The 72,089-nt window shown below is 44.5% G+C and overlaps 1 protein-coding gene across 2 annotated transcripts; it reads left to right on the forward strand.

Moving 5' to 3' along the window:
- The first annotated feature begins 22,659 nt into the window (after nt 1–22,659).
- On the forward strand, nt 22,660–56,070 carry Vldlr (very low density lipoprotein receptor). 2 transcript variants are annotated; one of them, XM_038327409.1, is made up of 19 exons: nt 22,660–22,805; nt 36,479–36,598; nt 41,400–41,522; nt 42,851–42,973; nt 44,668–45,039; nt 45,126–45,248; nt 45,338–45,460; nt 46,049–46,168; nt 46,272–46,397; nt 46,790–46,961; nt 47,520–47,738; nt 49,124–49,242; nt 49,922–50,061; nt 50,346–50,487; nt 51,693–51,839; nt 52,716–52,799; nt 53,138–53,218; nt 54,133–54,302; nt 55,444–56,070. In XM_038327409.1, the coding sequence occupies exons 1-19, from the start codon at nt 22,724–22,726 to the stop codon at nt 55,477–55,479; spliced, it is 2,622 nt and encodes an 873-aa protein (XP_038183337.1). In that variant the 5' UTR covers nt 22,660–22,723; the 3' UTR covers nt 55,480–56,070. The 2 variants fall into 2 exon arrangements, with proteins under 2 accessions (XP_038183337.1, XP_038183347.1); XM_038327419.1 differs by lacking the exon at nt 52,716–52,799.
- Nucleotides 56,071–72,089: the final 16,019 nt, after the last annotated feature.

Consider the following 72,089-nt stretch of genomic DNA (forward strand, 5'->3'; position numbering starts at 1 on the left):
CTCTCCAACCCCCAGAAATAGTTCTTAACATGTTAAATGTATCAAGTAATCCTTGACGTAATAACTGCTATGATCTATCCTGTCAGCTGGTTACCCTGTACCCTTAAGAGATAAGCCCCGCCCACTCCTCCCCTTCTGCTGCAGCAAAGTGGATCTTCCATTCCTCCAGCCTTCCCCCCCCTCTTTCTTCTTCCCCCTCCCTCTTCTCCTTCCTTTTCCCTTCCATAACCCACTAAATAAATTCTATACTCGAACTCTCTCTCTGTATGGAGTGTCTCTCAGCAGTGGCGGCCTCAGGTCACCCACTGCAGCCCCTTGTGAGACCTGCCACCCCTCATGTCCCACCGCTGACCCTCGGGGAACCACTGCCCCTTGGGTAACCTCTGGGTCACCTGCCACTGCCCCACTTAGGACACCCACTGCTTTTTGAACAATAACAACATAGGGAGTCACTCTAATGGTCCCATCCTGGGTAATCTCTTTCTCTTTATCCTCAGGATATCCCCTTCTGAAAGAGAACGACTTTGATGTCTCACTGGCCTATAATATCCTTATATTTATAGTTACATGTACAACGTTGACTTTTATTTCATGGCAGTTCATGGCTCTTTCATGCGTATTGCAACACTGGTTTCGAATTTTACGTTCCCCAGGGAAACAGCTGGCTTACTGTCATTAGTACTGAGTTAATTGCTCTTCTGATGATTAAGAGAGATGGCTTGTGCGACCCCTAATTTAAAGGTTTTCAGAAAATGAGCAGTAGTTCCGGTAGGTGTGGACGTGAGCACAAGCTGAGTCACTATACTAAAGATGGAAGAGGAGCGCTCTGCTGTCACACTGGCCGGAAGCTAGGCAGAGACTGACAAGGTTGCTGGCTCTGTGGGGTGACCCCCCCCCCCCAGCTGTGGGTATGGAAAAGGACTCTTGCTCAATAGCTTGGGAGAGACAGCCTTGAGCCTTTACTGTTCAAGTCACGAGGCTTTTGCCCACAAGAGAGAAAGGTAGAGTCGTTGTCATGAACACTCCGAGGAATACTGCAGCTTATGTGGATTAGGTTCAGCCCAATTAGTGAGAAAAGCAAAGCCAAGAGCCAGTGTGATTAGACAGTCCACGTTTGTTAAAGACAAAGACGGTGAGCTATATATAGACCGTATCCCAAGCAGGCCTAGTGAAGGGGCTGCTGGGAAATTAGCTCAGGAAAACCTAGAAACCAGGCAGTTGGTCTCTGACACTTCTCCCCTGCTCAACACACTGCCTTTCCTCAGTACCAAAACACAGATCAGACTTCTGCTTTCAAGGATCAGCTAATCTCACTAACTCTAATACCATCAAAGGGTTGCTTTGTGGTAACACTCCACATGGTGACGGTTCTTGGGTGTACTTACATTTTGGAGGGAGAAGAGAGGCAGATATATGGACTCCAGAACAAAGAACCTTCTTGGGTCTGGTGGAACCAGTAGTATCCCTTCTTACAGGATGCCAGCATCCCCCTCTCCACCATCCCCCCTCTCCACCAGCATCCCCTCTACCCACCAGCATCCCCCATCTCCACCAACATCCCTCCTCTCAATCCATGCAGCCATAGTTTGTACCTCCATCTCTCTGCTACCATCCTAGGAGAGGTTGCCTCTGTTTCCATCTGCCAGGGAAGACTATGCTAGGAGGAAGGGCCCTAGTATATAATAAGACTTTATTTACGTGAAAATAAACAATAGCCACCTTCATCTTCCATGAAAAGACACTGAACAAATGACTAACATTTATACACTTCACTTTGACCTTATCACAACTCTGCCAGCAACCCAGAAGTTCAGCAACGTTTAGTGATGGTTCCTTTTGTTCTGGTTTTATCTATTTATCATCTATCTGTCTATCTATCTATCTATCTGTCTGTCTGTCTGTCTGTCTGTCTGTCTGTCTGTCTATCTATCATCTCTCTCTCTATCATCTATCTATCTATCTATCTATCTATCATCTATCTATCTATCTATCTATCTATCTATCATCTCTCTCTCTATCTATCTCTATCTATCTATCTATCTCTATCTATCTATCTATCATCTATCTATCTATCTATCTATCTATCTATCTTTTATTGAAAAGGTCTTTCTCTGTGACTCTGGCTGTCTTGGAACTCTTTATGTAGACCAGGTTGGCCTGCCTTGAATTGACAGAGACCTTCCTGCTTCTGGCTCCCAAGTGCTAACCTTAAAGGAACATCCTAATATTTTGATTTTGGAGACATTGTTAGCAATAATTTTATAATAGCTAACATCTAGTTGACACTATTTTGTGTGTTTGTTTTTGGATTTAGCTAAAATTTTAAATGAACTTGACGGATCACCATTACCACCACCACCATCATTAAGTCTGAGATACTGAAACCTCAGGATGGGGAAAGGTTTTGCCCTGGGTGACATAAAAGAAAGGATGGAGCCAAGACAAGCCCCGCATAGCCCCATGTCAGGACTAAGCTCTGAATCACTGTAGAAGGAAGAGGCAGGTTGAAGGGTTTTGATCCTTTTAGTCAATGGCTACTGGGGATTACAAATCCCAGGACACGGTCCTGTCTATGGATTTGACAATTTATACATTTTGGGAGAGGGTCTCTCTCTTGCTCCTGTGCTCTGTTTGGTGGTTGGAACGGAGCAGGCGGCTTGCTCTTCACCCCTGGACAGAACAACTGGATGAAGGCAGCTGGATCAGAGACGGCATCTAAACTGTTCTGTATCAGTGAGTGTTTGCCCCTATTTGATACCTATATAAATTCTGGAGAGCCCTTGCCAGACTCTCACGGCATCTCATTACGGTAGCTGGTTTCACCTGTGTGCAAATTCTACACTACCTTCCATGCTAAACACCTGTCACACTTTTCCGCTGTGCATCTCAAAAACCTCTATAGGCTTGTTTCATCACACCCTACTCCCATATTTCACATGACAACATGATATTAAAAAGGGTTCTATGAGTGACCAAATGTTGGCTTCTTTGAGCCTCCAGTTGCCAGGCTTCTCAAGCCTCTGTCTTCCCCCAGTCGTTGCTAGGCCTCCTTATTCGCCAGGGAAAGGTGAGTGTGCTATCCACTCATTCCGCAGCCCCAGGAATCAAGCAGGAACTCAGTTTATTACTGTGAGTGTCAGCTTACATAGCTTAAGTGACATGGTGTGATGTAGGGTACCTCCATCCAATGAGAGGCAGCCAAACCCTCCCTCTGACTGGAGGGGCATCTACCTAATTTCTGCTCTCTCATCCTCACTCAAACTCAAGCCAGGCTTTTCTCTGTCCTATAGGCCTCGAATTACAGGCCCTGAGATAATTTTGGCCCAGCAACCAAAGGTCCCCAAACTGATAAATTCTGGAGTCAACAAAAACCCACATAGTTAGATGCCCCAGTGACATTTGACCCACACTTTCTGCCAACAAGAGGCACCCACAGAGAAGTCTGACTGGAAATATATTCTTTAAGTATCTTTTTTTTTTTTGAAGGGTAGGAAATAATTTCACTAGGTCTTTCTCTGTCTGATGTTCGATATCATTTTGTTTGTTTTCCTTCCAAAGACTGGAAAGGGAGGAGGTAAGAGAGTCTTCTCATGTTGTAACTTAACCTTGAGAAAAGAAGACGCCATGGCACAGAGAGAAAATGGCTCAACTACTCTTTTCTCACAGACCACAAGTTAATCACTGGGGGACATAAAACCAAGAAAGCTAAAAATGGAATATGCAAAAATAGAGCTGTTCTTGGGGACCACTTCCTCTTAATAGAAGCCGAGACGCTACCCACTGACAGCAGATGCTAAGTGGGGCGTCAGCCCTGAATTTCAGCTGCCTGTTGGAGTCCATGACTCACCGGTTTATTTTCCTGGTTATTTGATGCAAGCGAGAAGGACTGAAGACGATTTTGGCAGGCTTCATACAAGGCGGATCGATATTTTCCATTTCTCCATTTCCGTAGCCCTACAATTCACTGGCCGAGGGAACAAGTTGACCAGGTGCTGCATGAGAACGTCCAGCAGACCCATACGTCAAGGCAAAGAGAAAGAAGGCAGCGATGGGAGGAAGCTGAAGAGCTGGAGGGAGCAAAGCAAGAAGATACTCGTAAAGGAGTCTGCTAACTACTACTGCGCATGCGTTCCAGCACAGATGGCGGGCCCAGGAGAAGGTCCCCTCCCATACTCAGTGGTAGCCCAGCGCTCCTCATTTTGCACTCTGTATCACAGTCAAGAACACCTGAAACCACAGACATCAGAAGCTTCACGAAATCCCAAGAGAAACTAGAACCCAGATGCTGAAACCATTGGCACCATTCCTTAGTAGATGATCATCAGACTTGCCTTGGTAGGCAACTGGTCAGCTTTTGGAGCTGAGGTTGACAACTCAGGCTTCAGGCTCCCTGTCATGTTTTTTTTTTTTTTTTTTTTTTTTTTTTTTTTTTTTTTTTTTTTTTTTTTTTTTTTTTGTGCCTCGCCTCTAGAGTCTACATTTATTCCCAGAGAGGTGAAAAATGCCAATAAAGGAACAGGGTTTGCAAACCTGGCCAAATATTAGCCAGGTGAGCAGCAGATTTTACCTAGGTTCAAGCTTGCCCTGGTGGGTTAGGAGGAGTCCTCTCTATCAGAAGTCACCGTATAGGCTCTTCAATTAGACAAGAGATAGGAGATGGTACAAACTTAAGAACATGAGAACGAAGCCAAGACATGATCAGGGAATTAGGAGACACCCACGAGACAAATGACCCTGCCACAGATACTAAAATCTGTGGAAGACAGTGACAGTGAATAGTATGGAAAAATAGATTGCCCCTAAACCAGTGGAGAAGATTCAAATTTAGGAGATAAAGCAATGTAGGCAGGGCCTTCCAAGCTTGAACATGTTCTATACTATTTTTAACAGAAGCATTTATTACATTTATTTCTGGATTACCTAGCACATGGGTTGAATACCCCTTATCTAATTAAAATGGTGGGGACAAAAACTGTTGGACGTTCCAGAGCATCACAGGTTAGGGGTGCTTAAACTCTCTCTTGATTTAGTGATGCAGAGCAAAAAGGCATCCCTTCTGTGACGCAGATGCTGGCAGATCTGTGTGGACAAACAAGAGATGGGGGAGTCGTATAGTTTTCTGAGATACTTAACAGGTGGTCACCTCCAGGAAGAAGAAGAGAAAGAGAATACAATCCAAGTATCCAAATGTTTTCAGGGAAAAGCACCTGCCCTCCACATCTGACAATTTGAGCTAAATTCCGAGAGTTGTCCTCTGAATACATGATGGGGTACTCCAGCACTGTGTGTGTGTGTGTGTATGTGTGTGTGTGTGTGTGTGTGTGTGTGTGTGTGTATTTGTGTGTGTACAGCAACATACATGCAGGGAAATAATAAAATAAAATTAATTTTGTAAAGCCTTGATTTTATTTATAACATTCTATGATTGAAAAGTAAATGAGTTTGAAGTGTTGTTTTTAAGAGCTATATGCATTGGCTCTAGGTTTTAAGGTAGGAAAATAAAAGGAAGACGAGACCATCCAAAGTGATGAGCAAGGAGGGTTAGGCAAAGATGGAACAGAGTCAGGAAAGGGCAGGGGGTGTCCTTCTCCACGGTCTCCCTCTTCCCCTGAGGCAGGGTATCTCCAGGAACACATTTTCTCAGCTGAGGCGGAAGCCAGCAAGTCCCCACAACCCTCCCATCTCCATCCACCTTGGATCTTGGGCTATAGCTCAGCACTGGGTCCTCAGATTACTGATTTTTTTTTTTTTTTTTTTTTTTAGCAAGCACTCCTAACCACACAGACAGCTCTTCAGACCCCAAGATAAAAGTTCTGAAAACCACAAATAGAGAAATTGTTTTAATCTAGGAGAGGACCCAGAGACACCCTCCTAGGAATGGTTCCACTGGAACGCCAAAAGATCGGCGTCAACATATAAATTTCAGGATTTGGCCCCATTGGATACTCTAAATGCATGCATATCACCTGGCACACAGGTGTTTCTCTGAATTTAAAATTAAAGTTTGTGTGTAGAGAGAATTCATTGCACAATCAAATTCTGAATTGATGTCCCAGGAAATGGATAATCTGGTCTGGTCGTCTGTACAGTGGGGCGCGTTTACACTTCTGAAACCCCAGTGAGGGCCCTGAAGAAGCTGAGCACCTGGTGCTCACCACCTGCTGTGCTTGACACACAAAATCCCCTCCCATTTTGACCAAAAATAGGCCTTTGTTCTATATTTCCGTTGGTATTTACTGTTAAATATTTTAGTATTTAGTAGTAAAGCTAGCAACTTCTGAGGTTCGCTGTGTTGGCTAGAGAAAGAAAAACATTGCAAACGTGTATTGATTGCTCCCTGTCATTAACTGAATGTCAGATAATGGAGGAGTCTCCCTCACTGCAGGCAGAAGCCACCCTCTCATTAATCCCAGATGCTTAATTGAATCAACCAAAAGCTCCTAATTTCATTGTGTCCTTTCGGATACCCACATTCATTCATTGGGAAAGGAAGACTCTTAGACACTTAAATATCATGTTGGTTGGATGACTTCTGAGGAAACAGTCTCCATAGCAAAGGGGTTATTAGAGGCAAGTTAGTGGCAGGTTCTTCCTCCCTAATTTTTAAGGTTATCGTGTATTAAGATCCTGATTTCTGAGAGCCTCATCATCTGGTAAGGCTCTACTAGAATTTAAGAAAATACAGTTCCATCCCCTTCCTGAAACAGAAGTAACACAGAGAAGCAAGGGGGCGGGGACGACCTACTTCAAAGCAATGTAATAGAGCCCTCTGCAAATGGATCGTAGGAAGGGCATCAGAGCCTAGAGGTCACTCAAGACATGCTGAGGATACAGCTCAGTACAGTGCTTGCTCTCCTTGCATGCAGAAGACTCTGAGTTCAGTGCCAGCATGTACACATGCGTGCGCACGCGCATACACACATATTAATTAATAATTCTGTTTTCTAAGGCTGAAGACATGGCCCAATGTCCACATCAGGTAGATCACAGTTGTCTGTAACTCCTGTTCCGGGTAATCCATGTCCTATTCTAGAGTCCACAGGCACATACATGGCATACATATGCACATGCAGACCCAACACTCAAACATATAAAAAATAAAAAATAAAGTGAACTTTTTTCTTAAAGACACGCTTCTAATGAATTTGCTGTTGAATTAAGAAATTAGAAATTCTTAATATCTGGGAAGGCAGGATAGAAAAATGGAAAAAAAGCCAGGGGCAGATGATTAGGCATTTACATGGGAGAACTAGTTCAAAAGTAAATACCATATCTCTTTCTGTAATTAAGATTCTTTTCTGCCCCCCCTTCCAAAGAAAGCCATAAGAGAATTTCTTGACCACAACAAAAGTGGCCTCTGAAAAAGCTGCTTTAAAGGAGGGGAGGGGAATCTTAACAAGTCACATCAGCTATTGTCACTACCAGCAGCTGCTCTAATTTCACCTTCGATGAAAGGGCAGATGTCACACACATTTAGTCTTTTCAAAATTGTCTCAGGAGGCACAGCAGTTCTGTCCTGAGACACATAGAATTGAGTCCTCAGACCCCAAGGCTCCTCAACTCTCCATTGGTGTAAATTTCTACAGACACTTTCCCTTCTGATTCCGTGTTACCTGAACCTCCCCTGTACCCAGGTCTCTCACCTCCCACTATCCCCCCCATCCCTGGACCGATTCTCATCTCGTTAAACAGCCTCTTTGCCTAATTTCCTAAGGCATCATTCACTGGTGGCATGTGGCATATGACATACTTTATGGAAGGTCTGAAGCACAGTGAAGATCATATCATAGCACCCTGCACGCTCTGGTAATATAAAATGTAATAACCTATTTTATGCTGCTTGGTTAAGTGAAAAATGGAATGAATTTGTATGCACACCCTAATAGCGTTAACATTACCCATGAGAAGTTTTTTTTTTTTTTGAAGATAGAAATATGCACAAATGTGACAAGCAGTTAAGGTAATAAAATCACTATTAATTTCTCTTCTTCCCCTCCTTCAAATTTTCTGCCTCTTCTTGGAGGTGCTTGCTTTAGAGGCACGGTGGCCTTTCTTTGGCCTCATGCTTTGGGCTCCCTTTTTCTATAGCTAAGGGGATGTTGTCTTTGCCTGGCTAAGGGAACTAGTCTGGAGCCTATGGCTTTGTACTTGGGTACCTGCTAAGCAGAGCCGTGTGCCCTTGTGGCTCATCAGAGGTGACCTCTAGCTCTGTGGAGCTCCATGCTTCACATGCATTCATTCAGTGACAATAAACAGTGAGAATGGATGACTGCCTGCAACTTATTTCCCTTTATGGGACTGGACTTTGGCATGATACCAGTGACAGCCATTGTACAAAGCAGCCCTCTTCAGCTCGATGGCAGTCGGTACAGGGACACCAAATCATCAGCGCTCCAAACACCCTTTTTACAAGTAGATAAGAAAACTCACTTCTGTTCTGTGTTTAAAGGAGGATGGAGCTGTTCCTGAGAACCTTTATTTCTCTTTTCAATCAGGCAAACAGACAAATTAGGTTCTTTACCTTTTAGTTCTTGTCACCAGGACACTAAAAGACAAATTTTTATATCACAGGAATGAATTTTCTATAGCTTACTTCACCTTATGGCTTTCATGTTTTCTCTTTAGTCCACATTTATGTTGTTAGAGAGAGAGAAAGAGAGAGAAAGACAGAGAGACAGAGACAGAGACAGAGAGAGAGAGAGAGAGAGAGAGAGAGAGAGAGAGAGAGTCTCACATAACCTAAGAGAGCTTTAAACTTATTATTTTAGTACAGACTGGCATTGAATTCTTGATTTTCCTGCTTTCATCTCCCAAGTCCTGGGATTATAGATGTGTACCAACACACCCAGCTATATTGTATCCTGAAAATAAAGAAAAGAAAAATAAACCTCTAAATATTAGTGTCCTAGCTGGGTTTTATTGTTGACTTTATACAACCTAGGGTCAGAGTCACTGGGGAAGAGAGACCCCCAACTGCAGAATTTTCTCAATCAGACTGGCCTGTGGCCATGTTGGGGAGGAATGTCTAGATTAATGATTGATGTGGCAGGCTCCAGCCCGCTGTGGGCTGCACCGTTCCTAGGAAGGTGAACCTAGGGCTGTATAAAAACACTAGCAGAGAACAATCCAGCAAGCAACATTCTTTCATAGTTCTCAGGTTCCTGTCTTGAGTTCCTGCCCTGGTTTCCCTCAAGGGTGGATTGTGCCCTGCAGTGTAAGCCAAATAACCCTTTCCTTTCCGAGCTGCTTTTGGTCAGGGGGTCATCACAGCAACAGAAGGAAGGTAGAGCAGCAGTTACAAGAGGATTGACTACTATCACAAAGAGAAAGAAAAATGGAAACTACCTATGGAATGATGGCCTCCCGCAATCGGAACCGCCCTCATTCTTCAGGAAGGGCACCGCCTGCATCTTCCTCAGCAGCACAACACTGATAAAAGAAAAGAATGCTTGTCCCAGTTCAATGCTTGCTCCCAGAGTCCTGGACCACTCTCCCTGATAAGCCCAACTCTTTCCCAAGGTCTAAGCGGGCAAAATGCTTTCATTGCTCATAGTCAAAAAGTTTGTCTCAGGGCTGGAGAGATGGCTCAGAGGTTAAGAGCACTGGCTGCTCTTTCAGAGGTCCTGAGTTCAATTCCCAGCAACCACATGGTGGCTCACAACCATCTATGAGATCTGGTGCCTTATTCTGGTGGGCAGGCATACATGCAGGCAGAACATTGTATACATGCTAAATAAATTAATTAATTAAGAAAAGAAAGAATACTTTTAAAAAAAAGTTTTTCTCCAGGCTCTGCTCAGGGAAAGCGTATGTGTAGAAGACTGGTCACTTGCTTGCCGTCTGTACACACACATTAATATTCATCCATCCATTTTTTTTAAGGAAAAGAAAACCTTAGGCGACTCATAAGAATTCCTCTTCAAGTATCATCCTCTGCACAGTGAGAGATTCCAGGTCTGCTGAGCCAGGGGAGCTAAGCATTAAATAGCAAACCTGGAGCTTCATGAGAACCTTGTGGAGAGCCTCCACACTGAAAAGCATTGGTTCCAACCCGTTGGCCACAACTCCTTTGAGTGGCGGGGTCAAATGACCCTTTCACGGGGGTTGCCCAAGACTTTGGGAAAACATAGAATTTTAAAATTACATAGCAAAATTACAGTTATGAAGCAGCAGCGAAAATAATTCGTTTGGGGGGTCACCACAACATGAGGGACTGAATTAAAGGGTCACAGCATTGGGAGGGCTGAGAACCACCGGTGTAAAGGTTACACACACTGCAGTGACTCCGAGGTTCTGTTGGAACTCAGAATGAAGTATTAAGAGGGAATCCTCTTAATGCCAGGAGTGGTGGCACCTTTGTAATCCTGGCTCCCAGGAGAGGTTGGGGGGCTGGGCTGAGGCCAGTCCGAGATGACAGGGAGAGGCCAAGGGAGAAGCCACCCCCAAACAACAGCAACTGCAGCAACTGTGGACACTCCTAAGCATGGTGAATAAGAGAGGTGTTTTCTCTCAGGCTTAAAACGTTCCATGCAATATGATCCAGAGTTATTTTGGTTTTCCTTTGCTAAATTATCATTTTTCTGGGTAAAAATACCTATACCCCTTTGTGCTGTGAGGGAGCCACAATTTGTGACAGAGTTAGTCTCTAAAGTGTCTGTTTTGATTGGCTTCCCTCAAAAGAATAAGCTTCCTGAGGCAGGGGGTGCACACTGCAATCTCAGTACTTGAAACGTAGACACAGGAGAATCAGGAGTTCAAGGCTAGCCTCAGCTACATTAACCTCTGTTTAAACAAACAGTAAACTAAATCAATAAGCTTCCAAAGATGACTACATTATCATAATTAACAGCAACTAAATGGAGCAAGTTCAAGTTCATACCATGTGTCTGGGACTAAAAAAAGTTCCTTATGGAATTACTTGTGCCATGAAGTTGCAGTGGTCTGCAGGCTCGCATTCCTCCTAAATTCTCAAAGTCAAACTCTGAGCTCAAGGCGGAATCTTTTGTTTTTTTGTAACAAGGCAAGACATAGCCAGGCAGTGGTGGCGCACGCCTTTAATCCTAGCACTCGGGAGGCAGAGGCAGGTGGATCTCTGTGTTCAAGCCAGCCTGGTCTACAAAGTGAGTCCCAGGACAGGCTCCAAAGCTACACCAAGAAACCCTATCTCGAAAAAGCAAAACAAACAAACAAACGAACAAAAAAGAAACCCCTAGCACAACTGTTCACAGGTTGCAAAGACACCTCCAGTCAGTTCCGAGTAGTCCCCATCACCCACTCCTCCATGAAGATTTCTGTGACCTTTTGCACTGAGATTGAGATCGTGGTCTTTCTCCCAAGGAGACCTGCTAGATTCCTTGCACAAATGATTCCTTACTCTTATTTTACAACCTTCTCTAGAATTTAAAAATCAGAATATCAACACACGGGCACAGCAAATACCTCACCCGAAGTAGAGAGGGAACCATGTCTCCCAGCGGAACTAAAGTGAGGCCCAGAAGGAGTTAAGGGACCTTCGGAAGAGGCGCCGAGCTCATAAATGGCAAAGCCTGGATAAAGACCCCAGCTTTAGAGCCCAAATGGCACCACGTAAAGGTGATGAAAACGGAAGAGCTTGTGGTTATTCTAGAGTCAAACGAGACCCTTCTACAACAAACAACACTGCGGAAGTTTATCCTCTCCCTCTTACACAAAATAACTAGATTCAGCCCCTGGACAATCAGATAACAATACTTAGAATGCAGAAAAAGTTTTCTAATGGATACAGGGCCTCAAGCCTTTACAGTACACACATACTCACAAAGACACACAAACTCCTGTTACTGGCTCGATTATTAGTGGTCCCTGTCCAGGTGATGGGACTTTGTATGTAGATGCTACAAACTTCAATATTGAATCATTAAACACCATGGGCTTATTAGATCCTTAATTCCAGAACTTCAAGGTCTTGCAAAGCCGGGAAAGCCGGGAAAGCCAGAAGCTCCAAGAGTGCGATTTCCAGGATTTTTCTCATGGTAGTAGAGGAGCTATGATCCCAGGAGCTCTAGCGCTTCATATTACAGAGCAGGGGAGACGGCCTAGTGGATAAAGTGCCTGCTTTGTAAGCATTAATACCCCAGTTTGGACACCAGCTCTCACATAAAGAGCTGTTCACGGCCATGCGCCTCTGTATTGGTTGGGCAGAGGAGACACAACTAGCCCCCTGTTGCTCCCTAGTCAGCTGTTCTAACCAGTGAATGCCAAGTTCCATGAGAGACCTAGCCTCAAATACAAGCAGGTAGGTGTAACTCCCACTGCCCCTCGTCAAAAAAAAAAAAAATACTTATATTTGCAGCAGAAGACTACTACAGGATCCACAGCTGTTTAAAATGCAGATAAATAATGACCTGGGGCATCTGCTTATACATGTGCACATATGTTGCATACACACACACACACACACACACACACACACACACGAAAGTCATATTGCTCTGAGAAGGTCATGCTTCCTTCTCCCTCAGATGACACTGGGCAGCGAAGCACTCTGCTCATGGGTCATCTCAGAATCCTTGGAGAGCATGCCAGACTCGCACAGGATGGCTCTCCCGAGCATTTTCCAGGCTTGGTCCAGATGTAACTGCTCTGAAGGCACATGCAGATCTCAAGAAGAATGGCAACAGCTTCCTTCTGGAACATAGAAAGTCAGTGCTTGCTACCTCTACTGGGCTGTCTCCATAAAGAAGACATAGGACAGAAAAGGAACCTTCAATCTCCTCCGTCAGAGTATAAACTTAAGATTAGTGCCTGATCCACATTGTCTCCATCAGTGAATACCCACAGCATCCCACTCAGTAATTATAGCATACAGTGACATGTTAGCATTAATTTCTTTCCAAGAAACAACATTTGTTCAAGATGGATGTGGCTTGTACAGAGTCCAAGACTACGCTGCAGTTGTGCTGGGAAATTGGTACCATGTGTGCTTTTAACATGCTGGGTATGAATCTAGGTCCTTAGATGGATTTAAGTGGCTAAAGAAAGTACAGTAAGTAAAACTGAGCTATGGTACCCTCATTACAGGACCTAGAGTACTTGTTGGGAAAGAGTATGCCCTGAATATCATGGGAATATCAGCACAGTCAGAGAAAGGTTAAAAATAAACAGGGTAATGCTTTGTGATCCCGACTTTGTCAAATATGATGACATCTCTGCAATGACAACAATGTCACAAACCCTTCCCACATGATATGGCCATCAAGAGCGAAGGTAAGTATGAGAAAAATACGTGATTGTATCATGCGATTCTGTGTGGGAAGAGGGGGTAGGAACTCAACATGATGGGTGAGAGGTGGCTAGAAGGGCCAATACAAAAGTATTTACTAAGCCTTTGGAAGGAGAGACACAACCATTTCTCAGCAAGAATAAAGTGTACAGCAGGTAAGAAGATGAATTTGGCAGTACAATTCTAGATACATGGCCAGTAACACTACGTTCTTATTCAGTCCAAATAAATCCAATACCCCAACCATAGCCTCACGAAAGTTTTTTTTTTCTTTTAATTGTTAGTATTTGGGGAGAAAAACAGAGTCCTCCCCAAATCCAGGTAACAACAAGAAAGCTATTGCCAACAGACCGCTCAGTATACGTCTTGTCAAGTCTAAATACAAGACAGGTGTTTATAGCTGAGTGAGATTTATCTGGGCGGTACTGTTTCCTACCCAAAGTACCTTGGTAATTAAGAAACAAAGAATCTGGTGGTTATCAAGAGCCTTAGGGAAGGGAGGAACAATGGAAGTTGTTGGTCAAGGGGTACAGATAGAAGGGAAACGTTTTTGCTATCCAATACACAGCCAATTGGGCATAAATCAAAATAGCATATTTTGTATTTTGCAACTGGGAGCCGACGTTTCAAATGTCCTACCGGAAAAAGTGATAAACAAATGAGGTAAGGGGCTGATTAGCTTGATTTGATCATGCAACATTTATATAGAAACATCACATTATATCCCATAAAGGTGGACTGTCACGATTTGTTTATCAAATACAGTGTTAATGTAATTTAAAATGAAATTTTATTTAAAAAAATAAAAAAAAGTGGAAGCAAAGCAAGGCACTAATGGAATAATAACTGTCTGACAGACTATCAGACCTATTTGTAAAACTCAACTCCAGGCCGCTCAGGTCAGAGGCAAAGGAAGCTGGAATAGAATTTGGCCTGAGAAATAGTTCCTCTTTTCAATGTCAATTTCCAAATAACCCTGGCTGCCACAGTTCCGATAATTTCTCCAACGACTGTCTCCTGAGTTGAGGAAATGTTATTAGATCCATAAGGAGCAGTTCCATTTTTCTTCATATCCTAGGAACTTTCTTCCTTGGTCAGAGCTCCTAAGATATTTTCAGACAGGCAAGCAGAAGAGAGAAAAGGGTTTGGGGATAGAAGGGAATCAAGAGAGAGAAAAAAATACAAGCAACTTAACTAAGATGTGACAGACATTTTCTTGCAACACACACAAAAAAAGAAGTTATAATGACTGAAGATGGTAACTCTAGCTTATAGTGTACACTTCAAGTTGTTAGCAAGATTTTGGCAACTGTGCTTTACTGAGAAACAGCAAGAGGACATCAGAGAGGATTTTTTTTTTTTGTCTCCTCAGGGAGCGCTCTGAGACTCCAGACTTAATTCCAGGGGTCCTGCTATGCTACTTGGTATCTCCTTTTGTTCTCACTTTATTTTGCCTTGCTCAAAACAAAGATGTTTGATAAGCATATCTAAGTCCTGAGACTGATCACTAGGGAGGAATAAGCAAAAAGTGAGGATACTTTTCAGTTTGTCTTCTTAAAGTGTGACTTTGCCAAGAGACCTCGCTTAAACTCATCCAGCCGAACATGAGTAATATGGCTATTCTCCTATACGGAGGGCTAGGATCAAATCCTTGGGGGACACTGCATGAACCCAAAATGGGCACTTGAGCTCCCCAAGCTCCTGAAAGGGAATTATTCTCCAAGCTGTTGGTCTGCAGTCTCCTCCCAAGGAGTAATGATGTCATGTTTGTGGAGTACTTTGAACCCACACAGAAGAAAGGCAACACACAAGTTGAAGACATTTTTCTCACGCTATGTAAGACATAGTTATCATAGTTCTGTTCCGCATGTAGAAATAATCTGTTTCTCTTGCAAAGTCGGCTCTATAAAGTCACTACACAAAGAGACAGACGATCCTCCATGGTCCTCCTAGATTATTGAGGCCTTTGAATAGTCTCTCCTTCTTTTCCTCTTCCTCATTCTCTGTATTCCAATCTCTCTGCTCTGTCTTTCCCTCTGCCCCTTTATTTCTGTATTTTTGTTTATTTGTTTCTTCATTTGTTTGCTTGCAGGCCTTAGCAAAGGGAAATAAAGCACAGAAATACAAAGGAAACCCAACAATAGTCTACCTTCCTCATAGACACCCATTGAAAGGGGGCTGTTCTAGAATTCACCCAAAGAACCTGATGAAATATCTCCCAATACTTTTATTTGATATTACACAAATATGTATTCTAACCATAAGTTCTGCCCTCAGGGTATATATACTTCTTACACAGATAGCAAAGGAACATGTTTTGATTGCAAAGAAATATTCTGGTTATGTTAGGGACAATATGGTTGAAAGATGAAAGTGTCAGAAGAAAGAGACAAACCTTGAAAATGCTACGTAGCCCAGGCTTGCCTAGAACTCATGATCCAGCTTCTCCTTCCCAAGGCTGGCATTATAAGGGTGAGCCACCACACCTAGGTTTTCTTAGGATTTAGCAAAATAACCACATTATTATGATGTCTGCTGAATGCATTATTCCTTTATGCTCCGAGTCATAATCTATTTTCTGTAGAGCTCATTGGAAAGATCTTTTAGAACCCTCAATGGAAGATCCAGCTCTGCTAAAGAGCTTCCCTAGTTGTAACGAAATCCACCCCCAACTCTTTGATCCATCTGTCTATTTGTTCCAGACTTCTGACTCGAAGAATCCTTAAGCGGTCTTTCCTTTCTCAGATGGCAAACCCTGTCATGCCTCATAATTGAGTGGGCACTCGATAAATGAATGCTATAGAGCTCTGCAAAATAATACACTTCCTATTGGCAGCAAATCCAAGAGAAACTTCCTTAGAAGAAAGGACTGTCAGTTACCACTTAACAAGCCTGAGTTGGCTCCCCATAGAAAGAAACTAACAGAACAATAGCAACTTGCTCCCCAGCAGCAGCCGCATGGCTATCTGGTTGCTGCCTCCAGTCACCTGGCACACTGCTGGTCCCACAGAAGGAGCTCAACAAGCCCTTGTTGTTAGATTGATTCAGAAAGGCATGCGACTGGTGATATGTAATCCATCACCTGATAGGTGGACGCCAGCTGGGTTTCTCACAGCCTGGCTGTGCCAGCTTTTGACCTCCTGTGGTCTTGGCTCCCTTACAGCTGACAAATTTAGCTGAGTGTGAGATGCCAGGCTGGGAGCAGGATGCCCAGAGCAAGGACTGGAAGCCTGTTCTGGAACTCTGATGGCCGATTAGCTTTTGCAAGACCCTCGTCCTCTCTACGGATAGTGTCACCTTCAAGTTTTATCCCAAGATGTCCTCTACAACACTCCCGGCCAGAATTTCAGATTAAACAGGAGTAATTCAGAATTTGAACGTACACCAGACTTCCTAGGGAAGCCTGAAGACGCTAGTGGGCAAATCCCAGTTAGAATTATTGCTATTCTTTTTTTCTCCTCCTTCCCCCTTTTTGATTTTTCCTGAGACAGGGTTTCTCTGTATAACCTTGCTGTCCTGGAAATTCTCTGTAGACCACACTGACCTCGAACTCACAGACAGCCATCTGTCTCTGCCTCCCGAGTGCAGGTATTAAAGGCATGTGCCACCACTGCCCGGCAATTACTGCTATTCTTAAGAAAAACACCAGAGATGACATTCTCATAAGCCAACCAAAGGGCCTAGGTGCAGTATGGATCAAAAAGCATTACCCTTACATTTTTGCAAGGCCTGACTCCTTCTGCCTCGCTTTTCATATCATCACAACAATAAACCTCACTATTGTTGCCGATTGGAACCTTTTATTCATAACTGTTATGTGCTGGATGCTGTTATGAGCAGTTGTTTGAATGTAGATGATCCTTGTAAGAAGTGGGTATGTTTGCTAACCCACTTCCAGGTCAGGGAGGGCTGATACAAAAAAGTTTTAAATAATTGGGCTAAGTTCTTACAAACCAGTAAGCATTCAGAGTCAGGTTTTGTGCCACCAAAATCCTGCCTCCATTCCCCATTCTCTTAACCACTGACCCACACTTCCTCCTCCATACTCACTCAGTGGCAAAGACTTTCAGGTACCTAGAGGGTGCTCTCTGGATTCTGTGCAAAGAAAATCACCTTCTGGATCATAGTTCTAAACTATGTGTATCAGCTCACGTCAACCTCTTGAGCCCAAATCTTTCATGGTGACCTAGGAGCTCTGAACAAAACACTCAGAGAAGATACCAGCATCTTCCTTAATCCACCAATTTCCCTGGTACCTCCACTTGTTTTAAGTTAATCTGTTTTCCTATCACTCCAAACTACCTGCTGTTTCTAGGTCGAAGCTAGTTTCAAAAATCTGGGCCTCTCCTTTTGTCCAGAGATAAGCTGCTTGTGTTCAGTATTTGAACTCCAGTAAATACATTTCTGAACCCAATAAAGACGTTTGGATAGTGCCCTCCCAAGAGCCAGCTGGGAGGGAGCACATGTCTCCTTCATGGAGTACTACCTGCGATGTCACAGAAAGCACACATAACCAACTAAGAAAACATTAGATCTATCGCTTCTGCCCATACGCAAATCTTGTAAAAGTTCAAAACTGGAATTATCATGATGAAACTTCATGCATTTCAGGTCACCCCCCAAATCGGCTCTTCCTTCATGCTGTCACCATGATAAGTTCTGACCTAACCCCTGCCACATTGGTTAGAAGCAAACGTCTTTCTAACCAAGAGAAATTCTGGAACTAAGTTCTTGGGCCTCCCCACAACTCAGCAGACTGGGGATGGGTGCTTAAGGCTTAAGTCTTTAACGGTCACCTGGGGACCGCTCTGAATAATCATGTTCTTAAAGGAGGAAGTTCCACAGGTGGGTTCAGGGGTGATCCTCAGCGTGCATTCCTTGACTAACAGCATCAGTATCCTGGGGAGTATGTCAAAAACTCCAAATCCTCAGCAGCGCCCTGATCACAACCACTCTGGGGATGGAGCTAGGCACTCTACTGAGATTGGCCTTTCAAGTGGCTCTGATAGAAGTTAAAAATGTGTGACATCTTAGTTTACCACCATCAGGCCATGCTCATGAGGCCAGGAGAGAAGGTGAATCTGTGGGTTTCGTAGCCTCTCTCACACAATTTAGAGAGGGGTGGACGGGAGGCCTGGGTGTAAGCATCTCAGTGCATCGAGAGGGTCAGCTCTGTTCACTCTGACTGCCAGGCTTCAGCGATCAGCAGTACAAATTAGTCAGGCTGGTTGGAAGAAGACTTCTAAGACCTCTATGTGTTCACCTCAGGACTATTGAAGAGAGGGAGATGACAGGACGGGATGAACTTTGGCATTTTTCCTGTGGTCCTGCCCTGATGAAGCTTCAAAGAAATTGCGCAAATAAATTTACATAGTTTTCACAGGAAAAAAAACCCCACCACTTCTCAAATCAAACCACATTGGAGTCATTCTCTAAAAACAGCTTCTTTGATACATTTTTATATTTTAAATAATTTATTTCAGAGGGATTTTATGGATGTATACATTGAAATATGATCATCTCTGCCTCCCAAATCACAGGAATAAATTATACATACAGATTTCTGAGGAGCTGTTAAGCAGGATTTCCGAGGAAGAGGTCTGGGAGTCTGCGCTGAGAGCAACAATTCTGCTTCCCGTTCTCTAATACACTCCGCCCACCCAGCATCTCTAGGTTTCGCTCCTCTGATGTTAGTCTGCCCTATCTCATGCTGCCACTTCAGAGTCACCTTTTGAAAAGAAACTGATTGCCAAAGCCCTGATCAGTTTTCTACCCCCAGGCCTCCCTGTGCTTTATATGGTAAGCCCCAAAGCCTTCCGGTGACTCGCCAAGCCCCACTAAACCAGTCCGTGCCTCATTCTTCAAAAACGGCTTCCCACCCTCTAGTCCCTTGAGCAATTCTAAATTCTCACACTGCCTTCAACACAAGCTGCTCTTGTGCCTTGCTTCCTCAATCTCCCTCTAAGCCTTCCTCCCTCTCCTAGAGTAGCAGTAGCCAAGTTACCCCAGGTGACATTGTGCACAAACTCTCTGCAGGTTAAGTCAACATAGATTGGTTTCCTCTCTGTGTGTCAGTGGTTAGGCAAGCCTATCAGGACAAATGATAAATATTTTAGGCTTTGTGAGCAACACGGTCTGTGATATGTGAGTACATGTCTTCAAGCCTTTAAAGTGTATTTAAAATCCTTCTCACGCACAGCATCATCAAAGATGTGTGTACAGCGACTCACGCACGTCAATGAGAAAACCTGGACGAATGGCACAGCCACTTCTTGAAGGCTTCCTGTTGCCAGGGAAGACAAAAAGAGTCTCACACAAGCAATTCCACGGCCCAGTCTGGAAGGGATACCTTGTAACGTCTGTCCATTAATTAGTCAAAGTTAGTGTCTCACTCAACCAACAATGAAAGGTGGAGACAGGATGTGACTTACTGGGTGAAAATGCTGAGTACATCAGCTCAAGGGCAAGCATTGAGAAAAGTCTTTTCTTGGGGCCTCCTCCTGCAACAAACTGGGATGGTTTTTTCCCCTGTAAAACCATTCATGCATGCATGCATGCAGTTCATTCATTTGTGATGCTTCAGATGGAATGCACAACCTGTGTATGCTAGGCAAGCAACCCACCACAGAGCAACAGCCCCGGCCTCATCTCTGTATTTTATAGCATCTCAAACAACTCTGGATTACAATTGCTGCATGTAACAGCTGGAATTTCAATACGTTTGTCTTACCCGGACTAGCTCCCATGGCCTCTTCAGATGAGTATCTATGTATGGTGTTGCCTTGCCTAGCACCACCCCTTGCAGCATGGCTCAGTGTGTGTTGTTTAGACAAACTGACTCATGTGGCGGACCATGGGAGTAAATAGGACCACCGACACAGTTACCTGAAGGCTCCTGAATCCCTGTTGGTTGGCGCACATCATCCACTCATGATTGGTTTATTCTGTCAGTTATTGGTTACTCTCTATATTAATCATGTGCATGCCTCCTTGTCACTTCTTCCTGATAAATAATGAACACCAAAGACAGCTGGTTCTTGGGCCACAGAAAACTTTATCACATGGGCTGTTTTTGTTCGCAGTCTACTGGTCAGAGGGCAGGCCAAGAAAAAGGAGTGGTTTGGATTCTGTAGTTTGAAGTTGTGCAGCCAATCAGAGGCAGAGTGAAAATGACCGACCAAAAAGCTGCTGGATGGAATGCAGAGACATAATTAAATTTACCAAGAGTTTATTCATGTTCAGAAGCAGAACACATGTTTGTCAAAGATAAGTCTTACTGTACCATATCAATGTTTCCCTTGTGGTGTACCTTTCTCAAGGAAAACATTAAAAAATAAAAAGCACGTGACGACGCATTAATCCTGGGTTTTTAAATATTGACTTCACCCTTTGTTCCCACCCAATCCATCAGCTATAGCGTGACCATGAACTTTTCAAGTCCCAGGGATGCTGAAGATTCTGAAGGCCGAAAGTTAGACCATCCCCCTCAACTTGGTCTGTGAGGTAAATAATAGCTGTGAACACCTGTGCTGTAAAATGGCATGAATTTGGTTTGCCACGCAACATGTGTGTGGCTGGTGCAGTTTTTGCCCATTTCCTACCCACCAGTTTATACAAAACAGCGTTCACATTGAGCTGCTTAGAAAGACTGCTTCTGTATGTGGGCTTATCAATCAAAATGAGGATAAATTATAGGGACCAAAATGTGTCCTGGCTGAGAATTACCCGGCCTCTGGGTACAGGAAGTTCTCAGATAAACATCCCTCCTCGAAGCCTGCCACTGACAATTGCTCAGGAGAACCAAGGGGAGCAGAGTACAAAGCCAGAAGAGAGCTGGAACAGGAAATCGGAAATCTGTCAACTCTGTTTCTTTCAAGTTGCAGCAACTTATAAAAAGGAGAGTACGCATACTATATTAGCAGTGAATTAGCTCAGTGCACCCCTTTACTCTGCTTAGGCCAGAGCAGAGAAGGCCTCTCAACTGGGGGACGGTTTCCAAGAAAACTGAAGGACAGGAAGAGCTAATCTTAAGACTCGGATCCCGTCTGGTAAAACCCCAAAACTCCATCCTTTCTGGGAGGGTTGACTTTGCTTCTTCCTTCTTTGCTTCCTCAAGGCTTATAATTGAATGTTACTAAGTATACCAAGAATAAATCTACCCGGGTCCCCATCCCCCAAACAAAAAAAAAAGGTTAAGCTTTTAATTACAGGCCCTCAAACTATCATTTTGTGCAATTAGCAATTAACTATAATCGTTGATGAGAGAATGCAGAGCTGCGCTGGCAATTTCCCTCCTCCCTGTCCCAGACTCGGTTATTTTAGTCTTGTTCTATTACAGAGGAAAAGCCACAACCACGAGAGCTCTCATGTTTTTTTTCTCTCTCTCTCTCACACACACTCTTACTTAAAGACACATTTAATTTTTAACAAAATGGCATCTCAATTTGCCTTTGAGACGGGACTCCGAACCCCACAGCAGAGCAGCGGAGATTCGCAGCCCTCCTCTTCATCACTTTCAGGCCGGAAAGAAGAGTCCCCAGGAAGATGCTACCTACCGACCTCACAATACCAGCCCTTCCTATGGGGCTCAGGAGAGGGAGGTAGAGGGTTTCTTGCCGCCCCCAGACCCCTCAACTGACAGCCCGGGGGCAGTGGCAACCGCAGCGATAGTTGCATCAGCGCTCTCGGCCCCGGCGCCTGGAGGGTACAGTAGCGACTGTAGGGAGCTAGGGAGCGCACAGCTGCTGCGGCCGCAGGTTCCCTGGATCAGGAAATTAGGACAGGCACCCGGGATTGGAGGTGAGGACGGTGTGCGAGCCAACCAGCGGCCGCCCCGGGTCCCCCGTGAGCCCCGGGCGGACGCGCGGAGCAGCCGGGCCCCTAGAGCCGTCCGGATGGCGGCGGCGAGAGCCCCAGCCACTGCCACTCACGCACGCACGCTGCCACTTGCCCCCGCACCCTCCGCACCGCGCGCGGTAAAGCGGTGCGTGTGGGAGCTGCTGGGCTGAGCTCCCCTGCTGGGGTCCCCGCGCCGCTCTGCCGTGCTCCTACCGCCGCCCGAGTGGGTGCCCCGACCGCTCGCCTTCGCTGTCCCTGGCGAACGGGCTCCCCGCCCCCTCCTCCCGCGCCGTCCCCTCCCCTCTCCCTCCCCTCCTCTGCAACGCCTGCATTATTTTCCGCCCGCAGGGTCCGCGCGCACACCGCGGCCTCGGCGGGGGGAGGTGACCGGGTGGGTGGCTGGGTGGGTGGCTGGCGGGGAGTAGAGCGTTCAAGTTGCAGGGAAGGGGTACCCGCTCCTTCCGCGCTCTCCGTGCTCCGGGCTCCTCACTCCTTCCCCCTCCTCTTCGCCTCCTCCCTCCCCACCCCCACCTCCTTCCTCCTCTCCGAAGGGCTGGTAACTTGTTGTGCGGAGCGAACGGCGACAACGACGGCGGCGGCGGCGGCACCATCCGGGCGGGCAGCATGGGCACGTCCGCGCGCTGGGCGCTGTGGCTGCTGCTCGCGCTGTGCTGGGCGCCCCGGGACAGCGGCGCCTCTGCAAGCGGTGAGTGGGGACGCGCCCCTCCGCACTCGGCCCGTAACAAGCCGGGGCGCCCGCGATCGCTGCGTTTTGGGGGGCCCTGAGGCTCCTCTTGCCAACCCCCCTCCTAGGAGGCGCCTAGCCGCGCTCCTCTCCTGCCTCCCCTCCCCGCCCGGGTGGCGCCTCTGAGCTGTCAGAACCGAGGCTACTAGGAGCTGGGCCCGGGGGACGGTGGGGTTTAGGGTGTCCTAAAGCGTCCCTTGAACTTGTTGTCATTCCCCCATGTCCTCTTTCTTCCCAGAACCTCTGTTTTACATGGTTTTCATCTCCCTTGACAAGGGCTTGGGGATGTGAGCTTTGGAGGCACTGAACAATGGTTCTGCCTCCTCTGCCAGGCGGGCTGTTAGGACCGTGGCAGAGCACCGGGCCTGAAAGCCCGGGTGCGCCCCTCAGACTTAAGCAGGGTTGAGAGCGCTCAGTGGGTGAAGGTGGGCGTCTCCGAGGACACCGGGCGCCAGGTGCCGGTCGGGCAGGGAGTCCTCGCGCAGCCGTGAGCAGGCGCACGTTCGGTGGGCGGCAGCCTGGAGGCCGAGCCATGACAAGTGCGCAGCCTGCGCACCGGGACTGCGACTCCCCAGGCGCCGGGCCGTCTCTCAGGCTCCAAGAGTGGCTTTCAACTGGACTGTCCTTCGAGTGCTTTTCTTCCTTCTCCGGGGATTCCACCACTAATGCGGCGTTTGTATACCTCTGGGTCTCTGTGATAACTGAACGGGGGAGGGGAGTAGGACCCAGACTTAATCAGGTTACTTTGCCGAGCCTCGTTCTGGGTTACGCTTCCCCCCAAAGAAACTGAGTCCCAGTATAGTGACGGCAGTTAGCCTTTATTCTACACAATAGATCGAAAATGTAGTGCTAGAGCTGGGGTGTGACTGTGGCTTGGGGAGGGCGGGGGTCACTATCTTACGTCCCCAGGGGTCAGCGCACTGACTTGGGATCCCTGTGTGTTTTCAGTCTCCCATCTTGGTCGCACAACTTTCCAGAGCAGGCAATAAGACGCCTTCCAAACAAAGGTCCCGCTTGTTCCTTGGCAAGCCACTTAAGAGGTCTTAGAGGTCTAAGAGGTGACACCAAAAAGCTTGCTTGCAACCAGCTCTAGGTAATTAGGGCAGAATACTGTCCCAGCTCTAGAGAGTCCAACAGTGCCCATCTCCTGTCGCCGGATAGCTTAGAAGGCCGCCTGTGAGCGGTCCGGTGTGTCCTGCATAGTGAGAGCGAAACTTTCAAGTGTGTGGTTCAAAGCAGTCCGTCGACCTATAATGGGTGTGTTTAATCTCCCAGCGCCCTGAGCCTTTGGCTCCGCTGTCCCGAGCGGTGAGAAGCTGGCAGGGCTTTTCTGCCCCATGCGATTGGCTGGTTACTGGATTGCGTTTAGCTTGATCACGGTGTTTTTCACGGGCTTAATTGAGCCGCCCCAGCTTGGGTACCTTTAAGATCAGCCTGGCTCAGAGGGGCTGTTCCTTCTGGTGCTTTCTCCTGCTGCGCTCTGAAAAGAGTCCATGTGTAGTGAGGCTGGAGAACTATGTGTGGCGAGCCAAACAAGCCCAGCGAAGTCCCTGCTTCACAGAAATTTTCAGACGCTGACATTAATCATTAATGGATGAGTAACGCTACTTATTAAACCATCCCTCAGAAAAAGTGACTTGATTTGTGTTATATATTTTGTAATATTTCAAAGCATGACTGTATAAAAAATGCATTATTAACTGTGACCCAGGGGAGGTAGGAGAAAAAAGAGTCACTTAGCTGGCAGGTCCCTTTTGTGTTCTGGGAACTTTTGATGTGCTAACTTTCCATTAGGTGCTGCTTTTTATGGGGTGGTAGGAAAGCACCCAGGCTGCTGCACTGAGCTAGTCCAAAGTCAGAAGCTGTTCAGTTGGGATCCGTAAAGGGAGGCTACCCTTTGCTCCCCCTTTCACTGCAAGTGGATGATGATGGTGCTGCAAAAAAGGTGAAGGGAAGGAGAATAAAAAACCTGACCCCTAAACCATCAGAGCAGGGGGAAGCAATTCTTTCTGAACTGCCCAAACATGAAGTTGTTTGAAGCAGGGTATTGACCCCAAGCCAGCCCAGACTGTCCATGTCTTCAAGTTCAAGTACCAAGATATGTGACTGATTTTTCTATCCCTGGCCTTCTATGCTCGAATTTTCCAGTGTCAGCCTTTCTCCTTGCCTGCCATATGCCATGCCCACTCAGAGCCTGCTCTAGACTACCTGACATGCGTCAGCGGGTTTGTACTAATTTCCTGCAAGGAACTTAAGCTAGACTAACAAGAGGCGGTACAAGGAATGATGACAAAATACATGGGAGATCTGGGGCTCTTTCCTCCAGCCTAGGTATAGAGAGAGGTGAGATGCTGTCCATTCTCAAAGCCAGACTTATGCAAGAGCTCTTCCAATGTGCCAATGCTCTTACGTCTTTTACTCTGGGAGCGAGTGACGTACCAGCAGTGCTAGGAATCTGGAAGGCCAGGCAAAATAATGCCTGGTTTACCAGTGCAACCAAGAGAAGAGAGAGACCTAGCAATCTCATCTACATCCAAGAACGGCCTTGTAGACAAGGTGTTCTTTTCTTTCCCCCCTTTGGTTTTTCGAGAGCAGAGTTTCCCTGTGTATCAGTCCTAGCTGTCTGGAACTAGCTTTTGTAGACCAGGCTGGCCTCGAACTCACAGGGATTTACCTGCCTCTGCCTCCTGAGTGCTGGGATTAAAGGCGGTGCGCCACTACCGACCCAGCCAACGGTGTTCTTTTTTAAAAGAGGGTCATAATCCCAACTTGATGGGTAGTTCATTTCCTAAAGCCGTGGAACAGCCTTTTTGGCTAGAATCATTCTCTTACCAGAAACTCTAATGGCTGGCCCTGTGGTATTTCAACTCTTGATGCTTGAGTCTCCAGGAAGACCTACAGCATGAATAATAAAGGCCAAGCATTGCAGAGCTAGCACATGTTAAGACTTCAGGCCGACAGATTGTGTTTGCCAACACTGTGCAGAACTTGTGAAGGTAGTGTGGTCTGTCTCTATCTTCCAAACAATTACCAGCTGAACCATTGGGCTTCTGCTTCTTTTTAAAAACCGAATAACCATATACAGATTTATCTCTAATACTTTTGGTGGTGGTTCTGGGAGAGCCAGAGTGGTGTTGTGATCACCCTTCTGTTTCCCTGAAACCTAAAGTTCTTAGAGCCAGCCTTAACGTCAAGGGCGCAGCTAGGACCCCAGGCCTATGGCTTCAGGCTTAGATCCTCAAACCCTGCCACTTACCAAATAGCATAGAAAGAAACATGTAGTAGGAAATATTTCCTAGCCCCTCACAGAGTGGCAGAGTTGTTCTCAGTAAGAAAACAGGAGGGGATGGGGGTAGCTCCCTCTTCAGATTCTGGTCCTGGCTCTGATTGGCGTCATTGACCTTGCTTTGGAAAGCTGCTTGTCACACAGGCTAGCCTATGAGACATTAAGCACATTACAGAGCCGAAGTGGTGCCTGAAACGGTGCTTGACACACATATACTTGGCTAACACGAGTGAGTCTCATGGCAGGCTAAGGCAGCTGCCCTTCACACATGTAGGAGATGGATTCTTCTAACTTGAAGTAATCTCAAGAGGTCGCCCAGACTACAGCATAGTAGATGACTTTTAAGAAAAACAAAAGCCCTTCTTTGGAGGTTATGCGGGAAGTTGTACATACTGAAGAGGAGTAATCTAAGGCTGTCTTTCCTCCTCGCTAAGGAGGGGACAATCCGAGGACTGGTAGTTTGTTCTGAGGTCCCCCAAGGCATATATAACCCAGTTCTGATTTTGTAAGTGGAAAATGGCTCAATTTTACTCTCTATATTTGTTTTTGATATAAATCGGGTATATCTCTCTGCTAAGCTCTAGTGTTAATTTACAATCAAGGCCCTGATAGTGGTAAATCCCAACAAGTTAGACATGCTAACTGTTGTTAACTAACTAACTGAGAAAGCAGGTGCCACCTTAAGGTGGGTCCAGTTTTCCTTCATGCGGAGAACCCTGGATGATTTGGGCCTGCCAGCCATTTTTTAGGCTCTAAATTAAAAGTGTAAGAGAGAATCTGCTATGCGTAGGGAGAGTAAGCACACATATCGTCTAGAAATGTTTCAGCGTTTCTGCAGAGGGGCCATTTTGCCAGCTTCACGTGTTAGAGTGGCTCTGTCGGGGAGGGGAGAGAGTATGCCAGAGTCAGCATTTAAGAAGTGCACTTTAGGGCAAGAAACTACAACTCAGAAAGGTTAGGCACTCACTCGAGTGGCCAGTCTTGCCACTAACGTGGGGCATCTGGGTTGGCAAGGGTGGCCAGTTGTTGTGTGGGCCAGAATAGTATTGGCAGTGGAGGGAGGGGGTAGTGGGAACGTGCAGTTTGCCAGGAAATGATGAATTGACATTTGAGAGTTTACACGTTTATAACTTAGCATTTCCGGCAAAGACGGTTAGTGTATACTATCTGGTCTCCAGGCCTGCCGCTGATCTTCACCTGCCTAAGCATGCGTTCCTAAGGTCGAAGTTCTAGCTGGCAGGGAGATTTAGCAGACAGGCTAGAAACTGAAGCCAGTCCTCTTGTCCCTCTGCTCAGGATCACTTGATGGTCAGGCACAGAAACAAGCTGGCCTCTTTGTGCCATTTTGGTTTTTTTTTTTTTTTTTTTTTTTTTTTTTTTTTTTTTTTTTTGTAGGAAGCCAAACCAGGAAATTCAAGATCCAAAGAGAGAGCTGAGCATAGAAACTGTGAATGGAGTGAGCAGAGGGGGGGGTTTCTTAGTCATGAACAGCCACAGACATCAGCTGAAGATGTCGTGAGAGTCCCCACATGCTGCTTTTGATTATAGCTCATGATGTTTCTCTAACAATCACCAGCAACTTAGACTTCACGATGCCAGCGCCAGAAGGGGGTGTTTTCTCTCTGCCAATGGTCCCGTAGAGGTGATGATTTAAGCCACAGTGGGCGATTGCCAGCATTTCCCGAAGAGCAATAACATGTCAGAAGTAAGTCTTGGGTCTTACACAAGCTGACTCCTCTCCTTACCAGATCTTCCACGTGGTTAGATCTCTCTCGTGTGAATGTGGCTGATACACTAATTATGGCAGACAGATGTGCAAGGTATGTTGTTTTTCAATTGACTTACTTGCCACCCAGATGAGATGAAAGTACCCTCACTGGTATAGGAAGCGGGTACCTTCTAAGCTTTATCTTTCAAAAGTTTTAGCAGGCAAAACTTCATTTAGCAGGCCACACTTCCTTTCTAGTTCAGAAAAGCTGAAAAAATATTTGACAAAAGTCTATAATCACACCAGACTTAAGGGTTAATTCATAACCAACTAATACATTCATGATATTTGGGTAGGACTTTGCAAATCTTTGGATGCTAGGTGACAAGCCCTAAGTGCACGGTGGCACTGGGACAGCTATGAAAAGTTTTTGGGAAGGAAGCCAGATCATAGTTGTTTCTGGGGAAATATTTAAGGGTCCATCGGACCTTAATGAGGAGTGCTATCTGAACGTGCTCCCGTGGGGAAGACCACAGGACCATATGGACAGACAGAAACAAAGCATTGGCGAGGGCGGTCAAAGGCAGGGAAAGTAAGGGAACCTCTTAGAGCTGTTAGGCTCAGCTGTGGTAGCCTGAGCAGATGGTGGTGTATGGAGGAGAGGAAGAAGTCAAGCGAAGCTGGTAGGGAGCTGAGACTCAATCCTGGAGTCAGTGGGAAGCCAGGAAATGATCCTATCCTTGGCCCTTCTGGATATTCCGAGGGGCTTAAATCACTGGTTTAATTTGGAGAGAGAAGGAGACAGCCTGGAGGCAAAGGGAAGGGTGACTTAATTTAGATCAAGTGAGCGATGTAGGGATTAGACGTGGCCAGGATTTGATGACCCAGTGTCAGGGAGAAGAATCCGAGCTCCCTCTTGGGCTACTGATTTAGAGTAAGTGACAAGCCCACTAAAACGAAGTAAGACACGAGAAGAGGGTACGTTGGGAACACGCCGCTTTGCTCGCAGTGTCTGCTAAGGCTGATGTATAGGCATGGATGGATGTTACCTATACAGTGTCCCCAAAAGCTGTGCTCAGGCTGTCATCGACAAGTGTTATAAAACACTTCCATTTATCTCCTGTCTGCACACAGTGACAGTCATGAGGGCTTTAGGGGGATTAGCAGTATATTCAAGGCTACAACCTTGAGAACAGAGCCTCTTCCATGATTTGTTGCCTCTGTAACTTCTTGGTCTTCATGCTGGTGGCCCCTGAGCTGTTCTCTATCCCAGGTGGATAAGGTGGGGATATGACTTGGTTAGTGCATCCCGCTCAGAGAATCAAGAGACTCAGTCCTTCTAGGAGAAGCCACTGCAGGGATTCCAGCAGCGTATTTAAAGGCTACGATAAGAACAGGAAATAGGGCTCTATCTCATCCATAAAGCCATACAGGTAGAGTGTCTTTTTGAGAAGGAAAACCTTTTCACTCCTAATCGACACAAGCAGTCTGTACTAGCTAAATTCCAAGCAGATTGGAATATTTCCAGAATTATATAGCTTCTAGTTGGTGACTGCAGTTGGTGTGCTCTTGGTAGCATGGCATCTAGAGCCAGACTCTAACCTAGGTTCAAATCTTAGGTCAGCCCAGTGTAATCTTGGTCCAAGTCACTGTAATGTTCCTTCTTTGTCCAAACTGCAAAGAGGAAAAGAGGAAAGGTCACAATAGAACTAATGAGTTAAGACATGAGAAGTCTTAGGGCGGAAATTGGCCAACAACACAAAGCATTTGGGTATGTCTTTGGATGTAGATGCTCTCGGCCAGGTGGAAATGGACCAGCTTGCGACGGCTAAAGAGTGGAGTTCATTCCTGGGCAGCTCAGGATCTCTCCCAGGCCACCTTGCTGCGGCGTTTTCCTCTGACAGCCTCCTCATTCCTGTCGGAAAAATTATTTTGGCTGAACTCAGAAGTCTGCCTGTCCTAAAAGGAGTTCAGCCTCTGAATAGAAGGGCTGGCATTAAATTAGCAAGCAGTAGAGATGAGGTTAGTCTAAAAATAATGCCCTTGGAGGGCCTAGAAGTGCCAAAGCAACGGACTGGAGAAATACCGGCAGATGATAACACCTTCATGTGTAAGCAAGTGAACTGAATGCTGAGCCTGGCAGAGTGTGCCAACATGAGATTCTAAGTTCTCTATGAGCCTGATACTCTCGGCATCTCCTCAATATCCCAGTATCCAAGCAGAGGACTCCTGCCTATGGGGAATCCATGGCCCATCCTGAAGGCCAGCTAGGCTATTCACTATCAGGCCAGTGCAGGGTTTTGCTGAAGCATACGTGCTGGTTTTCCAAGTTAACCCTCACAGAAGCAATTAGATAATGACAAGCTGACATCCCTGTACACTCAACCCATGCCTGCTGGAGCCAGTGAACTGCTGGGTGTGGGTCGCAGTCACTGTGAACTATTTAGGTGAGCACAGCTCCTGGGGTAATGAACGCCTTCGAGTAAGCTTGAAGTCTGGTGACATGTACAAGTGACAACAACAGCAGACATTCCTTGACATTTTGGGACATCTATTATTAACTTTAACTGGGGGTGGGTGGCGCACACCTTTAATCCAGCACTCAGGAAGCAGAGACAGGCAGATCTCTGTGAGTTCAAGGCCAGTCTGTCTACAGAGCGAATTCCAGGACGCTAGGACAGTCAGGACTGTTACACAGAAAAACTCTGTCTCAAAAAACTAGACAAAAAGAAAGAAAAAATAGAGCTTTCAGAAACCTAGACAGTTTAATCTCTCAACAGAAGAGGACCCTTTTCATATTTCTAAACTAACACCAAGAGTCTTTCTGGCTTATGATGGAGGCAACTCCAGGGTCCCTGCCTCTCCCCCATCCCTTTAACCCAAGGTATTTCCTGTCAACACTGCAGTTTTAAGGAGCCCACTGAAAACTGCATTTTACTTCATCTTTCCATCTCTCAGAGCAGAGAGATCTAGGGGTACAGAGTCCCCAGCATTTCCACTCCCAAGGTTATTTATGCCTTACTGTGACTTTAGTTCAGCTTAACAATGAAAAGAAACTCAGCTGTGGATGATTTCATGCCTGCTCTGTTCCCTCTATGAACTGTAATAGCGAGTTTGAGATTTAACATTCATGGATGAAAATAGACTACAGGTCTACAATCCTATAATCCCCAAAGCTCTGAGAACCAAAAGCTTCTTAATTCATGTGGTGCTTTCAGTCCTGGACCTCTGAGCACCAGTGGTCTCAGAGGAACACCCAGATGGGAGGTAGAATCTCTTTGGAACCTGCAGGGAAAACCCACAATGTTCTGGGCGGGTGGCTGAGGTCTCTGCACTCTACTTAGTGGCTGAGCTCTTCAGGCTGCGCGTGAGACAGAGAACTAAACAGAAGCAGGGAGCACCTTCTGCCTAGTCGTAGCCTCTCAAAGTGCTTAGCAAGCTAAGAATCTGAGAGGCATGGCCGAAAGCTTCCAGTCTTTTCGTTTCTCTTTAGAGGATCCTTTATCAGTCTGACTGGCTCTCCATCCTCCTTTCCTCCATCACCTTTTAGACAAGCAGGGACATTGGGTACCTACTGTCTTCCTTGTATAAATGAGGGTCATGTGTGTCATGGTGACATGTCACTTCCCGATGAGCAGGCAGAAGCCTGGGTGATGTGGGCGCATGTGAGATATGAAAAGGTAGAAGTTTCAACTTCTTTCTGCTTTAGGGGCAGACGAAATGCTTATGTCTGGTCAGAGCCCGCATCCTGAGCCAAACCTCTGGGATTTTTAACACAATCTATCACTGTTGAGAGTTTGTGTAATTACAACTAAGTCCAGAGTCCAGAACCGCCATGAAACTGTATATTAGCCCTAGCATGTTACTATGCGGGGCTTTAGCCCCAAGACAGCTTGAATGTCTACCGAATCTACCGCATCGGCCTCATTTTTGAGGAAGTTCTCCCACAGGCCTTGTCCTAGAGTTTTGTTTTGCTTTTATCTTCTAAATCTCTCCCCAAGTCTGATGGCTGCTCATCGTCCTCACTAGATAGAGTTCGATGGTTTGACTCGCGCTTCAGAATGAATGCCCTTAAGATGTCAGTCTTTTAGCCGTCACTGCTTCCTGACTGCAGTGGACAATTCTTTCTGTTTCCTCCTTTATTCTCTGACTGCAAATGCCTTTTTCTAATAAAGTCCTCAAAGTAGATTTCTGCCATTCCTGTAGTCCTCAAAGCTGGAAGGACACAGTCATAGCTAATGGCCCCTGGAAACATATACCTCCAGCTTGGAGAATATGGAGAACATTCTGGAAACACAGCGGCAATGGAGGGAGGAAGGGAGGAGACAGTCAGGTATCTCACACCTTGGCTTGTTGGCATTAAAATCAAACAACCAATGCTCTCCTCTTGTGCTCTTTGTAACTCCCCTAGTGTGTTTTATTCAATAAAATATTTGTAGAATGAATACACATTATGAAATGTTGGTAGAAATACTATCAAGTTACACTGCTGTGTAGCTATGTTCTAACTTGCTAAATGTTTAAGAGCCAGAAAGGTTCAGAGAGTTTTAAAAACAATATACACAGTACCTGAAAGTAGCTACACCATGTGGGTGATCTTGGCTTGAGCCAATTTTCATCTTGGGGAATTAAGCCACAAAGTGCAGAATTCTCCCTGACAGCAGGGCATAGTTTGATACTAGGGAGACCAACTAGGGCATTGTGCCTTTCACACAAGAGTTCCAGTCTGTGATTGCCTTGCCCTGTCTGTTCCTATGCCATGCTATGCCCCCAGCTGCAAAAGCTGAGAGGTAGCAGGAAATCTGAAGGCTTTCTGCTGGCAACCACCCTCCCCCCAGCAAATCTGCATGCATCCCAGGCTTTATGCTGGGTTTTGTAGGGCTGTGTGGTGTATTTAAGGGACAGGAGCTGCACCTCTTATCATCAAGCAATCTGGTCTTGCAGAAGGATGGAAACGCTAATGACGAAAGCACCAGAAACATCCTGGCCGTGGAGGACCTCCATGAAGTCCTAGTTCACACCTCTGTAAATAGCATGACTATCACGAACCAAAGCAACTGAGCTCAGGAAAGCAGAATCGGGTCCGTGGCTCTAGCTTGCTCTCCTTTTGTCTCATCACTGAGTTAAAAACACCACCCCACTGCCTCTTAACCACGTTTTCTGGATGCTTTTGACTTGTCTTTGGAACTGGCTTGTGAACACCTATTTTCCAAAGGAAGCCTCAGGTTTTTGTTTGTGGTTTGGGTTTGGCTGGTTTTTTGTTTTCCAAGATAGGGTTTCTCTGTGTAGCTTTAGAGCCTATCCTGGAACTCCCTCTGTAGACCAGGCTGGCCTCAAACTCATAGAGATCCTCCTGCCTGCCTCGCGAGTGCTGGGATTAATGGTGTGCGCCACCACCACCAGCTTGGAAGCCTGTTTTTAAGATATCCCTTCACTTCTACTCTCTCCTTGCCACCTTCACACGTCATTTGCTCTTTGTTTGTGAAAGCACTGTCACTCTTGAATGAAGCTGTGGATGTGGCCAGGAAGTGCTATTAAGGGTTAGGGTTGTCTGCATGTTGTTGGTGACACACACAGTTTATGCGAAGAAGAGTCCAGAGGCCTTGGGATGGTCCCTTGTGTCTCTGGCCTAGCTAGGTTCATTAATCTGGGGTTGAATTCAAGACCAAGACCTCTATTTCAACTACCATGCCCATTTTTTTAGACATTAAATGGAATATTATTACATTTATTTACTTATGTATTTTTGTGTGTATGTGTATGCACACATGTTCCATAGCATGCCTAGGAGGTCAGAGGACAATTTATAGGAATCAGTTATTTTCTGCCCTATAGGTTCCAGGAATAAAACTTGTGTCTCAAGGTTAGCAGCAAGTGTCATTTCCTGCTGAGCCATCTCGCCTCTGGGTCCTGGAAGTAAAAGGATTAAAGGGAAGGAAAATGAGGTCCCTGTTCTTTTAGAGCTATAACCACGATGCTAGAGAGAAGTGCTAAGAACGACAGTGTTGAGCAATTCATTGCTCCTTTACTTAAACACACGGTGATGCTGTCTTAGTTACTTTATTGCTGTGATGAGATACCATGACCAAAGCGACTTCTAAAAGACAGTTCTTAATGGGGGCTTGCTTACAGTTTCAGGGGGCTATTCTATGACCATCATGGTGGGCAGCATGACATCTGGCAGACAGGCATGATGACACGACCCATAGATGAGAACTCCCATCCTGATCCATCTGCAGGCATCAGGTAGAGAGAGGGTGGGCAAGACTGACACTGGGCTTGGTGTGGGCTCTTTTTCTTTTCTTTTCTTGCCTTCCTTCCTTCCTTCCTTCCTTCCTTCCTTCCTTCCTTCCTTCCTTCCTTCCTTCCTTCCCTCATTTATTTCTTCCTTTTTCTAAAATCAAGATAGAATTTCTCTGGCTATCCTGGAATTAGCTTCATAGACCAGGCTGGCCTTGAACTCAGAGAATCCAAAGAGCCACCTGCCTCTGCCTCCTGAGTGCTGGAATTAAAGGTGTGCACCACCGCGTCTGGCTGGTGTGGACTTTTGAAAATTCCCAATCCTTTCCACACCGTTCCACTAACTGGCAACCAAACATTAGAATTTATGAGCCCATGGGGGTCACTCTCATTTAATCACCACAGTGGGTTAGCAGACTTCCTACCTAGACGATGTCGGCTAGCCTGTTGACTCTAGGCTACCTGTACAGAGCAGGGTACTTGCACTAAATACTGGACGTAGGCAGCTATAACACAATGGCCAGTATGTGTGTATCCAAATATATCTAAACTTGGCAAAGGTACAGAAAAGTCTATCTATAAAAGGTTAACCGGTGCCTCTGTGTAGGGTAATAATGATGGATGGGCTTGCAGGGTTGGAACTTGCTCTAAGTGAGCCTGTGAGTGCATGATAAGTGGAAGCCAAGGCCGAGTACACCGCTGTCACTTTAGAAACGCTGTGTTCTCAGTGGACCTTCAACTTAGAAAAAGTTCATGAAACTAGTTCTGTCTTCAATGATGAATTATCCTTATTTTTCTTTTTAAACAGTTAAAGATTTTATGTTTGTTTCCTTCCACCATGGGTTGCCAGGGCTTGAACCCAGAAAGTCAGGCTTGGCAACGAGTACTTTACACACTGACCCATCTCACTGGCCCACTGTTTAAAAATATAAACCCTGATAACAGCTTAAAATGCATGCTGTACAGTTACACAAAAAATATTTTCTTTATATGCTTACTCTATAAATTTTTCTCTATTGTTGTGGTGTGTGTGTGTGTGTGTGTGTGTGTGTGTGTGTCTGTGTGTGTCTGTGTGTATTTAAAGCTTTTCCTAAGAACTAACACATAAACATAAACACACACCTTCTCTTAGGCCTATAGAGGGTCAGGCCCACATGTACCTTACCCTATGGGTATTAAGTCCTTCTGGGCTCTCTCCTGAAGGAGGGAACTGGAACTTTCTCTGGGTCAGGTTCTTCCTTCGTTCACATTTTTCAGAAATATGCCCATGGTGGCTTGGCTGCTCTATATTTTCTTTTCAGTCAGACAATTCTCTGTGAATAGCCCTCTCGGTCTATGAGGACACTTTAGTATTGGGTATCCATGTCTTCCAGTGCATCCCTGAGCTACTTGAAGTCTGAAATCTTCTCCCAACCCTTCCACCGTCAGTTTTCTCAGAGGTGTTTCTTCTTCTTCTGCAGTTTTCTTTTGCTGGTTCTTCAGCTGTGTGTACTCTAGACGCTGGGGTTATTTTGCCCCGTTACAGTTTTATGGTCACCATTGGAGATGAGATACCTGTTAGCACACTGACTAAAACATCACTGGCCGGCATGTGATTGGACTTCTCAGACGCTCTATAATCCACAATCCTTTTCTGTTTCCATTCCACTAGCGAGAGCCTGGCATCTCGGCTGTGCCTCTCTGGGAGAAAGGCTGGAAATCTAGTGTTCCGTTTCAGTTCGTTACTAGTGAAGGACTCTGCTGCTGTTGTTCACTGTAGGCGGAAGTATGTGAGTCCACGAGAGCCCGAATAAAAGGATATCAAAGATTTATTAGGAACATTCACGAATACAAAGTTAGAGAGCCGCCTCTGTGGTCTTTTGTTCTGCCCTTGGGTGAATGGAAACAGCAATCCGGATCTCTGACCACCAACCACATGAGAAAGCGAGCACCTGCCCCTCTCTCTCTTTTCTTTTTTTCTTCCTTTCTTTTTCTTTCCTTTTTTTTCCCAAGACGGGATTTCTCTATAGCTTTGGAGCCTGTCCTGGAACTGGCTCTTACTTATAGACCAGGCTGACCCCAAATTCACAGAGATCCACCTGCCTCTGACTCCTGAGTGCTGGGATTAAAGGCCCGCGCCACCACCACTGGCTTCCCCGCCACTCAGCCTGGCTCCCCCTCTTTCTTTTAAAGGAGTTATGTCAGCAAACTAGAAGCTCCGCCTCTCTTGGGTCAGAGAGCCCAAGGTCATAAGCATGGCAAATGCTACAGTGCACTGCCCCCCCAATCCATCCAAACCTGACCCCTAGAATGTTACAGCATGCCTAGTCTGCAGCTGTCCCTGTCGGCGGGCTTTGGGAGACTTGTATCTCTAACTTACCTTCTACGCATGCATCGCTCAATGTTCCTTCCTCATCCTAGGGAAAAAAGCCAAATGTGATAATTCCCAATTCCAGTGCACAAATGGCCGCTGCATCACTCTACTGTGGAAATGCGACGGCGATGAAGACTGTGTTGACGGCAGCGACGAGAAAAACTGCGGTAAGTTTCACTTGTTACTCCTGCAACGGTTCACTGAAGTGCGCCAGTGTTCTTTGGTGTCTACAACTGTATTGAGACTGTGTAAATAAAATCTGCTTTAAGGTATGACTGTGAATCAGAGTCCAGTGAATCTATACTGATCGGGAGACATATAATTGAGTATTTGACACGAGGTAATGGAAAGGTTTTCTTACCCTGATATTAAGGCTCTTCTCCAATGCAGTAAGCCAAATTGAGCCGAATTAAAAAGTAAAGGACCATGTTTAACCTGAGCAAAGCACTCCTGGGTGATTCTCTGAAAGGGAGCAGGAGAGAATTCGCGTGGCTGGTTTAGGGGCTTCCACGTAGGCCTTGTCTTGAGCTTGGGAGGAGGAGCCTGGACTTCTGGCTGTCTCTCTGAGGGGAGCAGGATTCAGAGAGGGAGGAGGGGGGCTGAGGCAGAGTATTGTGGTGGAATTTCCAGCCGAACAGTAATTAACTTGAAGTGGAAGTTCCTTCACGTGATGAGACCCAATCTATCTCACCTCAGACAAGCATGCGATATAGGAAGCTGAGAAAGGAAAGAAAAGACCCGACGTAGAAGCAGAAAGAAGATTGCTTAAAAGTAACTTTATACATTTATAAACCGGAGCAGGGCAATATATGAGAAATGTCTTAGTGCTTAAGATTGTGTTCAGCTTTTCCAGAGGGCCTGAGTTCAACTCCTACCACCCATATTGGGCAGCTCACAACTGCTAGTAACCCCTGCTCTAGGTATCCGATGCCCTTACCTGACATCCATGAGAATCCCCTGCACTTACACACACACACACACACACACACACACACACACACACGGCATGCAACTATGCAGACACACACACGTACACATAAACAAAATAGATAAATCTTTAAATTCACAAATGGCTCTGATTCAAGATGATAGCAAGCTATGGACACAACAAAATCCTGTAAAGTTTAGTTAGTTAACTAACTCTGGCATAGAAGGGACAAGCCAGCACATATCAAAGATCAGATAAGGCGTCTTCTAATTCTCTGCTCACAGTGCTTACTTACTGGAAAGCATTAGGCAGGATAGAAGACATTCTCTTCCCTAACGAATGTGACTATAACAGCATAGCCTTGATCAGAAATGATCCAAAGGTTGCTGTGTGAAATGCCTGTGTGAAAGACCCCATAACCTCATGTCGCCAAGAACAGATCACACAGGCCTGGAATTCTTGCTGAGGTTTACCTTTTCATCCCTCTGGTCTCCATTATAAAAATCCCAGAGCAGTGTTGAGTGGGAAGATTAGCGTGAACACTGTCATTTGCCTTTAGAAAGATGGTCCATACAATACTGGGTGTAGAGGCACATGCCTATCCCAGAACTTGGAAAGAAAAGGAAAGAAAGGCCATGTGGGGTTTCAGGGACTGCCAAGTTCATTATGCCACTACCTGCTCCTTTGTTTATCATCATTAAAATGCTGCAGACAGCATCCTCGGCAGCAATACCCAAGCGACAGCGGCGGCTCTGAAAGCCCATTCTAAGAAAAAAAAAAAAAAAAACGCTTACGAAGAATAGTTCTCCTGCGCTCTCCTTTTCCTCGTGTGCTTTTAATGTAAAGGTTTCAGTCTGCTCCACAAAACACCGATTTCCCTATTTCTAGGTTGCCTTCGGAATACAGTTTTCTCCATACATATTTCACTAGGAGGACCTCTTTTCATCTGTTCTCTGGTTGCAAGCGGCAAGGCTTCCAAGAAATCATGCATGGGGCAAAAACTATCTCCCACCTATTTTTATACTTCCTGTTACAGAAGGTTTTATCATCTAACTCAACAGAGACACCTGGGTCATCTTCGGAACAATGACTGGATTTTCTTAAGTCCTTTCTGCATAGATTCTCTTTACCAGCCCCATGGGAGAAGGGCTTGGGAGAGGGGAAGAGAAAGATGAGCAGCCTAGTGAATCAAGGCACGTGAGGTGGGATAAATTACACACATCAATGGGCAGGTTCGTTGCTGAGTCCCAGGTATGGAGGTAAACGGGGAAAGTGCAAGCATACCCAAAGCAGTCTTAAATGCATGTTTGAAATGGAAAAGCTATGCATTTACTTAAAACTTCCAAAGCCTCCTTCCAGCGTCCCCGACTGACCTTTAACCCATACTTAGTTGTAATTTTGGGGAGGGCTCACTTTTGAGCTTGACAATCAATTTGAGTGTAGATTTCATGTCGCTTGTTTCTGTGAGTTTCCAAAATAAGTATCTAATAGCTTTCCTCCCCCATGGAACACTTTCTATCTGCATGCCAGTGTGTGATTCAGATATCCTTTCTTTGCCCTTACAGTGTACGCTGAGAACTGAGAAAGACGATCTCTGTGAAGATACGCCCCTATTTATCTTTGCTCAAACTGTCTGTTGCATAGCTGATCTTTCATAACGTCATGACATTTTCCACTTGGCAAAACCATCTGCTTTCTTTCTGGCCATTCCCCTGTTCTCTCATTTGCCACTTACAGAGGTGATCGCAGGGTGAATTACAGCAATAAGCCCCGTACCTTGGCCTCTGTTTCCATATGGGCCCAGGAGATCACCAGCCTTGTATAGCATTTGCCATGTTAATGCTGTGTGATGGTGATTTAGAAACAGGGGTGAATTTATGAGCTGGCATGGCTTTCCTTGCTTCCTTAGCTATGTAGTTCAAGGATATGAATAATCCCTTAGGGATCATCATAATTTTCAGCCCATGTTGAATGTTGCAAACTGACTATCTCCCAAGTTTAAAGGCTGAATGAGGGGGGCTTAAGAGTAAGCCCTAGCCTCCAAGCCTCCCTACCTAGCTTAAACCCCTCGTGCCAGGGGATCTCTTTTAAATTTACAACACACTGCAGGCTTTGGCTGATTTACAAACACAATATTGATTAGAAGGATGCTTTAGAACAGAAGTCTAAGCAGAAAGTATAGGCATAGAGGTGTGGGAGAATCTAGTCTAAAAAGACAATCACAGGCTGTGGGTGTGTCTTCTCTGGCTGCTTTGGCAAGAGTTCCAGATTCTGGGACTCCTTCACAGGCATGGTGGCCAAGCTACCTGGTTTGTTTGTCTTTACTGTCCTGGTCTAATTAATGGATGACACATTACATTGTGACTCTAAGTCTGCCCTAGGAAGAATTAGTAATAGAATTGATATTTTTGCCTTAGGTTGTTTGAATGGACACTGTGAATTATGGGACTTAGTACAGGTAGCTTCAGTGACTTTGGGTTGGTTGGTGTTAAACCAAGTGTTGGCTGAAGGCCTGAAATCTCTTTGAATTCCAAGTCCTACCACTTGTTTTAAGTGTTATAATTGGCTTTAAGTTTGTCTAGTGGATGAATTTCTCTGCCCCAGTAGACCCGTTAGAGTGGCAGTGTTCAGTTTGGAAGCATCAGCATATCCTCTACACTAAATGTGTGTGTTGTGAAGGGTGTTCCTGAAGCAGGCTTAGTTTACACTGCTGTGACAAAAATATCATAGGTAGAGGGGCTTAAATGATAAAAACCTGATTTGGGGGTTCTGGGTATTAGGAGATCCCCAAACTAAGAAGCAGCAGATCCAGTGTCAGATGAAAGCCCTCATTCTGAGTTGCAGATGGCTCTTCCCTCCCCTCCCCTCCCTTTCCTTACTTTGGTTTTTTTTTTTGAGACAGGATTTCTCTGTGTAACAGTCCTGGCTGTCTTGGAACTCTCTTTGTAGACCAGGCTGACCTCAAACTCACTGAGATCTGGCGTCCTTTGCCACCCAAGTGCTGGGATTAAAGACGTGCACCACCACCTGGCAATGACTGATTTCTTAGTGTGTCCTCCCATGATAAAGGAGAGGGAGACAGAGAGGGAGAGAGAGAGAGGGCACAAACAAGCACCAATGTTTCTAATGAGGGCTCCAGTCCCACTTGCGAAGGTCCATCCATCCTCATGACCTAATCATCCCCCTCAAGTTCTCCTTCCTAGAACAGCATGACATTTATGAAGACACACGTATTTACTCTACAGGAAATAGTTATCCCAAGGGCCAGTCATAGGATACAGTGTTTGGTTGTTAAAATAACTTTTCTTTGGTGTGTCTCCCCTGGAGCTCACGCTGCACTGTGATTTTGAATAGTATGTTGAGAGGTGGCAGGGCATTTATGAAGTGATTAGGTCTGTGGGAGGGAATAAATCCTTTCTCCCTGAGCAAAATGAATTACTAAGAGAGTGGGGGGAGGGGAGGGAAATGGGAGGTAGGGAGGAGGCGGAAATTTTTAATAATAAAAAAAAAACTCCATAAAAATAAAGAAGAAGCAAGGCTCAAGGCCCTCACCCAAAGCTAAGCAGGTGCTGGGTGTGCACTTAGGATTCCCAGCATTCAGAACTCTGAGCTGAAATAAGTTTCTCTCCCTTAACCCACTCTCGAGTGTTCCATTTTAGGGACAGAAAATGGCCTTGGAGAAGAACACCTCAGAGTTTGTGAATAAGTTGGAAGAAATTCATTGGCTTTAACACTGTAAACCAACTTCCTTTTAAGACGCCCCCGGGTCATAAGACAGGATCTACTTGGATTCAGCCTTTGCCTTCCCTTGACTTTATTGTTCTCCAAGTCTCTCCAATGAATAACTCCCTCCTCTGAGGCCTATGAAGAAAAAGATGAGTTTTCTATCTCTCCCTAGATGCCGACAGATAAATGTCAGTCAATTGGTGCAGCATTCCTTTTAAAGGAAAACAGGCCCAAATATAGTTTTTACCCGAATAGGAAAGCTGAGGTCTGGGGTCATTGACTTCAGTTCTAACTCTGAGAATAAACTCCTGTAGTAAAGAAGACGTGTGCCGAGTCTGACTTCGTGTGCAAAAACGGCCAGTGTGTTCCTAACAGATGGCAGTGCGATGGGGACCCTGATTGTGAAGACGGTTCTGATGAGAGCCCGGAACAGTGCCGTGAGTGTGCCTTGACTTGCTTCGGACCGGTCCTCTTTTGTGCTGTTCTGTCTCCGTTCTAAGTGATGCTTTATCGATTGCTTGGCATTCATTTTTCTTTGCCTGCCTTGAACTTGAGGCCAACTGACTTGAAGGTCATTCGGGCTATTCACAGTTATTCCATCTCCTTTAAAGACTGCTCTCCCTAGTCTAACAAGACTGACATTCTCTTGGGTAGCTTCGCCTTTGAATACTTAAGACTGAAGCCAGCAGATTCAATTGAGAACTCCTTGACTAGGTGCATAGACTTCAGCTGTTTGACAATAACTGAGCAGATGGTTCCCTGATCCTGGAAGTTAAGATGTGAAGGTTTTCTAAGGGCCACATGTAAGCTTTGAAATGCACGGATTTTCATATGATGAAAACATGCTATTATTAAGACAGCAAGGTGATTAGTAATAGGGTAACCTGGGGATTTTAACAAATGCATAGCCTAATGCAGGGGCCATACAGTTTGTTATTGAATAAGAAAAACTTCATAAAGGTGCAAATATGTCTCTTTGCCCATAGGCTGATATGTAGGGGGAAGTCCCAAAATCACAGAGAAAGGTGTGTTGAAATCAAGTAAACTGGGATCATTTGGATGCTAACATGCTGAAAGGCCTGAGGATTCATGGCAGTAGGGGCCTGCTGACACAGAAGAAATAGGATTGACACGAACCAAGTTTAGGTTAAGGATATGATTATGAAAATAACCGAGGTGGAACTTTGGTTTTCTAGACAAGAAGTGAACAATTTTGTTAGCGAGTTAGAAACCCGAGGGTCCTAGACTGATCTACATGCATTCAGTCCCGTGTTTTAGGGGTTAATGACATGGTCAAATCAAGACTCAGGCCATGTTCTTGCTTTACATGTATAAAGAAAGATGTGAATAGAGGCAGAGGAAGGCTACTATTCCATGGACACTCTCATAGGTATTAGCCCATCTGGCCTTTAATAGAGTCATATCTGGTGTGCCCACTGATATCCAAACATAGGTAGGTAATGGACTAGGAGCAGGCCAACAAATTAACTTAACGGTGCCAAGGAAAACAAAAGCCAGAACTGAGCATGCCGCAGAACCTTGAAGGAGTGGCATGGTCAAGGTTCTCGGGGATGCTGCCAGGTGGCCTTGCTTGGCACAGCTTCTAAGGACGGAGCTGGCGAAGGATCTGCCCGGCTTCCACTCGTCAGTGTGCCCCGTGTACCTGACCACTGAGTCCCAGGTGTTGCAATTCCAGGCAGCACGGGAGCAGCAGCTTTGCACTGACCAGTTTGGAGGCTCTTTTGAGACTGTATGTCATCAACAGATATGAGAACATGCCGCATAAATGAAATCAGCTGTGGCGCCCGGTCCACTCAGTGTATCCCAGTGTCCTGGCGATGTGATGGTGAAAATGATTGTGACAATGGCGAAGATGAAGAAAACTGTGGTAAGAAGACCAGTGTGCCGTGGCATCCCCCAAAGACCCTTGTCCTAAAGAAAGGCGGGCAAGGGACGCTAACGTAAGCCCGAAGACACGGTGCCACTGAGTCGCTTTTCAGTGGCTTTGCTGTCTGCTCAGTGTTGGTCCTTCTAACCACCATAAAATTGTGCGAGGCCTTTTCCTGGTAATTGGCAACTGCCTGGTATATCAGCCAGGCAGATCGAAGCAAGCAGATAAGTCCTCTTGGTGCTTACGTTCAGCCAAGTGCATTTAGTATGGCTTCGTAAGGCAGCGGCTATGTGGGTCTTTTTCTTTTATGACAGTAACTACTCATGGACCTTCCTTATGTTGGCTCAATAAAGCTAGGAAGTAATGGGGCCAGCAGACACATTCCTAGGGTTCGTTAGATTAGCTTCCTGGGAGAAGGTACGTGAGTATAATGTAAGCATTTCCACCAGCTGGAGTCTATGGTTACCTTAGCAGAGAAGCATGACATGTTGCCAGCAGATACTTAAAGTCTGCCCAACCTTTGTGTCCTCTGATGATTCCTGTCTCTAAATGCTAGCACTGTTTCCTATTCTTTCACGCTTCTGTTCTCGGAGTGTCTAGAATGAAGTGTTCCGTGTTAGAGGCGAGGCCCTGGGGACAATCTGTAGGCTGAAAACATAGTCTTGAGTGGTCTTGCAATCTACCACCCCTTTATAGTGCTTGTCAGCCAGAGTCTCATGAGCTTAACTGTAGTAGTAGCCAAGAGAGTCCAGGGTCCTGGCAGGTGGAACACTAGTCTGGGGCTCAAGGTCCTGGCAGGTGGAACACTAGTCTGGGGTCCAGGGTCCTTGAAGGTGAAACGCTAGTCTGGCCTGTACAAGTCTCTTTGTGGGGGCAATACCACTGCACCTAGTCCAATGAGTTTCGTGTTCAGTCATAGAATCGAGCTTCAAACATTGCCATGGCAAGCCCCGGAGCTGCCAAACATTTCCCTCGCAAATATACACTTTGCTTCCCAAGAGAGTCGTGGTCTCCCTTTACCAATTACCATCAAATTGTGACCTTGGTATGTTTGGTAGGAATTGAAGTCAAAACCTAAACTGGCTGCTGTGACTACCTTGTCATCATTACCATGCAGCGTGGCTAGGCTGTGATTCTGGTCCTAGCAGTGACTTAAAAAAAAACCTGAAAATTATTAAGATGCTATTCCTAATATTTATTTAAAGGATCCAAAAGAAAGGAACCATGTAGAACGTTCTTTGGTTTGTTTCTTCCTGGATAGAGCCTGAAAACCCGTTATACCTTGCCCATATATAGCTGATGCATAGTCTCAGCTAGTGATGTGATTTGGGCTGGCATACAAGAGGTTGGTCTAGGTATGACTCTGCCTTCCAAAATGAAGTCCCTGATAATTGATCACTGTCCCTTTAAGTGTCAGTTGTGGTTCTCATCTTAAATTAGTTTCTAGCCTTCTATTGTTTTCTCGGTCCTTTATTTCTGCTGTTACACATCGTATGGCTGCGTCTTATTTTATACTGTGAAACCGTTTTGTCGTATCTCAGAAACTTGTTCTCAATAGAACAGCACTATAGCCTTTAAGTTAGAGAGCTAAAATTCATCATCAAAGATCAATATATTGGATGTGGTGATGAGAGTCTTGTATTAAAAAAAAATGCTGATGCACTTTCAATGGGACGTCTTCCCTCTAACAGGCAACATAACCTGTAGCGCTGATGAGTTCACTTGCTCCAGCGGCCGCTGCGTCTCCAGGAACTTTGTGTGCAACGGCCAGGATGACTGTGACGACGGCAGCGATGAACTGGACTGCGCACCGCCGACCTGCGGGGCCCATGAGTTCCAGTGCAGCACCTCTTCCTGCATCCCCCTCAGCTGGGTGTGCGATGATGACGCAGATTGTTCGGACCAGTCAGACGAGTCTCTCGAACAGTGCGGCCGTCAGCCCGCGATGCATACGAAATGTCCTGCCAGTGAGATCCAGTGCGGCTCTGGCGAATGCATTCACAAAAAATGGCGGTGTGACGGAGATCCCGACTGCAAGGACGGCAGCGACGAGGTTAACTGCCGTAAGTAACTTTCCAGTTCTCTCCCATGTCCCGACTGGGGGAACCATTTGGCTGGCTTCATTCCATTGCCTTCCCTCCTTCCATAGCTTCTCGAACCTGCAGACCTGACCAATTTGAATGTGAAGATGGTAGCTGCATCCATGGCAGCAGGCAGTGCAATGGCATCCGGGACTGTGTGGATGGCTCTGATGAAGTCAATTGCAAAAACGGTGAGGTTCTCTGCATCGCGTTCAGGTAGAACCATTGGTGCTCTGGTCAGCCCAACCATGGAACTTCTCTCCTGTGTTTGGCCTTATAGTCAATCAGTGCTTGGGCCCTGGAAAGTTCAAGTGCAGAAGTGGCGAATGCATAGACATCAGCAAAGTGTGTGACCAGGAGCAGGACTGCAGGGACTGGAGCGATGAACCCCTGAAGGAGTGCAGTAAGTGAGGGGCTTGCTTAAGGCCAGAGCTGGGGCGTTCCATTCAGTTTGTCAGAGCTAATGCTGTTTAGACCCTGCTTGATGCCCCGTTGAACTCAGAATGAACTAAAAATTCATATAAGCTTGACGATCAAGTGTTATGACGTGGGATTCTAGCCAATGACAAACTGATTTGGAGTTTGGAAAGATGACTAAAAATAATAGCAAAATAGACAAATCCTGCATAACTAACTGGTAGCCTACCATCCGACCTGAAATGTTTATCTACAAAGCAAATACTCAGATCTTAGCAAGGCCATCAGCAGTGGTCTGAGTTTACAAGTGAATAAGATAAATATCAGTTAAAAATAAGATGTCACTCTAATTTGGACTATGGGTTATGAAACAGAAAAGAAAACGAGCAATTGAAACTGGGAGGAAGATGTTTGTGCAGCATCTTAGAGCGTTGGATGGCGTATGGGATGAGAGAGATGATCAAAATGCATTGTCTCTGTATGTAGAAGTCTCTAAGACTTCCATAAATCTAATATATTATATTAAAAACAAAGAATTAGCTTCCAGGTGACTTTTGCTCCCCTTTTATTCCAGATGTCAATGAATGCTTGGTCAATAACGGTGGCTGCTCTCATATCTGCAAAGACCTAGTCATAGGCTATGAATGTGACTGTGCCGCTGGGTTTGAGCTGATAGATAGGAAGACCTGTGGAGGTGAGTTGAAGCCAAGAGCCTAGCCCCCGGAGGACACGGAAAAGGGCAATGTGCTCCGGGTAAGGCACCAGAAGAGCAAGGCTTATTCTGATTTCCCTCCTAGATATCGACGAATGCCAAAATCCAGGGATCTGCAGCCAGATTTGTATCAACTTAAAAGGCGGCTACAAGTGTGAATGTAGTCGTGGCTATCAAATGGATCTTGCCACTGGCGTGTGCAAGGCAGTAGGTAAATGGACACGGGCTGGTGTTGCTCTGGGATGGTTATGAGTTAGATATTCCACAAGGGATGTCCAGTGACTGGGACAGTCGAGCTACACCTAAAGTCATACTCCAGATCAGTGCTCCCAAACTCCGTGTGCAGCAGGCTCACCTTCCCGTGCATGTGCCTTGTAGGCAAATGACTTGCTTATCAGCCACCCTACTGCTGGATGCTGTAACCCCAGGACTGCCTTCCTAAATAGGACAGACATACTTACAGCTCCAGGGGGCTTGAACTCCAGGCTGAGGACTACCAAAATGCTCAGCAGGATCTTTAGACATGGTCCCCTGTGGAGAGGAGGTGACTTAGGAGATCTTGCTTTATAGCAAAACTAAATCAACCTGGCTTATGTCTTATAGGCAAAGAGCCAAGTCTGATCTTCACTAATCGAAGAGACATCAGGAAGATTGGCCTAGAGAGGAAGGAATACATCCAACTTGTAGAACAACTAAGAAACACGGTAGCTCTCGATGCTGACATTGCAGCTCAGAAGCTATTTTGGGCTGATCTAAGCCAAAAGGCCATTTTCAGGTAACTTTCACTTGCATTCCTGACATCTGGACACACAAGTCACTGTCATTGGGCCTGTGGAAAGGATTGGGGTAGGGGATGGGGCTTCTCATGTCTCTAGCTCCCGTCTACCATCTCGTTAGTTGGGATTATAAACCCCACACTGTTATTAAGTTACCATAAACTGTTATTTAGGAATGAATCATTGGCCATGAAGGAAAAGGATCTGAATTTCTCATATTTTCTCCACCTATAGTTGTGAACGGTCTTCTCTTGCTACAAATAGAAATGATGGTCCTAGCTTTTGCTCATTGGAAACTGTAGAGCTGGGGTGATGGCTGGTGAATCAAATGGTTTTCTTCCAATTTTGCTGGGCTTGCACCTAGAATACATCGCTATAACTAGATAGGCTACAATTTTCCATCCCCAAGCAACATGGCTGAATAACTTCAGCGGTGAGCTATGGGGTTCCTAGAGTCTTCCCGAGTAAAGTCCTAGACCATTTTATAAGTAGTAAGTCCAATCTTCAGGGTCCAATAGTGACAACTTTTAAATTTCTTGTGACCTATTCTGTTTCAGTGCCTCAATTGATGACAAGGTTGGTAGACATTTTAAAATGATCGACAATGTCTATAATCCTGCAGCCATTGCTGTTGATTGGGTGTACAAGACCATCTACTGGACTGATGCGGCTTCTAAGACTATTTCCGTAGCTACCCTAGACGGAGCCAAGAGGAAGTTCCTGTTTAACACTGACTTGCGAGAGCCTGCTTCCATAGCTGTGGACCCATTGTCTGGGTTCGTATTCTATGTTTTCCTTTGCTTAACCTTTTGAGTGCTAGAGATTTTCTAGCATCCTAAGAGTGCCCAGGAACAGAATTATCTGGTTCAAGACATCAATGCCAGTATTCGTTGTTCAGCCCCTCCCACTTTCCCCTTAATTCTGCCAGCTAATTTCCTTTCTTCTCTTATCTCATGTCTCCCTCCCTACCTCCCCCCTCCCACACACACACATACCACACACAAACAAACAATTTATTACCTTTATAAAATCTAAGATCTACAAGTAGGAAAAAAAATGTGATATTTGTTGTTGGAGTCTTACTGTACCTAATATGATCACCTCTGGTTGCCTCCATTTTCCTGAAAATGACATAATTTCCTTCTTCCTTATGACTAAATAAAACTCCATTGAATACATGATAAACTTGAATGAAAATACCTTCTTGAATCCAATCACAATACATAATGTATACTAATAAAAAGAAAGATGTTGTGAGTGACTAAATACAGAGCAGTCCTGGAGCAGCCCGTGTGCATGATGTGCCTCCCAATCTCACTCCTGATTGTCCTGCTGCATGACGGCACTAGTGATACTTTAGATTTATGTATGACATATGGCAAAAGTGATGTCCAAATCCTTTGCCCATCCAGCTTCTGCACAAATGAGTGTGTGTGTGTGTGTGTGTGAGAGAGAGAGAGAGAGAGAGAGAGAGAGAGAGAGAGAGAGAGAGAGAGAGAGAGAGAGAGAGAACAGTTTGCTGGGTTGGTTAGGTCTGGGTAATCAGATCTTGGGCTCAATGAAAATACTGGTGTTGGCATAACCCTGTTCCCTCAAGTTTCCATCTAAAACTGCAAATTGTGTGAAAGATCAACTGTAGGGAACAGACTTTTGTCAAAACGTTTCTGTAAGGAAGGCAGCTTAGAAAAAGCTGACTGTAGTCATCACAGCTGATCCCTGTGAAATACCATTAGAGTATCATCACCAAGCTCCTCCTTTAGAGCTTACAGAAAATACCTCCTTCATGGATCCAAATAAATGTGCCTTTAGAAAGGAAATATCCAACCTTGTGACTTTGGGCTGAGACTTATACATCAGCTCAACACAGACTAACACAGTTATAACTTGGAGATGATATTGTTTCCTGGAGTCCTGAAGAGTAGACCCAAGCCTCACACAGGGTAAGGCAAGTATTCTTCCACTGAGATATAGCTCCAATCCTTGTGCATCCTCACCGTTCAGTTCCATATACTCAGAACAGAATTAGAGCCTCAAGCACCAGCATTTATCTTGAGAGCCTCAAGTTCAAGAGTTTGGTGTGCCCTCTCTAAGTTTTGGATTTAAGCTGCAGCTTTCTTTCTTCTCAGCCACTAAGGCACCTTTCTGATTTGACTCTTCCCAGCTTTGTCTACTGGTCTGACTGGGGCGAACCAGCTAAAATAGAGAAAGCGGGGATGAATGGCTTTGATAGGCGTCCACTTGTGACGGAGGACATCCAATGGCCTAATGGAATTACACTCGGTACGTGTGACCTTCCTCCTCCCTCACTAGCTAACTCCCTTCATTGAGTTTAAACGGATGTCCACTCTAAGTGTGAGGTTCTATCCATAGCCAGAGAGAGCGGCTGAGAAAACACGGTGGACTTCACAAATTACAGGTGCCAGGATGGCTGGCTTGTCATCTAGTTGGCCTAATATGCAATGGCAACTCAGTGAATCTTGGATCTTTGGGGTTTTTCACATGGAACACAACAGGCATAGGTGCCTTAGCCATTTCTGGGTGGTAACTTGTAACTGTTTCCTTCTGTGTTATCTGGGAAGAAGTGCGAATACAGAGCCTTAAAAAAAAAAACTTTCTATAATGTAACGTATCTTGTGTCAATGACTTGAGAGTCTTAGAAATCCCATTGGTCCTTGTAGAGGGAATACAGTTACAGGTTCTATTGCTGGCTTCACAAGTATTATGGTGTCCCCATCAAGAGCTTCTGATGGAGAAAAAAACACAAGACAGAATAGATTCTTTGGATTTTGTTTGTTTGAGACATGGTTTCTCTGTAGCTTTGGAGCCTATCCTGAAGATAGCTCTTGCAGACCAGGCTGGCCTTGAACTCACAGAGATCTGCCTGCCTCTGCCTCCCAAATACTGGGATTAAAAACACGTGCCGCCGCAGCTCATATCATGTCCATTATTTTCTTGCTAGACCTTGTCAAAAGCCGCCTCTACTGGCTTGATTCCAAGTTGCACATGCTGTCTAGTGTGGACTTGGATGGCCAAGATCGTAGGATAGTGCTCAAGTCTCTGGAGTTCCTAGCTCATCCTCTTGCGCTCACCATATTTGAGGTAAGACATGTGCCTAACATCTAAGCGAACACTTTTAGAACAGGTGTGTGGGAAGAGGAAGGAACAGTAGACAACTGAAAATTCTTTGCCTAAAGACTGGTACACATTAGATACTAAGCCCTCAAAGAACTTTAAGAAACCTGAACTTGCTTTGCTTACCCTTCGTACTCAATGTCCTGGAGAATCATTAACCTCAATCCCATTAAATGACGAGTAAAATATATTAGAACTTGATTTGTGTCAATATTGGATGTACATGCTAATTGTTGGGGGTTCTGTTTTAGGATCGTGTCTACTGGATAGATGGAGAAAATGAAGCAGTGTACGGTGCCAATAAATTCACTGGGTCAGAGCTGGCTACCCTAGTCAACAACCTTAATGATGCCCAAGACATCATTGTCTACCATGAACTCGTTCAGCCAGCAGGTAACATGAAGAAACCCATTCCTTACTGACCACGCCAAAGGAGTAGTATGATCTAGAACCTACTACCTACTGGCTCTTTAGCTACTCAACTTCCTTTAAAATGGAGCCTTTGTCCTCGTGAGTCCTGGCCAAACTCTGTACTTGATGTCTGATATCTCATTCCAGCCATCTTGGAGAAATGGCTTTAGAGTCAGCTCCTAGCTCTTTTCAGTCCTCAGTGTCAACAGCCTCATCTTGATTTCTTCTGGGTCCCCCTTGCTAAGCCTAAGGCAGCAGCTTCCGCAGTGGCCTTCAAGCCACAACTACATCTTCGGGATAGTTTTCTAGGTTTGCTGTAGCAAAGTACCACAAATCAAGTGCCTTAAACAACAGAAACTTATACCTATCACAAGTCTGGAAACTAAAAGTCCAAAGTCAAGGTATTGGTAAGTTGGTTCCTTTTGGGGACTTGAGGGAAGGCTCTGTGCCAGACCTCTCTTCTTGGCTTATAGATGGCCATTTCCCTGTGTCTAGTCACACCTTTTATTGATACATGCTTGTGCCCATATTTCATCTTCTGAGGACATTTGACACGTGGGGTTAAGATCTACCCTAACGACCTCACCTAACTTGATTACCTCTGTCAATACCATATCTGCAAATAAGAACACATTCTAAGAATTAGCAGTTAGGAATTCAGTGTGAAATTTTTATAGAGACATAACTTGTCATACCTATTCTCCCCTATGAATCCTTATACAGGATTCAACAAATCATCAAACATATCTAGTCATCTTTTCTCTTGCCCGGGACACTGGCTCATCCATCTAACGAGAACCTCGCATCTCCCTGTGGCTGAGTTCCCTTTCATTTTGTAGGAGTTAGTCAGTATAAAGCCAGGAAAATGTGATTTGCCTCCCTCCTGACCCTTCAGTCTGAGCTTCGAACCAACAGTGTGAGGCAGGCCTGATCCCTCACCTCCCTTCACACCGACCTATGGAAGATATAAGTCTTATTCCACTTCCAAGAAACCTCCGAATCTGGTATCTTCAGATTGTGCTTCCAGTACAATGATTGACACCCATTCAACATCAAAGATACACAATCTTCACAGACATTACTCTCACTTGAGGGACTGACAGAATAGGCAAATTTAGCTCCATGGGGAGTGTAGATGGTTAACACCGCAATGCCTATTTTCAGGAACCTTTCTTGTTCCTGACTAGGTAAAAACTGGTGTGAAGAAGATGCGGAGAATGGAGGATGCGAATACCTCTGCCTGCCAGCACCACAGATCAGTGACCACTCTCCGAAATATACCTGTTCCTGTCCCAATGGGTACAGTCTCGGGGAAAACGGACGAGAGTGCCAAAGTAAGACTTTCTGCATTTCAACTACAAGCAAGACATAAAACAAACACTATGAGCCACCAGCTACGACAACTTGTCCAGATTTGAGAAATTCGGGTGTAGCTAACTTTTGAAATAGATTACAGAATATTAGGTGTTATTGTTGTGTGGCAGGCATTCACGATCAGTACTTTGAGCTGACATTTCAACATCAGATGAGTTTGTCAGTGACTGGTGTCAATGTGTCACACACTAGTTTGTACCCGTCGCTCTGTCACCTGAGCTAGTCAGTTTTCAGGTAAAGTCCTCCACAGAATGCAGAAGAAATACACTGAAGACATTTAAGGAAGGAGGCCGTGGTTGCAGGATACTTACTGACCTCAGTAGATGACATAAGTTTAAGCTCTTGGAAAGTCTGAGCTTAAATTTTAATATTTTGTTCTCAGCTTTTGATTAATCAGTGAGCCGATTGCAAGCAAGGCGCTCACATAGTGATTTCTTAGCATCATTCTGCGCCATACTGGGGACCTACTCAGTTTGCTGAGAAAATAGGTGCAAGCCCACAGGATCTGCATAGCACACCAGAGCATTTCTGAGAATATCTGTGGCCATTCAGGAGCGTGGAGTTTGCTGAGAGGCAATTTGTACGGTGGTGAATCTTTATGAGTTGTCAATTTCCACATGCTGATTGCCCTGCCCAGAGTTTCATATGTTTCTGGTTTCTGCCTGAAACTGGCTATTTCTCTCCATTCAGACATATCCACTTCACAGTTGAGTTCTGCAGTGGCTTGTCTGTTTCACCTGGAGTTAAAATATCCTTTCATCACAAAGTGTCTGGACTATGCCACCAGCCACGCAGGAACCTTAGCCTTAACCAGGTCCTTGGTTTTTATAATCCAGGTCCTTCAACTCCTGTGACTTACAGTGAGACAAAAGATATCAACACAACAGACATTCTGCGTACTAGTGGACTGGTTCCTGGAGGTACTGGATCCAGTACTGCAAACTGTTAATCTCAACTAACTGCTGCTTAAATAATTAATGCAACATTTAACTGCTGGTTCTGCCCCAACTGGCTACTTGTGCCTAAAGTCCAAAGATTTCAGAACCTGTGTATCCTGGATTTCTCTGACTTAATTAAACTTGTTGTTGAATTGGCCATGTAACTCAAATAATTCTAATCCCAAGTTGTTCTGGTTTGGAATTATAATAGATACTAGAGCTCAATGTTAGCTACAAAGGTATAAGGATCTCTACCTAAGGGTAGATTTCTAAGTCTTAATTCAAGTCCTGACAGACTGATTCCTTGTATGTCCTTGTAGAGATCAATGTGACTACAGCAGTATCGGAGGTCAGTGTTCCTCCAAAAGGAACTTCAGCTGCCTGGGCCATCCTCCCTCTCTGTAAGTACATTTGCTACTTCTATAGACCCGATAGACAGTTCTAGGTCATCTACAGCCACCTTCCTGTGGCCTCTTATGCTGTCATAACACACGGGACACTGAATTGCATTCACTCCCTCATCTGACTGGTACCCACTCTTTCACATGCAAATGGACTCCTGTGAATAGTCACCAGAGGTCTTACTGCTCCCGTGCTGAGCTTGCTAGCCTTGCTTACCCCTGCACACAGCAAGTCACGTTAGGGTTTTGTTCTAGCCCCATTAGTTGTATAGAATGATTCAGAAGCAGGTAAACAAAGAGTCAGGTGCTTTTTTGAAAGAGATGTAGAATTCAAAAAGGGTAAATTGGAGGGGTTGTTGATTGGTGTGTGTGTATGTGTGTGTGTGTGTGTGTTTTCAAGACAAAGTTTCTTTGTGTAGCCCTGAAGTAGCTCTATAGACCAGGCTGGCCTCGAATTCACAGAGATTTACCTGCCTCTGCCTCTGAGTGCTGGGATTGAAGGTGTGCACCACCACTGTCCAACCATAAAGGATAACTTTACAGTAATTAAAGAGTTTTAAACTCAGGGGAAAGGACCTCTAAAGCCACCTTCAGGCATGTGAATTGTAAGTCATTTTGATTGACTTAGCTTACTGGTTTCCCTAATCCACCAGGACCACCTGACTAACACTCCAAAGTGTTCTATAATTTTCATGGTTTGGCCTAGATTTGGGATTCAGGACTCTGCACTTCCTGTGTGTGTAAAGTTTCAGGGCAAATCTTCACAGAACCACTGGGCTGAACGTATTTCAAAATTTTGTCTCATCTGTATTCCAACTTCCAGTTATCCAGGCTCCTGAAAATGGAACTTTTATTAATGTCGATTGCCATAGATCCATGACTATTAGACTTCGCTTCTGACTTTTTTTTTTCAGTGCTCTTGGTGATGGCAGCAGTCGGGGGCTACTTGATGTGGCGGAATTGGCAACATAAAAACATGAAAAGCATGAACTTTGACAATCCTGTGTACTTAAAGACCACTGAAGAGGACCTCTCAATAGACATTGGTAGACACAGTGCTTCTGTCGGACACACGTACCCAGCAGTAAGTCTGCCTTGTCTGTAATCACTGTGGCTTGACATGAGTTTCTTCAAAGGAGACCAGAACCTTTCGCTATGAGTACCTGGGCTGGGAAGGATCATGGTATCCCCAGATGATCCTTTATCTACTGGCTGCGTGTTAGATGCTGGATGTCTGGCCAACTAACACAGTCAGTTGATAAGCATCTCGCCCACAGAGCAAGGCAGGTGAATCCGATTTGCCATTATTTTAGATTACAAAAATGACATGAAAAGAGCAGTGTGAACCAACTGGCTTGTTTTTGAACTTCAGTTCCTTGCCGAGTGGATAGCTAAAGATAAATCAGTATGGGCATGTGAGGATTGTGTGTAGGGAGTTGACCGAAAGTCAATAGCTTGAGTAAGATTCAATTTAGCCAAAAATACTAAATGCATGCCTTAGAGAGTTGCTGCATCCCACCCCGGAGAGCCAGCTTTCTGCAGGAGCAGCAACTGCAATCACGTGTTCCTCCCCTCGGAACCCAAGTACATATCCAGCCTCCACTTCATTTTCGTGCTGAATGAAACATGCTGAACGGGAACACTGCCCTTGTGAGTTCCACAGTGACTTGGAACAGTGTTCAGTTCACATTATGAGTCTTTTCATATTTGTTTCCAAGGTTTGCACTTCTTAAACAGAATCAATCACAGTTTGTTTGCTTGTTTGCTTCTCCTAGCAAGCAGGTACAGGTTATGTAGCCCTTACATGAAATACTTGGTGCCAGAAGTGTTCAGGGTTGGGGATTTATTTTTAGGGAGCATGGAACTTGGAGGTTTTACATATGCAAAAAGTCTGAACACAAAATCCATTCATTTCATGTGTTCTTATACACATATTCTAAGTTACTTTACATAATATTTTAATGTGTCTTCATGTTGACCACAACCAATAACATTAAGGTGAGGTGTGGAGTTTTCTAGAGTATCATGGTGGTCCTCAGAAAATTTCAGATTTAGGAACCCTTTGGGGTTCCAGATTTTCAGGATGGGAACACAAATCCAATTCATGTGTCTGGCCTCCATTTCTTTGGGTCTGTGAATGGTCAACTCAAAGTCCACTCCGGAGAGCTGCTCACAGTGAGTAACCACCAAGTCGAGCTCACCTGAACCTTTTTTCTCCTCTGCAGATATCAGTCGTAAGCACAGATGATGATCTAGCTTGACCGCTGAGGTCTGAACCAATCACACCCCACTCCGGAACGGTAACCAAGCCAGCGCTGAAGTCTCCTTTCTTCCTCCCATCCGGAAGAACATCAAGATATCTTCCTGGGGATCAAGTTTGTGTACTTGGTCATTTTTATATTACTTTTGTAAATATTCCTGGCCACATACTACTTCAGCTTTGGATGTGGTTACCAAGTATGTGTAACCCTTGAATCTCTAGACAGTATTGCCATCTCTGGCCACATATGCACTTTCCCAAGAAAGCCATATTCCAGCAATGAACCTTGTGTGGTAGCGACACCCACCTGTACATACATTGTATAGGCCACCTGTACATATCCCAGAGAACAATCACTATTCTTAAGCACTTTGAAGATATTTCTATGTAAATTATTGTAAACTTTTTCAATGGTTGGGACAATGGCAATAGGATAAAACGGGTTACAAAGATGAAATTGCCAAAAAAATTTGTAAACTAATTTTGTACGTATGAATGAAATCTTTGACCTCTGTGGAGGTTTGCAAAGACTGACTTCAAACTACTGTACATTTTTTTTCAAGTGCTAAAAAAATTAAACCACACAGCTTAACCATGGTTTTGATTATTCCTCTAAGATGGACTAGGAACAGCCTGTGTATCACCAAATGTTCTAGATATCTGAGTTATAGCTCTGGGTGTTGTACACCTAGCCCATAACTGGGCTAGTATCTTTTATAACCAAGTCCTAACTATAGAAATAGGTACCATTTGATATTGGGGACACACAAATTATCACCAGGAGGAAGGCCTCCTTTCCTTCCTCCTTCCTTCTTTTTCCTCTGTCCGGGAGGAGGAAGGAAGGAAGGATGGGTTCTTTTCTTTCTTCTTTTTTCTTTCTTTCTTTTTTCTTTCTTTCTTCTTCCTTCTTCTTTCCCTGTCTTTCTTCTTTCCTTCCTTCCTTCCTTCCTTCTGTTCTTCCTTCTTTCTTTCCTTCCTTCCTTCCTTCCTTCCTTCCTTCCTTCCTTCCTTCCTTCTGTTCTTCCTTCTTTGCTGGACTCAAGATTGCAAGTCTCCTGCCTCAGCTTCCCAACTTCTAATATTACACGTCTCACATTTGGATCACTACACTCAGCCAACATATTTATTTCCTAAAAAACACTGTTTTCCCCAAATTCCTTTTGCTCACAGAAGATTCCCTTTTCCCCTCCTTTTCACATTGATCTAGCAATATATGCTAAGATTTCCACAAGTTCTTATGGTTTTTTTTGTCCATGTTCTGTCATAATTTGTAGGTCAAAGACAAGTGCCTTCTACGGCATAGGGAAGGGTTTGTTCTTACAAGAGCCTGACTTGTCCTACCGTGAAGATGGGTAGGAAGGATGCTAGGCAGCATTGTTGTTAAACAATCTAAGCTGTGGTCCTCAGCATGCCCCGGGAAGAGCAGTAGTGGCTGCTAGGAACTTAGCAGAAATGAATCTTCTTGGGCCCCACCTGAAACCTACTTAATCAAAAGCCCCAGTAATGGGGACCAGGAAACTGAGTCTTCACAAACTCTTCATGTAGTTCTGATATAACCTAAAGTTGGATAAAAACTAATCTAATGTGGCTTTATGGAGAATATAATTGTAACGTAGTCAACACTATATTGTCAGTCTATGGCATCGCACATATAGGGATGTTCTTCCTATAGGGCATTTGTGGAACTTTGTAGATAAGGAGCTGGAGGTGGAAAAGTGGTACTGTGTCAAGGGGGGAGTTTTGTGAGTTTGCCATCATACCCTCACTCTGAAGTCTCCAGATGCCTAAAAGTGAAAGAAGATGCGCGGCTTAAAGCCCAGACAAGATACTTTGATAACTCCACTGTGAGGTGGGCACTAGAGAAAGGGCACTGATTCCTTGGGGATGAAATGGCTGAACAAGCATCTAAAACAAACAAGGTCATTTCATTTTTATACACCCAACATTAGCTAGAACTCACTGTGTTTTAAAAGGCATTTCACTTTTTAAAAATTAAGTGCTTAAATATTGAAAGAACATGTTCAGTATTGCTAGGGTAGTTAGTTATCTGGCAAGACTGCTAATTGGGTCAGAGGACAGTAGTTCACAAGGGATGAGAACCCTGACCTTTACCACCCAAACAAGTTCTTAAGAACTGTATGTGAGCTGGGTTGACCTAAGCTGGCTTCATCTCTAGAGTTTAATGTAGTGGATAATTAATTAAGAGGTGAAATCTGAAACATCAAATTCTTAGAAAGGATATTTATAATTAAACCAGCTTGTCACATGAGGCAGCAGTGAGTGGAACCTCAAGGGACTTGAGGAATATCTGCAAAGGATAGACAAATCAACAGATTTGTGGACCCCGGTTAAAAAAAGTTCAGTCAAGTCTCAGAGTCCAAAATGTTAAGAGGTTGTTGCAAGCTACATGCTCCTTGGGCAGAAGCAGACCTAGAAGATTAGCAGTTCCCTTGGGATATTCTAACAGCTACTTTGAAAATTTGGCATCAAATCTAAGCCTTTGGATCTGGATAAATAGGGGCAAAAATAATTCTTTGAGGCTTCAACTTGGGCACTTACCTTGGTTCCAGACATCTCCTTTAAGAAATGAGCAGGCAGGTTTTAAACAGCACAGTTGCTGGACAGGTAAAGGAGTCGCTTTTCAGCTGGGAACACTGCAGAAAGCTGAGACCCGCCTACTGTCTAGCTTTTAAGTTCACCCCAACCCAAAGATGCAGGTGGGCTTCCCATGTATCGTGTAGTTGAACAGAACTGATTTCCTAGCGTGCTTACCTAGCCAAGTCTCTCCTACTGGAACAGTATATCCCCTTAAGCCCAAATGAATGTCATGCTTCTTTCTTTCACTTGTGGCAAAACAAACAAATTAAAAAAGAAATCACAGACCCTTTTGCTTCCTTAGGTTCCAGAACAAAACAAAATGCTACTCCTGATCCAGAACTTTGAGCCTTTTTGTTTCTAAAGTCGGTGTTTCAGCCTCTTTGGAGAGACTGAGAAAACGTGTCCCCTATTTCAGTTATATTCTAGATCCTTAAACTTGGCAAATTCCTGAAATGGAGAAAGGTCTGCGAAGGTGTCTCGATTTCAAGGAGAAAGGAGATGGCTTGGAAGATGGGACGGTCATTGCTGGGGAGTTTCCTGCTGTTGTTTGTCTGTTCACAGACGTTCCAGCTCACAAGAGCTTCATGAAACGATAACAACCACCATTTCTCATGACTCCCACTCCCATCCACCTTCAGCAATGAAAAGCTGAATGTAGTAGGTTAGTAGAGAGTCCTAGATGGAGGTTTGTGATCACGTGTGCCATGTCATATACAGTGGCACTCCAATCTGGTTCATCCGAGAAACAGGAATGAAGTGGGACCGGAGACCTAGAGGCCATTTAAGCCTCCCTATATGTGTGTATGTGTGTGTGTGAACCCTAGGACAAGAGTGAGATAGGGAGCCTAGGCGGTGTGGGCTTGGCAGGAGCTCTGGGATATCTCAAGAATAGCTTTCTTCTTGGCTGTGCTAAGTGAGATGGCGGCTGGGTGGGTATGTTTAGGGTTCTCCATGTTATGTCAATAGCACACACTTCTCTGTTCCGGATGTGCTAGCTTGAGCAAGTCACTAAGCATCTCTGATGTGGAAATGACATGGAAACCCTGGGGCAAGGAAATGCATACAGCAGTGGAGCCTGAGAGCTCAGCACAGCATCTGGCATTTGGTGTCCTTTGGCAAATGCCCAGACTATCACGGTCAGTATGTGTTGGTTCACAGCCCGAGAACTGGTAAGGGACTTTACCCAGTGAGCCTTGCAGGCAGCTTCACTCATGGAGTAACAAAAGCCTTTTTCATACAGAATAGTTCTTCCCCATCATACTGAAGTCTGAGGTTCAGGAAGGATTTCATCTCCCACAGGTGAAAAGCCTTAAAGGACACTATGGTTTCAAACTCAGAATCATAGCTGGTTTGTGTCTGCTTTGGCCTTTGACTGCTTCTCCTAGGACATGGAGACACATATTGGCACCTGCGGAGTCTTTAAGTGGCTAAGTGTTTTTAATGACCCTTCAGTTCCTACCATATGCTTAATGTTGTGCTAAGTAAGTGTTCTTTCATCTTATTAGATCCTCACAGTAACCTTAATAGGCAAGTATCTTCGTTAAGATAAGGTCATCAACCATGTGAGATTCCAAACTAAATAAGCTTGCTGCCATGGTTGTGGGGGAGGGTGCTGTCCTGTGGATATCATATTGTGTTTGCTGAGTCTCTTTTCCTACAGATTGTAGAACACGTCTTCCAGTTTCTCAGTTGTTTTAGACTTGGTTTCCAGCACGACGGTGCACAGAACTCTAAAGCTGGCATGGTACCATGTATATAAGTCAGTTAAGACACACCTTCAAGACGCTAGACTTGGTAGTAGCCTTCAAGAGATGGCTTTGAAGGAAAAGATCCAGATTCCCTACAGGAACTTGGAGACATCATGTCCTGCCCTAGCAGAGCATACTAGGACAAACAAGCTACCACCCGGGAATTCTCAGTTTCCGAGGCAGCCAAGTGGAGAGCACACCAGAGAAGACGGGAGGGAATGGGACTTGTTCACAGACTGCTGGTATTGTGACTTCCCAACTGCTCCCAAGTGTTCTAGAATCTGCCCTAACACCCAGCTGGTTCTCAATTTACATGTACCCTTGAGGAGAAGAGAATGTTTTTTAACAAAATGACTGGCTTTCACAAAACTGTCTTGCCTTTTTGAAGCATCACACTTGATACGAAAAATATGATTTAAGAGCGTGTGACACCTCGGGAGGCCCATGCGCATGACCCGACCATTGCCTTAGGATTGTCACTGCTGTTGAGGCCCACCTTGGAACGCGTCCAGTCCCTGCTGACCTGTAGATAATTATTTTTCTCTAAATGAACTGTACATTTATGTTCAATAAAAATTTATTTTTGAGATAACCGTTGCAAGTCCACTTTTTCTAGGAATCTTTTCGGAAAACATTTGCTTAAATCTTCCTTCTCACTCAGCTGAATAACGAAGAATGACCCAACTGCCCTTTAAGGAAAACACTAAGAATCTTCCAGACCTGAACTGGTCAGGCTAAATGACCACTCTCTTTGCCACACTGAGAAGGACAGTAGGGCCTCACTACAAGTGACAGTGTGTTAGTTACCTCCTCACACCCCCCCATCTCTGTCCCTCTTTCCATGAAAGAAGCAAAGTCAAAGCCATGTTCCAAAATAATAAAGAACAGCCCTTCCCTCTGAGGATGGCTAGACCAGGCTGCACGTGCCTACAGGGACGATGCTCCAGGATGGCAGATAAAACAGACATTGGCAAGCAGGGGAACCATTCCTGCATTTTCTGCCTCTTCGACTTTTCCAAGATCTGTTACAATAGATTCATGATAAAGTTAAATCTTCATGAGCCTTAGAATTTTTCCACATGAATCTTTTCTAAAAAAAAAATGGGCCTTCAGTGTTTGAATTATATTGGCTGAAAAATCTTGAAATTGACTCTGGGAGCAGATAGGTAAGTTGAAAGATAGAGAAACTCAAAAAAGAAAGACAGGAAGGGGGAAGAAAGGGAGGGAGAGAAGAAAGAGAAGAAAAGGGAGGAAAGGGGAAGGAAAGGCAGGGAGGGGAGGGATGGAATCTTGGAAACACTGAAGGTAACACACTAGAGAGCCCTTAATCCATGCAAAGAGGCACAGCACATGGGACTGGCCTCCCACCCCTTGGCTCTCTGTGTGTGCAGACCTGCCTACCATCTCAGCTCTTCCAACACTACCACACCCACCCTCATAGGTGCCTCGGAAGGAAGCAGTGAGGGACAAGTGGATCATTTAATTTAGGTAACGCCTGCTCTTCTTACACTATCCCTAAATCAGCACTATAATTTTCTCCCACATAGAAATATTTTAAAATTTGTTTTATGTGCATTGGTGTGAGGGTATCGGATGTCCTGGAACTGGAGTTACAGTTGTGAGCCGCCATGCAGGTGCTGGGAATTGAACCCAGATCCTCTGGAAGAGCACTGAGTCATCTCTCCAGCGGTCACTATTATTTTTTAGTAAAGTTAAAATCTTTTGCTCATGCACACTTAGGGATCAGGTTTCTGGTCTACCATCTTGTATTAATCTCGCATTTACAAGTGTTCCTTCTTAATTCTCTCCTTGAAACACTGGCATCGGTGACCTTTTCTACACTCCTAAAAAACAAGAAGATTAATCATCCTGCACTTTTTGGCTTTGCAGGAAGGCTCACACGTAACTTTCTGCCAACTAAATAATGCCAGTGGTTGCCTAGGATTCACCAGCTATATAGTGAGGTCTTTTTCATCAGTGGGGGATGGCAGGCTATACCTCACTCCACTCAGGAAGGTGAGGTTAGCACACCCTTTAGATTAATTGTGTTCGGTAGATAGGTCTGACCTATAATCTAGGAAATGAGAGTTCAGGTCTGAATAACCAGCTAAGTGTGGAGTGTTTAATTCTGGGACAGAACGTTAAGCCGTTAGTCATTATATTTGTTTTCTTTAGTTTAAAAAGATGATTCTGAATTATGTGTAGGTGCACGTGTCTTGTGTGGATATGTCCACGTGAATGCAGGTGCCTGTCAGAGCCAATGGTGTTGGATTCTACTGGAGCTGGAGTTACAGTTGGGAGTCACCCAACACGGGTGATGGGAACCAAACACAGGTCCTCTGCAATAACAGTTTAATTGCTATTAAAGAATTTGAAAGTTATTAAATAAAAAAACCAGTTTTTAATTGCTGAGTCATCACTCCAGCCCCTGTATTTGTTTTCATTCATTCATATGTGACATTTTCTGAAGATTAGTTCCTTAATATTGAAAGGAAATCTACTTTCTCAGCCTGATTCCAATTGAATAGGCCTGTGGTTTTCTCAGAAAAGCTTCTCGATCGAGGATAGAGTAGGGTAAAAAAGAACAGTGTTCTTCCCTTGGGCCTCAGAAGAATAGTGGTGACAGTCTTAGAACTTCTAGGACAGTTTTGAGATGGGAAGATTCTAGATGGAACATCAATTAGGGCAAAATGCAAAACTCTTTGAATGAAACTAAATCAGGATGTATGGGCCTTCATAAATTACTCCACCACACACATGCGTGTGCGCGCACACACACACACACACACACATCACATCACATCACATCCCTTGTTATCCTTATTTCATTTGCTTAGCTTGCCCTATTATGAGTCAGGCATTGTTCTTGCTGCTGGGGAGTCAGTAAGACAATGACAGACAAAGCCACACCCTTCATGATGCTCACTCGAGCTGGGAGCCAGGAACTGAGAAGACATTAAGCCAGATAGAGACAAGAACTAAGGCAGAAAGTAAAAATGGAACACAGAATGACAGCTGTAATTTAGATAACCTGTCAAGGATACCCTCCAGGAAGGTGACTGGAAGAGAAAAACCAAAGTACAGGGCAAGCCCATCAGGGGAGGAGCAAGGTCCTGAGTGAAGAGCATGCATGACTCATTGGAGACAAAGCAAGGTGCTTGTAGCTACAGGAGGCAAAAGCAGAGTGGGAGGGAGGAAAGAAGGCAGCGAGGACCAAATGCGGGCAACTCCAAGAGTCATGGTTAGAACTCAGGCATGTCGAAGTGACGGGATAACATTATGGGGAGGGCGGGGAGAGATAGCAGAAACACACGGGATGCTTTGCTTAGAGCACACTGCAGGGGTGCAAATACAAAATGGGGTGTAAATTAGAGGATTATGGCAGTAGTTCTGGAAGATGCCCATGGCTGGGGTAGGGCTGGCAGAAAGCTACGCTTCACCTGAATTACGTGAGGAAGGTATGTAGGGTGATGTGTGAGCCACATGTTCCTTCCTCCAGGCTCCTGTCTCAGCTGCGTTCTACCCGAAGACACCAAGGAAGATACTAACTAGACAGTCCCTGGCTGACGAAGGATGCTGGGCACAAACCACATAGATGGAATCCCCCCGACAGTGCTGCATGCAATATGGGAAGAAAGTTCATGGTGCTGCTCCCAAGCCAAAGGAAGTCAGACTCTAGAAGAATCTAGCAGCACCTGGAGCATAAGCTTTCACCTGCGGCACAGGGGCTTCAACATGTCAGTCCATCCTTTTCTCTCTTCCAGGAGAAGTCCTTCCAGGAACACATTTGGATGGGGTCATCGGAGGACAAAGCCCCAGGCCAGCTCTCAAACACGCCCCTATGGAGACATGCTTCCTAAGGGCGGTATTTTCTCTTTTATAACACAGCAGTCTTAGACGGTGTTTTCTGTCCACCCAGCCGCTTCTCCTGTCCCTGCTAGCCATTTGGCTCTTAAGAGCTTCAGGGAGCCATTCAATTTGCTTTCTCTAGAAAACTCTGGGATCCTGGCATTTCGGAGATAAGGGAGCTCCTGAGGCATTGAGCCTGATACTGGATGGAGAAAGACGTGACTGTTCTGATGCAGCAAAGAACCCATTCATAAGACTGGCTTCAAGGCGCCCACAGTGTAGCAATAATTCTTATCATAGGCCACAAATTTTCTGACAGCACATGCCCTTCTGATAAAGAGAGAGAGAGAGAGAGACAGAGACAAAGAGAGAAGAAGGAAAGAAAGGATAATTGTCTAAGAAAATAAGGTCTTCCTAGGATCTAAAATGTGAAGGATTTTACTTAAATGTGCTAAGACTAAGACATAAACTGAGTTTCCAAACTGCCACCTGCATGTCACAGAACAGAATTCAAATGTTAACAAGCAGCATATGAAAACAGAAAGCCACTTCCCACACATCAGCCCCAGTACTGGCTTCTCAGAAGAGCAAGCCTGCCTCTTGCTATCTCAGGATCTGGTAACCTCCAGGAAGGACAGTGCTGAGAAGAGACTACGTGCAGCTCTCCTCACAGCCCTTCCCCAGCAGCAGACACAACGTTCCCAACACTCTATGACCTGTCTCCATTGGGAAACAGATAAAGATTTCAATGGGCCTAATTAATAGCATCAATTCACCAGAAGTGGCATACTAGTTTGCCTTGCAATCTCAGGCTCTCAGGAACCCAGTGAAATTGAGATGGAACGGTATCTGCTTTTGCCTTGGCAGAAGGCCTGAGAACATAATGTCCCCGGGAAAGGCAATTTCTATATTGCTGTAGGGATGGGAAATCTTTATATTTACTGGAGAAGATCTCTGAGCTGAGACTGGGGAAGGGGCTTAGTCACAGATCCAAATTGTACAAAGAATCAGATCAGGTGGGAAGAAGGTGAAGCCAATAGTGCAGGGAGTGAACATTTGCATCCTGAGTAAACAGACAAGACCAATGTGAAATACACAATTTTGGATTACTCTCTCTCTCTCTCTCTCTCTCTCTCTCTCTCTCTCTCTCTCTCTCTCTCTCTCTCTCTGTGTGTGTGTGTGTGTGTGTGTGTGTGTGTGTGTGTGTGTGTGTGTGTTAGATGAATCCTACCACCTCCACCTCCATGGTCCTACAATAAAATTTTCTTGAATGGCTTTTGATGAAAATGATAGCGAGGCCACAGTCCTAGACCTGGGTGGACATGTCAATAGAGCAGTGAGAGGACGTACCAGGCAACCCGATAACTGAATAAATTGAGTCACTGGAGAAGCATAGAGCCCAAGAGACTGAACACTTCAGGGAGTTGTGTTCATTCATGGTTCAAGTGCTCTTATACACATGGCTTGAAGGTGACCCTTAATATAAAGAGTTTGATCATTTTGTATATGAAACAAGGTTCATAGTATAAAGTTTTTGCCTTCTGATGTCATGTTAGAGCTTAAAAGTTCCTATTTGGTGTTTTGGGGTTATGGATGCACAACCTGCAATCTTGACATGATTTAAAGTATAGGTTATATGCAAGTACTACCATTTAAGGAAACATGAGAAACTCTTCCATCCATGAAGTTTGGCATCGACGGGGGTCCTGGGATGGATCCCTGGTGGATACTGAGGGACAACTGAAACACAAATTCTCACCTTTAGCGTCAGCGACCCAGGATCTCCTGCTGCCTACCTATGGAGTCTAAAGATGTATACAGCTCAGCCTAGAATTCTCCAGTTCACACATCTCCATAACTCCAAATTTTCTATTGCTGCTTTCTTATTCCCAAGACCCAATATTTAAATCCTAAATTTATTTAAATGCCACCAAAATGGACAGAGCCAACCAATGTAAAAGCAAAATATAGGATTCCTTTATACAACTGTAACAATTCAAAATTTCGCAAAACACCCAATTCTACATTGAAGACAACATGCTTTGCCTAGAGGACACAGAGAAACCAGGCTGGAGCTGAGCTGTAGGCGTCCTCCCCGCCGGTCATTGTACATACTTTCTGGTGCTATGCGGGACTGCTGGGGAAGAGTTGTTACTAATGGTCTTACTGAACTTTGAACCATGTGTGCCCTAACATCAACCTACCAGACAAGATTTGCCTACCTGTGCAATGGTAGTATGGCTGTTTTGTGGCAGGGGTTGGGGGAGAGATAACCAACTGCTTTCTGACTGGATTGAAATCCTACTCCATAGGAGGGAATGCGTTCCTGCTATACGCAGTAAACCCAGCCAAAAGCCTACGACCGGTGAAAGAAATGTAATAATCCAACTCCGGGAGTGTAATGTTGACTTTAACTGTGGCTTGGAGAAAGGGGCATGTTCTGATCTTTCAAACTGAACACTTAACTCTCCTATCTGTGCTTTTGTTCTAGAGAAAGCCCCACAACGGTAAGACCATGAGAGCCCGAGTTGGAAGCGATGGATTCTGATCTTAGTTGGTTTTTACTTGCCTTATAGTCCTGGCAAATTCCCTGCTATCCCCAAGTCTCCATTTCTCCACCTTACAACAAGCCATTGATAAACTCTGCCTCAGTCACTCCACACAGCTGTGAGGAGGACCAGATGGGAAAACAGATGTGCACCATTCAAATGGGAGCTCTCTCCCCTCCCGGAGCTGTTTGAACGAAAGGTTTTTGCCAGTGTGCACATTTGGCAAGTTCACAGCCCAGATAGAGGCTGTGCTGAAGTTTGACACCACAGACTTGGGGTTTACAGGAAGAGCCACAGGGGTGGGGGGTGGGGGGTCTGTGGTTAAGATAACGACAAAAGTCAGTCATTCACACTGAGGCCAGAGAGCCCCTATTCCCTAATCCATTACATCTTCCAGAGACCCTGACCGTGCCTTCCTCCTGACAACAGTTCTTGATATTAGCAAGGTTGCATGCTTTACTAACATGCAGGCTTTGTTGGACTTTGTTGGGCAGAAAGAAATCCCAAAAGATACTCTTAGAAAACTTGTGTCTTAGGAGATATTTTCATGAGCTGCAACGGATTTACAGGATACAGTGGTTTTGACCTTCAAATAAGCTTGCGTCACCATTCTTACAGCTGAACTTACTAAGTATTTCTTTGGCCCTGGCCTATCGTGGAAGCTGATGCAATGCAGGGCAATTCAGTGTGAGCAGCTGCGGCAATCCGGTCACATGGCAATGTTGTTCTCTTAAACACAATGAGCAGTATAGAAGAAAGTATCTTGGACACCATGTCCAGAAGAGAAGACCGAGTCCAGATTGTACTTGTTCACATGACACGCCTTCAGAGATGTGGGCAGCCAGCACCTTCACAGAGCGCTGTCAGGACGAGTTCCTTTGGATTTGTTTCTTTTCTGACTGTTTAAACATACAAAGAAAAGGAAATCCAAAATAGTCTTTGAAAACCCCCATCAGTTAAAAATGTTCTGGTCTAATTTCATCCCTGACACTTCCTAACGCGTGTGTGAAGCCAGTCTGAATTTGCTTAGCTACACGAGGACTCCAGGCAGGAGGACTCACTCCTCAGTGGCTATGATTTCAGCCTTCTTCTAGCTTTTCCGTGAAGAAGACGTTTTCTTGCCATTTTCACCAGAAAGGGTCATTTTCTCTCCGGTATTAACAAATCTCCCCAAGTCTTCCAAAAGCAACTCAAAACTTTATCTCTGGAATGTTGCCAATCAGAATATGTTTTTCTCGGTGCTTGTGCTAAGCCCGCTTGCTACTTACAACTGCCAGATCCAGTTTCTCAAGCTAACTGTGTAGATATTGTCTTTTTATACCAAAGGTACGCTTATGAGACTGGTGTTCAAAACACTCCTCACCAAGTATTTAAGAAAGCCATAGCACTGTGGTTATCGAATATATTCTAAAAAATTGAAGGCCATAGACTATTTCTTAAATTATTTCTAGATACAAATGTTATTTTGATACAAAACTAGATGAAATATTACAAGAAAATAGGTCAATGCACCCCATGATCAAAGACACAACAATTCCTTAGGTATAACTGTTCACTGATTTAATACATTATTAAGAAAGAAACATTGAAATCTCTTATTATAAATATAGATCATCTACTGCATGTCACTTAGAGTGAAAATAATCCTACCCTGCCCCAACATTGACCGATTTCATGTATGCATATACAACCACATTCACACAAATTTACATATTCCCACTAACATACAGATCATTATCACTTATGAAGGCAAATGGAAAAAAAAAATCCCAAAGAAAATGCTAGCAAATTCAATTTGAAAGTATTATAAAGTGCAAAATCTGCCGTGACCAAACCATAATTCTTAAGCTAAACTAGAAATATTAAATATTTAGCAATCTAAATGACGTATCAATGAATCAAGTAAGGAAAAGCTTATGGAAGGCATTCTGTAAAATTCAAGTTTAAATTGTCATTCTGTAAAATGACAAGTTTAAACAGAAGCCCTTGGAAACCCAAGACTGTCAGGAAACTTCATTACGATGGTAAAGAGAGAGGAGAGGAGAGAGAACACACTCTTGAAAGTCAACAGGCCATTTTCAAACTGACTGACACGTGACTAACATTGTTTCCAGGACTCTCAATAAAGTGAAAATACAGTGTTTGTCATGGATGCTTGCTTATTCTTGCTCCCCATGCTGTGGCCTCCCTCCTGGTCCCAGGGCCCTTGAGTTTCTCTAATTTAACCACAGGTATTGGCTATGGGCTGCTGGGTCACTTGGTGCCACAGACCTCAGATTGTATTTCACCTCCTATTTTGGCCAAATATCTGTGAGTCACACAAATGACAAGAGGTAGGGGAAAAGCCAGAGCAACTGAGAATGTAATCTTCTACATCATCAAAGGAGAAAGCTTTCTGAAAAGACAAGTCTTCAGTTTTATATTTAACGAGTCATATCTCCTCGTTTATCTTAATACAGTTTTTGTCTTGTTACTCAAAATATTTAAGCATGACAACAATTTCACAGTTCATTTTTTTGTTTGTTTTGTTGTAAATATATTGCCAGGTAGTGGAGGCATATGCTGTTAATCCTAGCACTCAGGAGGCAGAGACAAGCAGATTTCTGTGAATTCAAGGCCAGCCTGGCTACAGAGTAAGTTCCGGGACAAGAGTGATGGTTACACAGGAGATATATTGATCAGGAAAATAGTGATTTTTATTTGCCTGTAAGTATTAGTTCTCCATTTAGGCTCACTGTTGGTGGGAGGTCTAAGTTTGATAGACTAGCTAGAATTCATCATGTGGCTATTAGTAGAAAAACTATTTGTAACTCTCGAGCTATGATTATTGTTTGGCTATGAATACATCATAATTAATACTTGCTAGACAGAAAAGTAGGGAAGAGGACCCAGAGATAGGGGTTTCTACATAGGCTTTTGGAAGTCATAGGTAGACACCATATAATGGTATTTTAATTAGGAAAGTTATTACACATGCTAGTCATAGAATATTGGTGGGTCATGTTTGGTTAAGTGAAGAAGTGTTTAGTGGGAGTAAAATAAAACTGAATGTTTCTATTAAGTTTTGGATAGACAAAAAGCAATTAGTGAGGAATTGAACCAACTAGAGTATAAAATAAGAAGTAAAGTCCTGTGTTTAAATGTTCTGTTTGATTGCCTCAAACAATAATGTAATAATATTGCAATAATGATAAGTGTGGGGATAAGAGTAACTTCAAATAAGATATAAAATATAATAAGTTTATTTGCAGAGAATGTTATGATTAGTAAAATTTGTAGTGATACTAGTATGGCAATATAAATTTTTTATTATGTTCAGATTCCTTTTTAATGTGATTTTTGACTAGCTAGTAATATTAATGGTATATATATATTATGCATAATATATTACATCTTCTATCACATGAACTTTTTATTATGAACATTTTCCTATGTATCAGGTTTGTCTAATAATTATTTTATCACCCAGATATCAGGACAAGATTGATTTTGTTCCTACTGTTTGCACTGCATTTTGTCTCCAGTTCTCCTAAATATTGTATTTTAAAGGATTACATAATCTTCTCTCATCCACAAAGCAAACTGAAAACCCTTCAGATGTCTTTCATTCCCCAATCTCAAGAGGAATCTTCAACTATGCATTCTTAAAGGTACAAACCAGAGATTTTCCTTAGAAAGTGGGATAATCAAGCTGGGAATCAACATTGTCAACCAATCTTGTTTTCAAAGATTTATTTATTTGTATGTGTTTGGAATGTGTACTTTCATATGGGTGAACATGCACATGAAATACGTATGTGTATTGTGTCTGTGTGTGTATATGTGCATGTATGTGTGGAACATGAGAGTGTAGGTCCCTGTTGAGGCCAGAAGAAGTTGTCAGATCTCCTGGAACTAGATTTCCAGGCAATTGTGAACCAACCACATGGGTGCTGGGAATTCAACCCAGGTCCTCTGTAAGAGCAGCAAGTGATCATAACTGTTGAGCCGCCTCTCCAGCTCCCAGAAAGTCAATCTTACCCATAATGTTTCAGGTAAAACTTATATTCCTGATCATTCCTCCAGTACAAATGTACATCACAAAGGACCAGCAATTTTGATACACCAAGAAAAGGAGTCTATGGTCAGGAGTTCAAGAAAGTCTCTCTAAAACGGCCAGGTCCTAACCTGTATAAGGAAAACTTGAGCCCACAGTTCTGCTCATACAAAGTTCTAACCATTATTTCAGCCCTCACTCTTAAGTATGAACAGCAGAAGACCAAACATTTCAAAATAGTCAGAGTGAGTGGAATAAAGAGAACTTCAGAAGAAACTGGGTCAGTGAAAGTAAGAGAAGAAAATGAAAAACAAAACAAAGCACTGTGTGGAATTCATACCTTTAAGACAGAAGATACTGCTTATGTTTAAAAAACAACAGGACACTATGAAAAAGGACCTTTTAAAGAGCAAGAAAAGCTCTTCAAAGTTAAAAATACTAAATAAGTATAAATAAAAAATACTACAATAAACAAGTTAGTAAAAAAAATCAAAGACACCTTTTAATTCTAAAAAATAATACATAGAAGGAATGGGAAGGAAGGGAGAAGAAGGAAACAGAGAACATAACAAGGAGAGGTCTGGTCTAGGAGGCCTCCAGACAAAGGGAAAACGCATTGCCAAAGGGACGACGTGAGTTTCCTGGAGGAAGAGCCACAAGTTCCAGATGGCTGGGGACTACTGACTACCTCACCCAGTAACAAGGCTGGACATCTCAACACTCAGAAAACCAAACCTAGTCAGATCAAAGAATAGGCAGAGCAACAGGTCACCACTGGACGTCTCAAACATACAACTGGATAACACAGTAACAGCACTAAGATTGGGTACTGATAAATCCTTAAGAATTCTATGCCCCGTCAAACTATCAAGCAGATGGAAGGAAAAAAAAGAAGCATGTTATCAGATACAATATCTTAGAAAGATTTTGTATCTTTCTAAGAAAGAAAATTAGAAAATTTTTCTAAAGAAAAATTCAGTTAGAAAAATATAAAGGACACTAAAAGTGATTATGCAAAAATTAAAACATGCATGATGCAGTTGAGGACAAGACTTACATTGTTATAAAAATGTAAGTAATCAGACATTAATATAACCTAGTGTTGTTTAATAAAAAGATGTAAGGAGGGAGAATGCGGGCTAGAGAGCTGGGAGAAATTTTAAGTGAGAAAATTCTCATATTTAATTGTTAACAAGTTAATTGATCTAACTCAATGATAAAAAAGCAGAACAGTAAAATTATATAATATGTAAAATGGAATATGATAAATATTAACAATGAAAGCAATAAGAGTTGATGATACTTGTCTCTCCATAGCTAGATTCAGGAGGAAGGATGAGCAAGAAAGAAAATGCTGGGTTTCGCTATAATTGCTTTAGTAATTTTTGACGTTTAAAGCTGCCTGCTTTAAAAATAGGAACTTTACAAAAGAAAGCCCCGAGCACATAGGAGGAGGCTCCTTTGGGCTTCAGTGCAAGGAAGGTAAAACTGACATTCTAAGAAACTGACTGGATCTAACTCTGCAGTGATGGAGGGACGATGGCTGCATCGGCAACAACGGAGGCACAGAGGGGCATCTCTGAGTCCCAGCTGAAGCAGCTGCACAGCCTTCCTCGATGAACTTATCTGTTCTATTTTCCTCATATACCAAGGGGTATACATCTACTTGTATCTGACTTACTAAGCATGATATTTTCAAGGATCAACCACATCATAGCATACACTCAAACTTTATTTCCTTTTCAAGGCTAAATAATGTTCTATAGTAGCTGCCTCTCCATCTTACTAGGAGATATAGACCTAACTTTCCTCGTTCTCTTTTTTTTCAGTT

The sequence above is a fragment of the Arvicola amphibius genome, chromosome 1, assembly GCF_903992535.2.
Source record: "Arvicola amphibius chromosome 1, mArvAmp1.2, whole genome shotgun sequence".
Classification (NCBI taxonomy): domain Eukaryota; kingdom Metazoa; phylum Chordata; class Mammalia; order Rodentia; family Cricetidae; genus Arvicola; species Arvicola amphibius.

Bases quoted from the DNA above. Each gene is read 5' to 3' on its own strand.
- Vldlr (XM_038327409.1), top strand. From the start codon at position 22,724: ATGGGCACGTCCGCGCGCTGGGCGCTGTGGCTGCTGCTCGCGCTGTGC. The intron at 46,398-46,789 runs GTAAATGGACAC...TATGTCTTATAG, and splicing joins TGGCGTGTGCAAGGCAGTAG to GCAAAGAGCCAAGTCTGATC. The intron at 51,840-52,715 runs GTAAGACTTTCT...TTTATAATCCAG, and splicing joins AAACGGACGAGAGTGCCAAA to GTCCTTCAACTCCTGTGACT.